The sequence below is a fragment of the Asparagus officinalis genome, chromosome 9 (assembly GCF_001876935.1).
Source record: "Asparagus officinalis chromosome 9, Aspof.V1, whole genome shotgun sequence".
NCBI classification, from domain to species: domain Eukaryota; kingdom Viridiplantae; phylum Streptophyta; class Magnoliopsida; order Asparagales; family Asparagaceae; genus Asparagus; species Asparagus officinalis.
The window spans coordinates 34,610,798-34,682,886 of record NC_033802.1 but is presented as its reverse complement, the minus strand read 5'-3'; the positions used below and the strand labels follow the sequence as shown (position 1 = coordinate 34,682,886).

Genomic DNA, 72,089 nt, shown 5'->3' with positions numbered 1-72,089 from the left:
CCTTTCTTACAAAGAAGATCAACAGAAACTAAGTTCTTTCTAACTTCGGGTACATACAGAACATTTATAAGAGTCAATTTCTTTCCAGAAGTAAAATCTATATCAACAGTCCCTTTTCCAGCAACCTTTGCACAAGCATTATTCCCCATTTGCACTTCTGTAATTTCCGAAATTTCTTCAAATCCTTTGAACAAGGATTTGTCCTTGCAAACGTGGATTGTTGCTCCAGAATCAAGCCACCATCCAGACTTAACTGAAGCCATATTAATTTCAGAAATTATAGCGACCAGATTCTCTTCTATCATATTTGCAGAAGCCTTTGATTTTACATTATTATTTTTTCTGTGACGACATTCTTTAGCAAAATGTCCAGGCTTGCCGCAAATAAAACAGGACCCCTTTTTCTTCTGAAAATTCTTCTTTTTAAAGTGTTGTCCACTTTTCTTTACTTGAAGGTTCACATTTTTTACCGAAGATTCATTCTTTTCCACGGTGTGGACCTTACAATCACTTTGGATAGAATTTTTCGAATCACGTATGTGTGACTCCTCTTCAATTCTAAGATTCTTCTGAAGTTGTTCCAAAGAGATATCCTCAGTTTTATGCATTAGTTTCTTCGAGTAATCTTTCCAAGTTGATGGTAGTTTTGCAATAATTGCAGCAACTTGAAAAGACTCTGGAAGAACTATTTTGAGAACATGAATCTTATTAACCAGAACCTCCAATTCATGAACTTGCTCTAGGACAGACTTGTCATCAACCATTTTATATTCTAGATATTTTGCAATTAAATACTTGTTTGTACCTTCCTCCTCGGCTTTGTATTTAAATTCCAGTGCGTTCCAGATCTCCCTTGCCGACTTTTGTATTTAAATTCCAGTGCGTTCCAGATCTCCCTTGCCGACTTTATCCTCGTGAAAAGATCATATAAGCAGTCCGAAAGTGTGTTCAAAATATGACCGCGACACAACACTTCATCTTCCTCCCGTTTTGCCTTTTGTTTTTTGATTTCTTCTATTTCCTCCTCAGTAGGTTGTTTGCCGTCTGCACTTGGTTTTGGATCTTCTATGGGCTGTAGGTTGGGGTTGAGGATGTAGGAGATCTTCAATGCTGTAAGAAGAAACATCATCTTGTCTTGCCAACGAGAGAAATTGTTCCCGTCGAATCGGTCTAATTTGACCATGTCTTGATTCATCACCTTGATTGATTCCGACTCCATTGTAGCAGAGATATTTCTTTAAGATTGTTAGTTTTAAAATTGAAGGAGACAAAAATTCTGAGGTGTGAAACACTTTCCTTAAAGAAATATTTGCCCTCACTTGATATTCAAAGTTGCTTCGGGTTAATACAAATTTTCTTCCCAGGATACAACAGAAAATGAAAATTCCAGTAAGAAAATCTGGAATTTTCCTTAATTCGTTGTGAAACAAGTTTGTAATATTGCAGAAGTTTTTGATAGAAAAGATTCAGAAAAAAAATTATTATTATTATTTTTTTAGATATCTGAAAACATAAACTATTTATAGTTTTGCAAAGGTGCTTCCAACAGTCACAACTTTTCAAAACACCCCTTGGAACAAACAGCCACTTTTCAACAGTCACTTGTCTTTTCATAAAATTCAAAATAACATTAAAATAAAATATATTCAATATATAATTATATATATAAAAATAGAACTTTTAAGCGGCAGCGATAACATTAAAATAAAATATATTCAATATATAATTATATATATAAAAATAGAACTTTTAAGCGGCAGCGACAAGCGTGCAAAGTGCTAAGTGCGTCTAATAATCGCGTCAAAATCGCGCATTATTCGCGCTACCCGCACGCGGGTTTAGAAGCCTACACTTTGATCCATTATTCAAAGCCCAATAAACATTCAATGCTTTTAAACCTCTAAAAGAATGTTCAAAATTCCAATGTGGGATTATCTTGTTTTTTACAAACAAATACTAACAATCCCCCACTTTGTTTGAAAAAACATTTAATAGTGTTATATTTAAAAATAATCTGCAATATGTACAAAATGAGATAAGTATACATATGTAGAGGTATCTTTCGATTTAAACCTTTACTTAGTACAAATACCTCAAAGTTCTATCAAAGTCGTTAGTTGCCTTAACATTAAACTAATTACTCTTTGTGATAGAACCGGAGAATATTGTACATACACTAATCTCTTGTTTCAATGAGAATTAATATTTTAGCACTGTTATGGCCTTATGCTTATTCCTGGTTCATGAACTCTTTAAAGAACAAACCTTTAGATCTTTTAAGAAGCGGCACCACTTCTAAGTTCATATAGGTGAAACGTGTCACGCCCCGGTTCCAAAACGTGATAATGTGGGACGTGACTCGGCCGGCAATGTAACCATACGGTCACATTCACGCCTCTGGATCATCCTGTATAAAGATATTATACAAAAAAACTACTACATAGAGCATGTAACTAAGATAACAAGGACAATAGATAGATAAAGACATCTCAGAAAATACAAGTTCTCTTACATGTCCACAACCATTCAAGGTAGGAAAGAGGAAAATACATCTTAGTCTGAAGTATCACAAGTGATTACAAGAAAACCTAAATAACTGAAGCTGAGAGACTGAAGAGAGAGAAGGTGTTCACTGCTGCTGGTCTTAATCCTTAAGATACTTTTGGTCCTGCGAAGAAAGAACAGTTCCTGAGTCTGGGGCATGCAAACCCCAGGCGAGTCAGAAAACTCCCAGCAAGCATGTAAAATGAGGAAATTATGCGTGTGTAAGTGTATGTGGCAGGTATAAAGAAAAGATGGAAACTCAATTGAAGATAATAAAGGAAATTTCTAAACATGGATATCAAACAAGGTCTACCACAAAACATATATCTTATACCCTGTACTAAAAAGAGTTAAGATTTAGAAATCTACAACACGAGATGAGTACGTCGAGGGAATAATCCAAACAAGGAAACCCTCGTATATACCATATATCTCAAATTATAAATCTCTAAATATTAACTCCTAAAATCCTATACACAAATAATATAAATATACATCACCCATACTTTATCCAGGTCATACCGTACATGCCAACTATCACAAAGCATATAAACACATTATTCTTATTTTACATGTTATTTGAATTAGAGAAGAATATTTTCATGTATATAAATCGGTTCCCCGTAAACCGTCCCGGGAACACGGCTTCAAGTCAGGACTTGGCTGTTTGGCCCATGTATATATAACTCAGGATATCAGGAATGCGCATATGCCCGTTTATATACATGTTATATTCTCCGTCTAATTCCCCTTTATACACCCCGTATTTATCGATTAAATTTTAAATGACTGTGCATGAAATGTTGTGCACTAACCACAGAGTTACCGTGGAACGACTTCTGTAAAACTATGAAAATAACCATGACCCAGAACATGTCCAATCAAGAGAGGTGCATCGTCTAGTCGATGCTATAATAGTAATACCCAAGGAAATCTCATATCGGGATGTCGATATCGAGAGCATAGCCATGCTATGAAAGCACGCTTATGAATCATATTTGTTAGACCCTAGAGGGGGAGTGATTAGGGTATTATGCTAATCTAATCCGATTATATGCTAATTAAAACTAATTAATAAGTTATCCTAGCAAGTATAAAATACAACAATGTATATGAGCTAGGATAAGTAATATGAACAACAAGATATATCCTAACAAAGAGATATAGACAATGTATGTGCAAGGATATATAAACTCAAGGGTAAACAATCTAAACTAGATAGTGGGCAATATAATCAACAAGCAATATACAAAGGCGATATAAGATATAAACATAAAAGTAAGTGCACCAATGCAATCACAAACAAACAATATGATTACGGAGTTCGGTCCCCACGACCTACGTCTCCGCTCCTCACCTCGAGGAGATCTCCACTATCACAACCGGGTTTTCTACGTTCACCCGAACAACGTTTACACCTCACAATACAATCACTATGCAATCACACCTCACACACTAAGTGTTGGTCCTAGCCCGTGTCCTCCTCCTCAAGTGCTCGGTTACAACCTCTCCCTAGGCACGTCAACCGACGCCACTCCTCTTGGATTCGACCCCGTCTCTCACCACACACTTCTCTCGGTGTACAAGTGTATTACAAGTGAATCCTCACAATTAGGCTCAATACAAAGTATTTGTTCTCTACAATGAATGAGAACAAATTATAAGCTCACTCTCTAAGTTACACAATCCCACAACCCAATTATACTATGAATGTAAATACAATAAGCTCAATAGGTTGTGTGTGAACAGAGAGTATCAATAAAACAATTTAAACTCAATATAGAAATCTAGCTTATGGAAATTAAGATCAAAACAATAAATAGCTAGATAAACCAGCCACAAACCCCCAAAAACCGAAAATATCAAAAACTAGCCATTACTAGCCGTTATAGGCTGAAAAGACCAAAATACCCCAAATTCCAGCATTCTGGAAATTTGTGTATCTAACTTTATAAAATCAATTAAAAATAGTAAAACAGATTCAAAAATTATAAAATTTTGTGAGAAGGTTTTAGACATGTATAATGACATGTTAGAGAAATAATTTCTGAAAAATAATTTCTAAGTTGAGATAAATAAATGTTTGAACACAGATTTACAGTTTCTGAAAAACTGCAGACATACACGATTTTCTAAAATCAATTGGGTACAGTAAATCAACTCCAAAAATAGTAAAATTTTGAGGAAAGTTTGTAAACATGTAGATAAACATGTCAAAGAAAGAATTTCTTGAATATCACTTCCCATTTATAAAAACTCATCTGTTTTGTAAAACATGCACGAACATGTGCACGAACGAAAACGTGAATTTGTAAATTCCTTTAAACATAACAAATCAATTCCAAACCTGATGAAACTTTGAGAAATGTTTGCAAATGATATTTTGAACATGTTACAAAAAGAATTTTCCAATTTGTATTTCCCAATTGTGAAATCTCATTATTTTGCAAAAGTGTTCAAAGCATGAAAAAAGTGATATACATAAAGTTTGATGTTTTGACATAAACAATGTTTTGAAACTTTACACAATGATTATATAGACTTGATAAAATATGTATATGATGATTGTTAAGTCTACGACCGAGAGCCATATGCAAAGCTGAGAAACGTCCAGAGACATGTCCGGTCGACCGGAGTTACTGTAGCAATGCGTAGCTGTTTTGTAAAATCAATTTAAAATAGTAAATGAACTCCAAAAATTATAAAATTTTGTGGGAATGTTCTAGACATGTAGATTAACATGTCGACATTCTGCCAACCTCCTTTGGATATGATCGTTGAAGCTCTATTCCATCCATCCTCCAACAACGTTGTTTGTCTACAATACATAGGAATGCACAAACACTAGACAAACAACATTAGTAGTAAATTGTTTGTAAATCATCATCAAAACAAGAAGGCCAACAATATTTTTAACAAGAGTCGTCTTCATGCACAGTCTCTCCTATTGGATGACAACTAGGTGATCAAGCAACAATTTTCCATAGCACATAAACGTCATTATCAAGTCATGATGGCTTGCCACTTAATCTTGCCTTCTTTAATAGTTAATGAGTATTATCATAGTTGGTTACCCAGAGTGTTCATAAGTGCAAGAACTTCGTATATAGAGCACACAGGAAGGGTTTGCAAAGAAAAGAATGTATCAAAACCATAGCTTTACAAGTACATGTAGGAAAGATAAAGTCACAAATAGAGGCAGTAATGTATTCCATGTTGTATATCAAAAGGGATAAAGTAGTTGTCGTTTGAATTATTATAAAATATCACATAGTGTATTGTTGTGTAATTGGGTATGTGGGTCACATAAAGCCAATGAGTTTCCATAAGGTTTCAGCTAAGCTTATAATCTCTAAGATATAAATGTCGTTGTTACTTGTACTATCTTAGAGAACAGGCTTCACTTTGAAATCAAACTGTAACCTAGCACAGTTGAACTTCTCTCAGCCTGTACGTACGAAAAGATCAAGGGACTGCTAAATTGTTGATGTGCTGGGTTATTCGTTTCAGTCAAGAAATAACATGAGCCATTATATGAAAGGAGAAAGTTTAGCACACATCAAGGGCATATGAGATGGGGTGCATACCATAACCAAAAATATTCTCTTGGTTCATTATCAAATCCTTGGTCCGTCATCAACATGATGGTTTCTTTAGAGTGTGGACATAAATCATAGCAGTCTATTATTATTAAATGTAAATTTAGGTAGGAATCTGTCATGACTAGTTCACCCTCAACCTTCCTCAATAACAACGTTAGCTAATGGGAGCTCATAGGAATTAGAAATCTAATATATCTATGGAATGTCACTTTTTGTCATGAAATACATCTCTAATTTCCCTCAAATGAATTTTAACTCTTGGGTAACATCTTCTAGTAAATAATAGGTCCCATAAAAAAAATCAATATTTATCATCACTTTAAGTTCTCAATCCGATTCCCAAGATATCTTACGGTAAATAATCTAGCTCTAGAAATTTAGATTCCAAACCAAAAGATAGTATAGATCCAACTATTTGCCGCACTAAGGATAATTTAATCAAGGATGAATGCATATACCATACTCATAAATATCCAGAGCAAAGTTCTTGTCATACAAAACATCTTTGAATAATAAAGTTAATTATTACACATTAAGGAACCAACAAGCTAACAACAAGGAGTAGACATGGAAATTGAACTTATTAAGCACTAGACCCCTCATATAAAAGAAAAACACGTGCAGGAAAAGCAAATGGTGTTCTATAGGGTATGCATATAGATTGACTTTCTCCATTAGCCCTTAAGCCATAATTAGACAAATAGTCAACATAAGAGACCCACACAGATACTCAAATAACTTGATAGATGCCTATGAGGGGGTAGAAAAACTTACAGAATAATAATAATAAGGGCGGATTCATAGAGAAACTAGAAAATGATAGAGAACTAGGAAATGAAGGCATAGATGAGGATACACAATAAGATTTCAAGGAATTTTAATCAAGGAAAAAATGAATGTTTGCCAAATCTAATATTGTCAAAAAGTTCAAAGAGGAAAATATGGTTGTCGATCATGAAAAAAACGATCATGAAAAATGAAAGAGTTGAAGGATAAAATGCTTTCCGATTGACTTATCCTTGAGCACGATCCGGTCGAGCTCCGGAACGTACGTCTGATTCGACGCGGACCTCAACGGCACATCGAACGAGAACCTGCGACCGCCCAAGATGGAGTGGGCGATGTCGAGGATGACGTGCTCGATGAAGAGGGAGACGGAGAAGGTGTCAAGATTCGAGACCACGCAGCATTTGGAGGAGGTTGAGGCCGGTCAGGGTTAGGGTTAGGATTTTGGCCTTGGCAAGCTTTTGGTGCTCGGAGTGGAGATTTTTGGGAGGGAGGCGAGGAGGCGTTTGATTGATTTTGGGGGAAAATTGGGTATCTAAGGGGATCTCATAGGTTAAAGAAGAAAGGGGGTTTCTTATAAGTAGGGATTTGAGCAGTGTGCGAGGATAAGCTTTTTGTGGAGGGTTAGATGAGCCTTTAGTGGGGATTTGTTTTGATTTGTTGGGAAATCAAATCACGGAGTTGGTTGGGGAATTTTTCCCAAAAAAAAAAGAATCAAAAAAGAAAATCTCACAATCACAAGAAAAATATCTTGCAACAGAACCTGCAAAAGATGTAGTATATGTTGGGCTTTCTATGATAACAACACTAATGCGCCTTTATTTTTATTTTTATTTCCAATTCCAACATGGGCCTCCTATATGAAACATTGCATAATTAACCACGCCTTTATTTTTATTTTTATTTCCAATTCCAACATGGGCCTCCTATATGAAACATTGCATAATTAACCAACTTAATTAATTTATTTGTTACTAAAAAAAAGATTATTACATGTGTTTTCCATTACTTTAAACACACAACAATAATGTATTAGACTTTCATTAAGAGCATAACTCATCCTCTTATTCCGTAATGGACGATATTGACATTATCTTTTAGGGCTTAATGCGTCAATATCAATCAATCACTTTCAGAAACTTGTTATTACCCATTTAAACCATTTAACCAGTTTAGTTCTAGTAAATGGTTGGGTTACCATTCCTGGTGATTTTAAATATAAGGTTTCAGCCCCATTTCACTTGATGTCATCTTTACTACCTCTCTTGCTAGAGGTTTTGTAAATGGATCAGCCAAATTTTTATTTGTCTTGACATAGACAATAGTTATGACACTATCTTGTATCAAGTGTCTCACATATTCATGTCTTAGACTTATGTGTCTAGACTTACCATTATATGTACAATTATAAGCCCTTGACAAAGTGGCTTGACTATCACAATAGATAGAGATAGGAGGCATTGGACTCGGCCATAACTTAATATCTAGCAATAAGTTCCTAATCCATTCAGCATCTTTACCAGTTGCTGCTAAAGCAATGAATTCAGATTCCATAGTGGAGTGTGAGATACATGTTTGTTTCTTGCTTGCCCAAGAAACCGCTCCTCCACCAAGTGTAAAAACCATTCCAGAAGTGGATTGGTTGTCTCCAACACTAGTCATCCAGCTTGCATCAGTGTATCCCTCTAATACAGCCGGATAATCATTATAGAACAAACACAGATTTTTGGTTTTTTTTAAATATCCAAAAATCCTGTAAATGCTTTTCCAATGTTCTACACTTGGATTACTAGTGTATCTACTTAATTTGCATACAGCAAATGCAATATCAGGTCTAGTACAATGCATGACATACATTAAAGAACCAATTGCACTAGCATACTCAAGCTGTGCTACAGCTCTACCAGAATTGGCAGTCAATTTAACACTAGGATCGAAAGGAGTGTTAACTTCTTTAAATCCAAGATGATTAAATTTATTCACTATTTTTTCAATATAATTAGATTGGCTTAAAGAAAAACTCCCACTATGTTTTCTAACTTTAATCCCTAAAATAGTATCCGCTTCTCCTAAATCTTTCATATTAAACATAGAAGATAGATACTCTTTAGTCTCATTTATACCAATCATATTAGTGCCGAATATTAACATGTCATCCACATACAAGCAGACAAGCACACCATATTTATCAGTGAATTTAGAATAAATACACTTATCAGCACTATTATGTTTAAAACCATAAGACAGAATAACAGAATCAAACTTTTCATGCCATTGTTTTGGTGCTTGTTTAAGACCATAAAGAGATTTAATTAGTTTACATACTTTTCTTTCATTTCCTGGAAGAATGAAACCTTCCGGTTGTTCCATGTAAACCTCCTCATTTAAATCTCCATTTAAAAAAGCAGTCTTGACATCCATTTGATGCACAAATAACTTATGTATAGATGCCAAAGCAAAAAGAATTCTAATAGATGTTATACGTGCGACAGGTGCATATGTATCAAAATAATCTATGCCTTCTTTTTGTCTAAACCCTTTGGCTACTAATCTAGCCTTAAAAGCTTGAACAGAACCATCAGAATGATATTTTCTTCTAAAAACCCATTTACATCCTATTGGCTTTGATCCTTGAGGTAAATCTACTAAAATCCAAGTACTATTTCCCATTATAGAATCCATTTCATCATTGACAGCTTCTTTCCAAAATGAAGCATCTCTAGATGACATTGCTTCTATAAAGGTTTTAGGATCATCATCTGGATTAAAACTTATAGGATGTTTATTTAAAACATTATTATTCCTATCACCTTCAACAAGAAAAATAATTTGTTCAGGAGAAATAAAATCTGAAGGTAAAGATTTCTCTTTTCTTACTCTAGTACTTCTTCTTGGCTCTGATATTTCTTTAGATGTATTCGTTTCCTTAGCATGAAAATCAGAACTAGAAATATTATTAGAGTTAAGCAGAATAGGAAGATTTTCAACATTTTCAGAATCTACAGAAAATTTATTTTCAAAGAATTCAACATCTCTAGATTCAACAATAGTATTAGAAGATAAATCAAGTAGTCTATATGCTTTGCTATTTTCAGCATATCCGACAAAAACACTTTTAAAGGCTCTAGGTCCAAGTTTTGTTCTTTTAGGATCAGGAACTCTATAATAAGCCAAACACCCCCACACTTTAAAATATGACAGATTAGGTTTTCTACCTTTCCATAACTCATAAGGGCTTATATTTGACTTTTTAGAGGGAATCCTATTATGAATATAACATGCTGTGTACAAAGCTTCTCCCCATAAATTTAAAGGTAACTTAGCATTATTAAGCATACAATTTATCATTTATTGTAAAGTTCTATTTTTTCTTTCGGCTAAACCATTCTGTTGGGGAGTATAAGGTACTGTACATTGATGAATAATGCCATGTTCTTCACAAAAAGTATTAAAGTTATCAGAAAAATATTCACCACCTCTATCAGAACGTAATACTTTAATTTTCCTTTCAAGTTGATTTTCAACTTCTGTTTTGTATTTTTTAAACATATCAAAAGCTTCATCTTTTGTTCTTAAAAGATAAACATACATATATCTACTGCAATCATCAACAAAAATGATAAAGTATCTTTTTCCTCCTCTAGTTAACATACCATTCAATTCACATATATCAGAATGTATTAAATCTAAAACTTTAGAATCTTTGCGAGAAACACTTGGAAAAGATTTCTTTGTTAATTTAGACTTAGCATAAATTTCACATTTATCAAATTCACCATTAAAGTTAATGAAGTCTAACTTTCTCATATTTTTCAAATAGCAAAAATTTAAATGTGCTAAGCGATCATGCCATAAATATGAAGACTCAACAATATAAACAGAAGATATAACTTTATTATTAATACTTAGTTGATACATTCCATCATCAAGTAGTCTATATGTTTTCTTGGCATTTAAATACCCTATCGTTTACTTAACTTTGCACTTATCTACCCTATTTTTTTCATTCTTGATTTTTAAATACCTTATTGTTTCCGAAATAACACTTTGCTATTTTCTTTTAGTTAAATGTTGAAACATTCTTCTAAGAATTTCCATGTGTTATGCGCGTGACAAAAATCGGTTAATTATATCCCTAAAGTTGGTATGATTAGGTAAAAAATAATTTTAAGGGGAACTCTAAGTGGGAGAAAATAAGATCGAAAATAGGCTTTTAGTTGAAAATAATAGTGTTTGGGTCATAGTTGATCAATTTTTATCAAATGCAAGTCACACGAGAGTTATTAGGGGAAATTTTCAATATATAATGATAATATTTCAGCATTTAACTAAGGAAAGTACTAAAATGCTAATTTAAGAGACAATAGGGCATTTACATGCCAAGGAAAAGGATAGGATATATAAGTGCAAAGTCACGTAAACTATAGGGTGTTTAAATGTCAAGAAGAGAGATAGGGCATATAAGTGCAGAGTCATGTAAACTGTAAGATGCTTAAATGCTTTAAGCCTTTTTCTAATCCCCTTTCTCGATAGTTTTGAACAACAATTATGTTTCTAGATATTAACATGTTGATAGAGAGTTGGCAGAAGGAATAATAGCTGTCATACTAATAGAAAAGCGGGCAACCTAGACGAAAAAACCAATCTAGGTTCCTTAGATTTCTGTCTATGCTGATTAACCTAGACGAAAATTCATCTAGAAAAGTCCATCTAGGATAATTCCATCTAGCTTGAGGTAAACTAGACGGAAATCCGTCTAAGTTGATCAAACTAGACGGAACTTGTCCTAGACGGATAACTAAAATCCGTCTAGGAAGCAACCTAGACGGAAATTCCGTCTAGGTTGCTTTCTAGACGGAAATTTCATCTAGATTGCAACATAGATGGAATTTCCATCTAGGTTGCAGCCTAGATGGATTTTTCGTCTAGGTCGCTTATATCATAGACGGTTAGAATTTCCATCTAGGTTGATTGAACCTAGACGGAAATTCCGTCTAGGTTGTGTTTTTTCTGCAAAAAAAATCTTTTTAAGATGTTGATTCCCTATACATTACATTCATGATATACACATGAATACATAATTCATGTATATTTAATAAACACATTCAATCAAACATAATCAATATTCATATCCAATACACGCATCCAATAATCCAATATAAAAGAGTAACATCCAACAATCCAGTCCAATATACACATCTAACAATCTAAGCTAATATCCATTTCAGTAAAAACTTATATTATCCGAATATATATACTAGCAATACCAAGTCCATCCATAACACGAGATGAATAACATAGAGTACTATTACAAATAAAAAACTATTCATAAAAATAAAAAAACCTCACATCTCATCGTCGTCGGCAACGTCTCTATCCCTCGTATGATAACCGGTGCTGCTCCCTCCAATGTCTCTAGTCTGAAGGTAAAATTGATTACCTTTTAGAATCATGTAAAGTTTGATAATATACTAAACATAAATGATTTTTTAATATACTAGTTCCTTAAATATTCAATTTAGCATTAGTATTTTAGGATTTTAACTTTTTCAAAATATTTGCTACTATTAATTTTTTGGGACTTCCTTAGTATGTGAGGGAAAATAAGATACCTGTGTGCTGCTCTGCCCAAAGTCGATATTATCGGCGCCCGAGTTTATAAGCGATATGATATCGCCAAACAGATCAGCGAGAATCACACCGACCAAACAATTTATAATATAGGACATGACTTCGTCCATCGTGCGGGCCCTCAATACTACTCATGTCCTTAGTCACCTGAACATGCAGCTTTGATTCAATCTTTCCATGCAAATACGTGGAGACACGTAAAACAAGTGGCATAGCCTGCAAATTTCCTGGTGCTGCTCTCGTTGCTGTAGATGACATGGAGGATGCTGTGAATGATCGTGTGACGCCCCAGGTTTCACGTAAGGTTGTAGTCCAAGGCGAAACCCGGAATGTCAAACCTGCCAAGCACCAAACACCATGCTACTGTTGGCCTTCTTGTTTTGATGATATTTAACAAACAATTTATTTCTAATGTTGTTTGTCTAGTGTTTGTGTTTTCGTATTTTTTCTAGGCAAACAACGAGTTGGAGGATGGATGGAATCGAGCATTCACGATCATATCAAATGGAGGTTGGCGGAATTGTGGAGTGAAGCTTATGAAATTCAAGTTCAAGATCCAAGTTCAGCTTCATCCGCAAAGTGTACCAAATCAAGCTTATTGAAGATCAAGATCGGCTTGGGTAATCTAGTTTAGGTTTTATATTATGTGTGTTAAGTACCTTAAGCTCAATATCATATACACACACGTATTTGGTTTCTATGTATATATATAGTTATATATATACATGCATGGTTTTGGGTTTTCATGTTTTGGACATACTTGCAAAATACATGAGTTTTCACAAATGGAAATTCAAATTGAGAAATTCTTTTTCTAACATGTTTGTTTTCATGTTTATAAACATTTCACAAAGTTTCATCAATTTTGGAATTGATTTGTTATGTTTAATGGAATTTACAAAATCATGTTTTTCGTTCGTGCATGTTCGTGCATGTTTTACAAAATAGATGAATTTTCATAAATGGGAAGTGATATTTAAGAAATTCTTTCTTTGACATGTTTATCTACATGTTTAGAAACTTGTCTAAAAATTTTACTATTTTTGGAATTGATTTACTATGCCCAATTGATTTTACAAAATCGTGTATGTCTGTAGTTTTTTAGAAACTATAAATCTGTGTTCAAACATTTATTTCTCTCAACGGGGAAATGATTTTTCCGAAATTCTTTCTCTAACATGTTATTCTATATGTCTAAAACCTTCCTACAAAATTTTATAATTTTTGGAATTGTTTTACTATTTTTAATTAATTTTACAAAACTAATACACACTGCTACAGTATCAGCGGTCGACCGCCACGGTCGACCGCCAAACTCTCTGTTAGTTACCGTTGCCCAACGGCTCTATTTTTCCTGATTCCGATTTTTTGGGGATTTGCCTTATTTTTTGGGCTTTTCTTTGTCTTTGGGTTGTTGTCTTGAGTTCTTATAAATACCCATCATCCCTCAACACTTAGAACCAATCCAAGAATGTTTTAAACAAGTTTTTAAACAAGGGTTTAAGTGTGGTTTTAGTGTTTATTTGGCTTGAAGATTGTTTTCACAAGTGGAGGAGATCATCTTCTTGTTTGAGCTCCAATCTCTATCTCTCCATCTTGTCTTCTATTAAGAAGTTTTCTAAACTCTACTCTAGCTTTTATTTATTACTTGTTAATTATCATTTCTATTAAAGCTAGTTTTATATTGAGTTTAGATTTGATTTTAATCTCATTGTTACACAACCCACTTGAGCTTATTGTATTTGCATACATAGTATATTAGGGTTGTGAGAGATTATAACATTGAGTTGTGCTTCATTGTGTTCTCATCTATTGTAGAGAACAAATTTATATTTGTTACATTGTGAGTGTTGTAAGGTTTTCGGTGAGCTAGAAAACCCAGAGTGTGTTGTGAAGTTTTCGGTGAACTAGAAAACCGAATGTGAGGAGTGAATGTTGTTCGGTGAGCGTTGAAAATCGACACTGTGAGGTGTAAACGTTATTCGGGTGAGCGTAGAAAACCCGGTTGTGATAGTGGATTTCTCCCCGGGAATGGGGAGCGGAGACGTAGGACGGAAGGTCCGAACTCCGTGATCATATCTTGTGTTTGAGTGTGCTTTGGCGTTTATTTATACTTGTGTTTATATTTCTTGTCGCCATTGTCATTAGCTCATTATTTATATGATCCACTATAATCGGATTAGATTAGCATAAGACCCTAACCCCCCCCCCCCCCTCTAGGGTCTAACAGCTACGACATGTTTCACCATCACAGTCACTATCTTTCTAGTGGAAATAACAAATAGGTGAAAGTACCGACAGTCAAATAATAGAGATAGAACAAACCAGATGTACACAGAAGCAATAAGAGAATAATTATCAGTGAGCCTAACTAAAATAGAAATATCTATGAGTGTGAAATAAACCTCAAGTACAATGAGTCAAATAAAGTATCACTATGGCTCTCAGCCTCTATAAAATAAAATACAAGTCTAGAGTCTAAACATAAACAACTAACTATGGAGTTTTGTAATAACTACTAAAATAATAAATAGCTAGATAGAATCTATGAAGAAATCTCATCAACATGCGATTCTCCGTGCGTCGGACTCGCTACCTGAAAGGGGGAAAACAATGAGCGTCAAAGGGCTATAGCGAGATCATTTCCACCTCTCCCCAGGGGAAGGGGTAGGAGTATATACAAAATACAGACATTATATTATTGGCATTCTTATTTTGATGATGTTTAACAAACAATTTACTTCTAATGTTATTTGTCTAGTATTTGTATACTTCTATTTATTGTAGACAAACAACATGTTGGAGGATGGATGGAATCGAGCATTTACGATCATATCAAATAGAGGTTGGTGGAATTGTGGAGTTAAGCCTATGCAATTCAAATTGATGATCCAAGTTTTAACTTCATCCTCAAGTGTACCAAGTTGAGCTACATCAAAGATCTATCAAGCTTGGGTATATTTAGTTTATGTTTTATATTATGTGTGTTAGTACTTTAAGCTCAATCATATATACACACACATATTTAGTTTTTATATATATAGTTATATATATACACAAGTTTTGGTTTATGGATTTAACAATCATTGTATACATATTTCATTAAGTCTATAAAATTATTTCATAAGGTTTTAAAACATTGTTTATATCAAAACATCAAATTTCATGTATATCACATTTTCATGTTTTGGACACACTTGCAAAATACATGAGTTTTCACAAATTGGAAATTCAATTTGAGAAATTCTTTTTCTAACATGTTCAATTTCATGTTTATAAATGTTTTCCAAAGTTTTATCAATTTTAGAATTAATTTGTTATGATTATTTGAATTTACAAAATTAAGTTTTTAATAAGCTCATGTTAGTGCACATGTTCGTGCACATGTTTTTGTAAAACTGATGCGTTTTCACAATTGGGAAATATGATTTGAAAAATTTATTCGTTTACATGTTTATCATCATATATACAAATATTTTCCCAAGTTTTTCTAATTTTGGAGTTGTTTTGTTATTTTCAATTGAATTTACAAAACCGAGTTTTCTGTAGTTTTTTAGAAATGTTCAAACATTTATTTCTTTCAACTGGGAAGGGATATTTCAGAATTATTTCTCTAACATGTTTATCTACATGTCTAGAACATTCTCTCAAATTTTCATGATTTTTAGAGTTGATTTACTATTTTTAATTGATTTTACAAAGTCAGATACATAAAATTCTAGAATATGTCAAAATCAAAAACTGTCCGTGAACAGTGCGGTCGACCGCTACAGTCGACCGTGCTACAGTATGGTCGACCGCCACGGTCGACCGTCTGCAATCTAGAGAATAGTTTTGTAGTTTTATTTCTCGCGGTCGACCGCCACGGTCGACTGCCGAAGTTACCGTTGCATAGTTACGGTAACTTGCTGTTTTTTGTTTTTTAGTGGGTTTTTGGGGTTTTTTGGGTTGGCCCTTTTCCATAACTATTTTCTACTACCAAGAGATATTTTAAAAGAGTTTAACAAGAGTTTAAGCTTGTTTTGTGTTTGTTTAAAAGAGTGTTTAAGAGTTTGTTTGTGAAGAGAATTTCACAAGAGTTTGAGGAGATCATCAATCTTGTTTGGGCTTCAATCTACATCCCTCCACTCTTGTTTTAGAGAAGGTTTCTTAAACTCTTTATCTAGCTTATTTATGCTTAACTTATCATATTTATCTTGCTAGATTAAATTGAGTTTAGACTTATTTTGATTTATCTCTTTGTTCACACACAACCTATTGAGCTTATTGTATTTACATTCGTAGTATAATTGGGTTGTGGGATTGTGTAACAATTGAGAGTGAACTTACACTGTGTTCTCATCCATATTAGAATAAATTATTTGTTGTATTGTGCTTATTGTGAGATACACTTTGTATTACACTAGTACACCGAGAGGAGTGTGTGGTGAGAGACGAGGTTGCTTCCAAGAGGAGTGGCGTCGGTTATCGAACCTAGGGAGAGGTTGTATTCGAGCACTTGAGGAAGGACACTGAGTGACCAACACTTAGAGGGTGTGTAGTGTAGTTACATTGTGTTATTGTGTGGTGTAAACGTTATTCGGGTGATCGTAGAAAACCCAGTTGTGATAGTGGATTTCTCCCCAGGAGTAGGAAGCGGAGACGTAGGACGGAAGGTCCGAACTACATGATCATATTGTGTGTTTGCATTGTTTATATTGCCCTATCACAATTATATCTTTAGTTTAGATTGTTTATCCTTGTGTTAATTCATATATCCTTGCGTATACTTTATCATATACCTCTTTGCTAGGATATATCTTTTTTTTTGGAATAAAAATATCATAAAATAAACAGAAAAGTTACACTGGTTCGCCTCTCCTCAAGAGAGCGATAATGTCAAAAGTGAGATAACCCTCACTCTTACAAAATGTCTAGTGACTAAACAAATATTATAACTAAAGATTTGTGAGCTATAGAATAGCTCCTGAACAAAAAAAAAAATACAAGTTCCAAGAAATCCTCATCCAGAACCGACACCAGCAGATGAAAAAATGCCGACACTCATGAGTTTGATAAATGCCATATCCAGCCCCAAAAGCATTCTCCCCCCATGCGACCAAAAACGCTACCAACAGAGTGACGACCTGCAGTAGAGAAAACCAGCAGCAAAGAAGCCCCCACACGCCCAAAACAGCAGCAAAAAATCTTATGCTGTTGCAGCAAATAGCCAGCAGTATTCCGACTTCACAAGAGCCTATGTCCCACCTGAAAGGAACTAAATCATTGACCATAACCATGACCAACCCAAAATTATAGATCATCTGTGCATTGAAGGACCTTTTCGGGTCCTAAGTTGGACTCTAAGGGGACCGTCGGGTTGCCTTTTATTCTTTTTTGAAGACATTGCGCCGTTGATAGAAGGCGACATCAGAGATGTGGCCTTGAAATCCGGGGGGTTCCTCATTAAGTTGTTCCCCTTCAGAAGCACATGACTGAAGAGGAAAAGGGCACTGGTTGACATCTTCGTGTGAGCTCTCCAAGAGAGAGTTCTGATGTGAATCAGTCTCGAACGAGCCCTCTGATTCATATTCTTCAGAAGGATGAATCTGGTGGTGGTTGTTTGAAGAATTGGGAGCATTTATGCTTGATGAAAGACAACCTTGATTACCGAGCTGACGATTAACCTTCTCCCATAATGCCTGGTTCGGGTGTGACTCGGGCGGCATCAAGCAGAGAACTTTGGCTTCGTGGAAGTTGGAGCGAGGTCTCAAGGAGGAGATGGGATGTTGGTATATCTCTTTGTTCATATTGCATATTCTTGTTCATATCATATTGTATATCTATATTACAATAATTTATTATTAGTTTTAATTGACATAAAATTGGATTAGATTAGAATAAGACCCTAATCACCCCCTCTAGGGTCTAACATATATAAGTATAAAAAATCATTCATATATATCTAACTGGAGATTAGTATTTAGGAATCCACAATAGGAGAGTTAGTACGTCGAGCGAAATAATACAAACACGGAAACCCTCATGTATATACCATGTCTAAAATTGTGACTCCCTAAATACTAATTCCAAACACTATGAATGAAAAAGAACCATAAACAAAAAGGTAACACTCCAAACCTCAAACCTGTAGAACAAATATCTCACCCCGATCTACACTCGGGTAGACGGATCTAACATAAGAGAAACTCATCCAAAACAAAGATTAATCATAAGCCCTGTCGTGTAAGCCACGGTCTCAGAGAAAACATCCTACTTACGGGTATTCCAAAATGGAAGCAAAACTACAATTTATAATACTTATAAGTGTGTGTCTCATGTGCATTAGTGATCCTCTTGTAATATTCTTACTCAATCGCTCTGCGGCAATATGTTTTATCTCCCTATCTCGAATACACGAAATGACGATACTTTTGTAATGTTTTTACTCAATCGTCCTGCGGAAATGGATTTTATTTTCCCATTCCGGATACATAATATGATGATACTTTTGTAATATTCTCACTCAATCGTCCTGCAGAAATAGGTTTCATCTCCCTATTCTGGAAACATGAAATTTTGCTATACTCTTTCATATTTATTTATCGAATTAAATTATGTCAAAAAAAAAAACATGTTAACACAACATATTCTAAACATACGCACACATATCTCGGTGTGCGTGTCTATATCTGGTATTCACTAACATTCCATGTGTTAAACAACTCATAAACATTGTATCATAACAGTATAAGGTCGAGAGACTCGCTCAAAAACCAAAACAATCGAACAAAACATGCACATGCCGATATACAGTTTGGCGGTCAATCGCAATTATGCGGCGGTCGACCGCGATGGGTTCCAAGGCCTACTCAGGCCTCTGCCCTACACGCGGTCGACCCCCGCCCCCCCGCCACTAAGGCGCGGTCGACCGTGGGCCAATTTTCCAGTTTGTACAGATTCTGCACTACGTTGTGTTCATATCGATTATTCAGTGATTCAAACTTGTTTTAAACATGTGAAACTTGCATGAAAGCATGTCAATGTTTTCGCCGAAAGTCATTTTCATTGTCGATTCCATTAAAACTTAAATCGTTTACAGTGAATTACAATGAAAAATAAACAAATTATAACTTTCTTGGAAAATAACACAAAAATCGTTTATCGACTTTTGCTTTATGGGACTTTGCCTGTACCGGGAGTGCTTTGGCTCATGGACCACCAAATCACAGATTGCGAAGGTTTTAGGGATTCTTTCTTCGTTTATCGAAGTAAGAATTTGAAGCGAATATCTTATCGATGTAAGATGTTCACTCTTCTAAAGATTAAGTCAGAGCTTAGATCTATTTGAAGCGAATATCTTATCGATGTAAGATGTTCACTCTTCTAAAGATTAAGTCAGAGCTTAGATCTTTAGGAATCACTAAAAGATTAAAAAGCGTTTGTGAGGAATGAGGACTCTCTCTCTTGCTCAAATTCACCAAAAGCTTAAGCTTCTTTGCTCCAATCTGCTCCCTGTCTTTACTTCGTGTCTAGGAAAGTATTTATAGGGATAGGGCCTCTAACTGTTGAAACGGGAGTCAAATAACCACCCATCACATGTTCCTTGGGCACGTCAGTCTTCGCTGCCGCGGCTATAAGAGCGTCAGTATGGGCTGGANCGGCTAAAGGGGCAATTCCAGCCATGTTCCATCACGTTATTAACTGTTCTCCCACATCTTTAGGCCCACGAAATACCACTTTTCTCGGTCTATAACCACCCCCACGTTAGCACACGTGAGAGACTTCATCTCATCTTTCATGGCAAGCTCCCACTTGCTCACATCTCCACCCTGACAAGCTTAATCATAGATTTCAGGCTCCCCTTCATTTGTTAATAATAGATAGTTCATATATCTCCTGTTGGGTACAGGAGACCGAGAGGATCTTCTTAATATTGGAGCTGGTGCGTCGGGCTCCTGCGTAGCGTTCTGTCCAACACGCTATTCTGGCTGAGGACCTTATGCATTGGGTTTTTCCGAGAGGTTACTCGGGACATCATTTACATCTACAAATATAGACTCGCTCTCTGGGTCATCTGTCTTATGCATGTCCTTGTACATCACCTTCTCGTTGAATATCACATCTCTACTACAGATCACTTTCTTGTTTTCGCTGTCCCAAATGCGGTAGCCGAACTCATCTTCACCATACTTGATGAAAGTGCATTTCTTTGACTTGGGATCAAGCTCATTCCTATCTTGATCACTAATATACACATAAGCTACACAACCAAAAATTTTGAGATGTGAGAGTTTTACCTCCTTTCCACACCATACCTCTTCTGGTATACTATGCTTTAATAGAACCGATGGACCTCAATTGATCAAATAAGCTGATGTGTTGACTGCTTCTGTCCAGAACTGCTTCGGTAGGCCTGACTGTATCTGAATGCTTCCGGATCTCTCTGTCAATGTTCTATTCATCCGCTTAGGTGGACCATTTTGCTGAGGCGTGTCGGGCACAGTTCTCTCCATTCTGATCCTATACTCATCTCAGAACTTCTTAAATCCGGTATCTTCATACTCATCGCCATTGTCGGTCTTAAGCTTCTTTATTCTCAGACCGGTCTCATTCTCGACCATAGCTTTCCATCTCCTGAAAGCTTCAAACACTTTTGACTTATGCTTCAGAAAGTAGACCCACACTTTCCGAGAGTGATCATCGATAAAAGTCACGAAGTAGTGTTTTCTACCAATGGACGTGGTGGTGGTTGGTCCCCAAACATCTGAGTGAACGAGCTCTAGCTTCTCCTTCCTGGGGGTTCTGACACTTGTCTGAAAGCTAACTTTCTTCAGCTTTCCAAGTATGCATTCTTCGCACATATCTAAATCAACTGATTCTAGACCTGAGAGTTTTCCCTTTGTGTGCATGATCTTCATCCCCTTCTCACTCATATGACCGAGTCTTTGGTGCCATAACTTTGAAGTCTCATTGCCTGCTGTAACTGAGATCAAACAACGTGCACCTGCTGTCATATACATGATACCGGTTTTCTTGCCCCGTGCAATCGTCATTATGCCCTTTGAGATATTATAATCATCTCCATGGAAGGTCATAGTGTATCCTTTGCCAGCCAACTGATCTACGGATATTAAGTTCTTTCTCAGGTCGGGAATATATCTGACATCCTTCAGCTCCCATACTGACCCGCTCAACTTAATTTTTACTACACCTTTGCCCACAATAGCACACAGTTGATCATCACCAAGGTATACATATCCAAGATTTCTGGAAACATACTTCTCGAAGAATTCTTTCTGAGAAGTGGCATGGAATGACGCTACTGAATCTAACACCCAAGATTCCTCCTTGCTCTCCAAAGAGCATATCAATGCATCGTCTCCTCCTGATGTGGAAGTGACATTCACCTCTTCCTTTGCCTCCTTCTCCTTCTATGCATTCTTGCACTGATTTTTGTAATACCCGGTCTTTACATAATTCCAACACTCGATAGCCTTCGAGCTGTTGTTTGGATTCTCTGACTTGGATCTCCTATCCTTTGATCTACCTCTGTAGTTTAATTTGCCTCATCCGTTCCCTCTGGTTGAATTTTTACCTCTTGACTCTATATGCAATACTGAAGAGGTTGTAGATTCACCCGACTCCCTCCGCCGGATCTCCTCACTGAGAACCAGATCACGAACGTCAGCGAACTTTAACTTGTTACTTTCCGATGAGCTACTCACAACCGTGACTGTAGTGTTTCAGCTTTCTGATAGGGAAGACAAAAATATCAACGCTCGAACTTCCTCACCAAACTTAATTTCAACTGAACTCAATTGGGTACCATGTTGAGTTTATTGAGGTGTTGTGCTATTGACGCGCCTTCCGCCATTCTTAGATTGATTAACCGCCGCATCAAATGAACTTTGTTCGTGACTGATGGTTTCTCATATATATTTGAGAGTGCTATCATAAGACTCATCATGGTCTTCTCCTTCGCAATATTGAACGCAACATTACGAGTCAACGTCAATCTGATAACTCCGAGGCTTATCTGTCTAGAAGGACCCACTCATCTTTCTTCATCGACTTCGGCTTCTTCCCCGATAGTGGTTGATACAGATTTTTCTGATACAGATAATCATCTATCTGCATTTTCCAGAATCCAAAATCTGTTCTATCAAACTTCTCAAGTCTCATTTTTTCTTCATCTGCGGCCATGGATTCTACTTGAACCTGACTTCCTCTAGATCGTTTCACGCTCTGATACTAGTTGTTGGGAATTTTACGTCGAATCCCCTAAAACAGTAGAAGCGCAGTATAGAGAAAATATACTAAGATTTAACGAGGTTCAACAACTGTCTATGTCCTTGAGAGCCACACAGTAAATTTTTTATTAACCAACAAGCAATTACAAAGCAAGAGTTGATCTAAAACTTGAGATCTCTCAATAAATACTAATTATTACTGTAGCTACAATATTAATCTCTCTCTCTCAAATAACCCTATTTAATTCTCTCTTAAATAGAGAATATTTCCCCACAATAAATTTCCCCTTTCTTAAATCTCTCTCATAAAATCGCTAGAGGAGATTGGGAGAGAAGAGAGAGAGAGAGAGTCGCCGCTTGAGAGGTTCACGAGAAAAAGGGGGAGCACACCGATCTCGTGCCCTAGGGTTTCCCTTTTATAGGGAAGCCCTAGCTGAGCTGTCGATAGCCTGGGGAGCTTGCCAGCATCACCCCTAACCTCGCCTGCACGAGTCCGCCTGGAGTTCGATCGAAATCCGACCTAACCTGTAGCCCGCTTCAACCTCGCCTGAAGAAGCCCTTGCCTAGAGCTCGCTTGGACCGTGCTCACCTGCAAGGTTTGCTCAAGATTGCCTGAAGGTCGCGAGCTCACCTGCAGCTGCGTCGACCTCGCCTGTAGACCTCCGAGCTCGCCTAGATGTCATCCTCGCCCGCACCATAGACTTTGTCTGCTCGAGTTCGCCTGTGTGTCCACGACCTTGCCTGACAATCAAAAAATTTGATAGTGAAAATTTGGAGGTGAACCAAGCTCATTCTCCCTTCAAACGATAGCCTATCAATCATTTAAGTTGTCTTAAGATAAGTTTCTTTTCGATTACAGCATAGTAAGCATAAGCATTTTATTTGGAGAACATTATATAGTTCAATAGATGCATAAACCCACCAAATTCTCTACCTACTAAGAGGGTTCCTCATTAAACTTTTCTTTTATAGCATCTTTCCACCTTTAAAGAGTAACTAGTATTTAGACCCGTGCAAAGCAAGGGTTCTAGAAGATTTTCTGTAAATATTTAACATGTTACCAAAATAAAGTATTCTACTTTAGATATGAAGTATAGGGGTGGTATTTGCTTTTTAACCAGTTATACTATGAGGGTGCTATTCTGCTTTGTCATAAGTTTAACCAGTTATGCCTTATGATTTAGATAATCAACATGAAAAGAAACTAATACATGGAAAAAAAAAGTATGGATTGAGACACCTCAAGAGTGTAGAGGCAACTGAAAGTGAGATCAAACCTCTCCAAGTTCTGGAAACTTGCCAAACATGATGCTGTAGATTGTCTAAAAATCACTGCAGATAGCTGACCCCCCATCAACACCGATGATGAAAGTTATAATTTGACGACTTCCAGAAGGTTATAATTTAAAGACTTTCACATAGATCGATGAATGTTATAATCTGACGACCTTCACAATAACCGATGAAATCTCTAGTTCAATAGCCTTCACAATCAACATCGTGAGTTACAATCTGATGATTCTCATATTTTTAAGGAGCCAAGATGAAGATTACAAGATGACGGTCTTCGCAACGCTCCAGCAAAAGAGACCACAAATTGATGGTCTCTTCACATCAAAATGCAGAGGTCATCCCTGTGTTACACCATCAAAACATAGAGGTCATCACTGTGTTACAACATCAAAACACAGAGGTCATGCCCACGTTTCAGAGTCAAAATACAGAGGTCATCCCCAACGCTCCAATTAAAAAACGCAGAGTTCGTGGACTCAAAACGTAGAGTTCATCTCTACGTCCCAACTCTGCATTTCAGATTTACAATGCAGTGCGACCTATGTGTTCAGCCACCAAAATAGGCCTAACTCTGCGTTTTCAAGTCTAAAACGCAGAGTTCGGGCCCCGAACGCTATTTTTTAGTGTTTGACTCGTTCAAAGTACGAACTGAACGGTTTCAAAACCGTTTCCCCCCATAATTTAGGGAGCTATTTAAGGGGGCGGTTACACCCTATTCATCCCTACTTAGGAGTGAATTAAGGGGGCGGTTACGCCCCTTAATCCCCTATAAATAGCAGGAAACTCAATTGAGTTCGGGCTCTCTCGGATGGATTCTTCTTTGGTCCTTCGACTTGGCAGCAAAGAAGAGATCTTTGGCTAGGTTTCTGGGGGATCTTGGAGTATCTTGGAGAGCTAGAGATCGGCTTATTCGGATCATCTTCTCGGCAGCAGATCATCTTCGAGCTTCTTGCAGCAACAAAGTTCTTAGAATATTCCCTTAGCTTATTAACTGATTTTTCAGTTCAAATTAACTCTTTTTTAAGAGTTTAAACTCGTTCTGAGTTATCAACTCATTCAGAGTTTCAAACTTGCTTTGCAAGTTCTTCACAACATCAAATCACGAGGAGAAGATATCATTCCGGTGAATCAAGACGTTCGGATCGTCAACGAAGAGTAAACTTGACGCGAGCATTCGAGGGAGGCACTCCATCGCCACCGTGAAAAACCCAGACTTAAACAAAGGGGAGAATTCAGATCAATTCTCTTCTCTTTTGTAATCAGGAAATCCAAATTGTAATTGAGATTGAGAGAGTTGTAAACATTCTTTTTCTAATCAGTCAGAGAGAATAAAATCAAACACAATTCTTTCATTATCCTTCTTATTACAAATTTTCCATCAAACAAAAGATGGCGACTCCACTGGGGAATAGCTTCACTGATAAAGAAGTGGTGGCGTAATCCGACGTCAATCTCGCTGGAACGACCGTTCAAACTCTGATCATCGAGTTCGATCAAGCCAAGTATGAGGAGTTACTCTCCTTCAGATCCCTTAGCCCCAAGGCTATGTGCAAGATCTGCAAAGTCTTTAATGAGACTAAAGCTCCAATTGTTGCTCCTATGTCGAAGGAAGCCCTCTCCTTTAGCCATTTAGGGAGCTATTTAAGGGGGCGGTTACACCCTATTCATCCCTACTTAGGAGTGAATTAAGGGGGCGGTTACGCCCCTTAATCCCCTATAAATAGCAGGAAACTCAATTGAGTTCGGGCTCTCTCGGATGGATTCTTCTTTGGTCCTTCGACTTGGCAGCAAAGAAGAGATCTTTGGCTAGGTTTCTGGGGGATCTTGGAGTATCTTGGAGAGCTAGAGATCGGCTTATTCGGATCATCTTCTCGGCAGCAGATCATCTTCGAGCTTCTTGCAGCAACAAAGTTCTTAGAATATTCCCTTAGCTTATTAACTGATTTTTCAGTTCAAATTAACTCTTTTTTAAGAGTTTAAACTCGTTCTGAGTTATCAACTCATTCAGAGTTTCAAACTTGCTTTGCAAGTTCTTCACAACATCAAATCACGAGGAGAAGATATCATTCCGGTGAATCAAGACGTTCGGATCGTCAACGAAGAGTAAACTTGACGCGAGCATTCGAGGGAGGCACTCCATCGCCACCGTGAAAAACCCAGACTTAAACAAAGGGGAGAATTCAGATCAATTCTCTTCTCTTTTGTAATCAGGAAATCCAAATTGTAATTGAGATTGAGAGAGTTGTAAACATTCTTTTTCTAATCAGTCAGAGAGAATAAAATCAAACACAATTCTTTCATTATCCTTCTTATTACAAATTTTCCATCAAACAAAAGATGGCGACTCCACTGGGGAATAGCTTCACTGATAAAGAAGTGGTGGCGTAATCCGACGTCAATCTCGCTGGAACGACCGTTCAAACTCTGATCATCGAGTTCGATCAAGCCAAGTATGAGGAGTTACTCTCCTTCAGATCCCTTAGCCCCAAGGCTATGTGCAAGATCTGCAAAGTCTTTAATGAGACTAAAGCTCCAATTGTTGCTCCTATGTCGAAGGAAGCCCTCTCCTTTAGCCAAGATTGCTCGAATAGCCCCTCCTCTGAAGGAGTAGGCTCAGCTTATGCTAAACACAACCCTTAGTGGCGCGTTGCACAATCAAAACGCAGCCTTCAGGGACGCGTTCCACAAACTGAACGCAACTCTCAAGAGTGCGTTCTAGAACCTGAACGCAATTCTCAGGAGTGCGTTCTAGAACCAAAACGCAACTCTCAGGACTGTGTTCCAAAATCAAAATGCAGATTTTAAGACTGCATTTCATCAACAAGATGCAGACCTCAGGACTGCGTTTCACCAGCAATACCTGGAGCTCAGGCATGCATTCGGGTAGTGAAATTCAATACAGAACTTGGTGTATACCGTGAAGCTTCAGGGCGCTGCCCCAAACCCCACCGGGGGGTAGTCTACCCCCCTGGATACTCTGCGTAGCATGACTAGATTGAGGGTGGATATAAGAAGTCTATGGATTCAAGGTATTTCAAGAAGATCCATGTTCATTAGGAACAAGTCCAGTCTAATCATAGACTGGGGGTTCTAATTCAAACATCGCGATCAGCGAGTAACTCTTCTCAAGTTTTTGCAATAGATTTGAGAGAGTTCATATTGAGAGAAAGACCGATGCAACAAGTCATTCGTTCATTCCAATGTGAACGACTGATTCCTACGGTCCTCTCGGGATGTCAATGCTGCTCATATGCGGCTAAACCGTTGGTGTTCGACCAATTAACGAACATTGCTTTGCCTAACCAACGATGACGTTCGCACAGGAGGAAGTCTCTAGAGACCGAGTATCCTGGAGTCACTATCAATATGATTAGCAGAGGGAAAGCCTCAGGTCCTAGTCCCGATGACTCTGAGACAAGTCGTTCACCACCCGTCAGAGAAATCGCTAACGAGTTTGAAGGAATCTACGAACATACTCGGACGCGAATAGGAGATATTCCCCCTGTCAACTATCAGAGATTAGCCAGAGGAACCAATTCTGATAATGAACATTCAACCATTGCGGAGTCTCAATCATCAAGTTTTTTCGTTGAACATGAGAGCTTCGCCCACATGGAAAAAAATTCTGAAGATCTTGCAAAGAGGGTTGCTGAGCAGGATGCCATGCTTCGATTACAGCAGGAAACTATTAATCAAATTCGGGATATGATGGCTTAGATCATTGCAGATAGAGCCAATTTTCAGAAGGCTGAGTCACAATCTCGGTCAGAATCCTCTCGGAAAGGTGGATCATCCATATCAAAGGGAAAATAAAGAGTGAATGAGACTGCCGAGCAAGAAACTCATCACATAGAATCATCACCCGAAGAAGAAGCTAAGAATGAGCATAATCCTCAGTCGACTAAAATAAAAGAATTGGAAGCCCGCCTCAATATCATTGCTAACAGAAGCGAGCTCTAAGACAAGGGAGTTGCCAGACCCTATCCTGCCGAATGAGATGCAACCCCTTATCCTGCAAAATTTGAAGTTCCGATGCTACAAACTTTTGACGGCACGGGATCACCGAACCAACATATCTATCATTTCAAGTCACAGACTGGGAATGTGATATCAAACAACGCTATACTGGCTTGATTGTTCATTGGCACCCTCAAGGGAGTTGCCTTTGAATGGTTCAAGAAACTGCCTGCAGGATGTATCCAAGAGTGGACGGATCTAGAGAGACTCTTCCTGTCAAGATTCTTTGAAGAGGATACAGAAGTCTCCATCCATACCCTTCTCGCCACTAAGCAGAAGAAGAAGGAGTCCGTCAAAGCCTTCGTCAAGAGGTTCCGAAGCATGGCTCTTCGATATTCATCAGGTATGACACAGTCTACCTTAGTAGAGACCTATCGTGTGTCTTGCTGACCAACCTTCTAGCACAAATGAGAGTTGCAGAATGCCGTTCCTAGAGACAACTAATCTCTCAAGGTGAACATGCTCAAAAGATTAATGCCAGGATCAAAGTTGAAGAACAAAGTAGGCAGGATCAACCTGAGTAATCGGACCAAGCCCAATCTTCTCAGTCAGAAGGGGAAGATACTACGGCCACTGAAGCTAATCCTCTTCAGTAGGATGGCGGGTTCAACAACTATCACGTTAACAGTTACCTCTGATAGTCAAACTTGTTAGATAGTGGCCCACCAGACAATGTGCCATGTCTACCCTTTTCCCCCCTGCACTTGTTCAAGACTGGGGATTGGTTTATTTGTAGTTCATTCGATTATGAGTAAAAAAATTTCAAAGTTGTCATGTTCAATAGAATACCTCTGTCAACCACAAAATCTACCAAAAACTATCACGTTAATGATCACCTCTGATAGTCTATTTTCTCTAAATTCCCCCACCAATTCTCTTCAAGTAGGATGGCGGGTCCACCAAAACTATCATGTTAATGATCACCTCTGATAGTCCATTTCCCCAAATCCCCCCACCAATCATCTTCAAGTAGGATGGCGGGTCTACTAAAACTATCATGTTAACAGTTATCTTTGATAGTCAAACTCGTTAGATAGTGTCTCACAAGGCAATATGCCATGTCTAACCCTCTTTTTCTTCCCCTGTTAAGTCTTAATCAAGACCGGGGGTTGGTTACCTAGAATCCACTGGATTAAGAGTAACGAATCTTTCACATCGTTGAGTTAACATTATACTTTTGACGATCATCACCCCCATGAAGTATGAATTCAGTTTGCATCACTCCTAATTTATCACGTTAACAATATACCTCTGACAATCAACTTATCAATCTTCTTCAATAGGATGATAGGTCCTCAAAATTGCTCAAATCATAATCTTCCCCAGCAAGATGCTAAGTCTTCAAAATCTTGTTCGAATCATAAGTACAAATTCCTGTTACGTTAATATCACGTGACAAATTCACTTATCAATCCTCTTCAATAGGATGATAAGTCCACAAAGTTACTCCGATCGTAATAAATTCATGTCATGTTAATATCACACCTATAACAAATTCATTTATCAATCATCTTCAATAGGATGATAAGTCCACAAAGTTGCTCCAATCGTAATAAATTCCTGTCATGTTAATATCACACCTCTGACAAATTCACTTATCAATCCTCTTCAATAGGATGATAAGTCCATAAAGTTACTCCAATCGTAATAAATTCCTGTCATGTTAATATCACACCTCTGACAAATCAACTTATCAATCCTCTTTAATAGGATGATAAGTCCACAAAGTTACCCCAATCGCAACAAATTCTCGTCATGTTAACACCAAACCTATGACAATTAACTTATCGACTCTCATCAATAGAGCGATATGTCCACAAGGTTGTTCCGATCGTAACAAATTTTTATCACGTTAATCCCACACCTCTGATAAAATCCACTTATCGACTCTCCCTAATAGAGCGATAGGTCCTCAATTACCCCGATCATAATATTCTTCTTGTCACATTAATATCACACCTCTAACAAAATCAACTTATCGACTCTCTTCAATAAAGCGATAAGTCCACAAACCCATTAAGTTAACATCACACCTCTAACGACCAATCAACTTATCAGTCCTCTTCAATAGGATGATAAGTCCTCAAAGTTGCTCCGATCACTATATTTTTCCTGTCACGTTAACATCACACCTATGACGACCAAATCAACTTATCGACTCTTTTTAATAGAGCGATAGACTCATAAAATACTATTAGGTTAACATCACACCTCTAACAGTCAAACCCCCAATGAACTTGTTAATCCTTTATTTCGACAAGAATAACAAGTTTTTATTATAAAATCCCCAGTGGATTAAAGATTTTCTGAAATTATCCTAGTGATAATGAAGAAAAATTTTGAAATTTACTTTAAGTGAAAATTCATTCCAAGTTAATACTACACCTCTGACACTTCCAACTTTCTTTCAGTATTTCAAGTGAAAATATAACATAGGAAGAAACAATAACAAAGTCTACGTATTCAATATCGTAACCAGTGATTATCATTAAATTAATAATCTCTGAATCCACACCTCACATGTATGGGGAATTTTATCCCGAATCCTAAGTAGGGATAAGTCTACGCCTAACACGCGTTGCCGGTTAGTCATTAATCATAAAAAGGACGAAAGCCCACGTAAATCAACATCGTGGTAGGTCGTTATTAATAACGCTAAAATCCATGCCTTATATGCATGAGAGACTTTATCTTGATCCCTAAATAGAGATAAGCCTGCATCTAAAACATGTTGCCGGGTGGTCCATTTCTACAATAATGGCAAAGTCTACATATTCAACATCGTAGCATCAAAAATCCATACCTTACACGCATGGGGGACTTTATCTCAATCCCTAAATAGAGATAGTTTACATCTAACACATGCTGTCGGGTAGCCTATTCCCACAATAATAGTGAAGTATACGTATTCAACATCGTAGCATCAAAAGTCCATGCCTTTCACGCATGTGGGACTTTATCTCGATCACTAATTAGAGATAAGTCTGCATCTAACACATGCTGTCAGGTAGCCTATTCCCGCAATAATGAGAAAGCCTACATATTCAATATCGTAGCAGGTTGTTATTAATAACACCAAAATTCATGCCTTACACGCATGTGAGACTTTATCTTGATCCCTAATTAGAGATAAATCTACGCCTAACACGCGTTGCCAGTTAGTCTTTTTTCGTAAAAATGACAGTTTATGTATTTAAAATCATAGCATCAAATCTAAGAGGGTTCATTCTCTTAGCACAATGTTATATGTGGAACGGACTTAAACAATCCACATGCTAGCCCGACTCAAACAGTAGTCGGTAAAGGCTTATCAAATCCGTTAATGGCTGAGAGTTTGTCAAAAATCCTATGCATGTTTGCAGATCCATTAGCTTAATGGATGTGAGCTGAGACATGAAACAGATAAGCTAAAGACAAGTCTCAAAGACATAGTCAAAAATGCATGAAAGCCACCTCCGCATCTCAAGTCAAATTGCCGAGGTCAGACCCGTGTCGCAAAAACCACAACGCCAAGGTCACACCCGGGTTACAAATTTAAAACGCGAGGGTGAGACCCGCGTCTCAAGTTCAAAACACAAGGGTCCACCCCCGCATTCCAGAAGCAAGATTATAACGCATACCTTCATACGAGTCTTGCGTGGCAAATCCCTTCAAACAAGATGCCTTCGAAGTGAGCGCAAAGAACGACTCCTTTATAACAAGCAATCAACAGCTCCAACATTAGAGTTGAGATCCAAAGTATTCCGAAAATTAGTCCCAGCCAACCACGAACTTTTGAAAACTTTGGAGGGGGTTATGTAGGTTGTCTAAAAATCACTGTAGATAGCTGATCCCCCATCAAACACCGATGATAAAAGTTACAATCTGACAACTTCCAGAAGGCTATAATTTGGAGGCTTTCACGTAGATCGATGAAGGTTACAATCTGATGACTCTTATTTTTCAAGGAGCCAAGATGAAGATTACAAGATGCCGGTCTTTGCAACGCTCTAGCAAAAGAGACTACAAATTGATGGTCTCTTCACATCAAAACACAGAGGTCATCCCTGCGTTACACCATCAAAATGCAGAGGTCATCTCTGTGTTACAACATCAAAACGCAGAGGTCATGCCCACGTTTCAGAGTCAAAACGCAGAGGTCATCCCCAGTGCTCCAATTAAAAAACGCAGAGTTCGTGGACTCAAAACGTAGAGTTCATCTCTGCGTCCCAACTCTGTGTTTCAAATTTATAATGCAGCGCGACCTGTGCGTTCAGCCACCAAAATAGGCCCAACTCTGCGTTTTCAAGTCTAAAACGCAGAGTTCGGGCCCTAAACGCTATTTTTTAGCGTTTGTCTCGTTCAAAGCACGAACTGAACGGTTTCAAAACCGTTTTTTCCCACAATTTAGGGAGAGCTGTTTAAGAGGGCGGTTACACCCCATTCAGCCCCACTTAAGAGCGAATTAAGGGGCCGGTTACACCCTTAATCCCCTATAAATAACGAAAAACTCAATTGAGTTCGGGCTCTCTCGGATGTATCCTTCTTTGGTCCTTCGACTTGGTAGCAAAGAAGAGATCTTTGGCTAGGTTTCTGGGGGATCTTGGAGTATCTTGGAGAGCTAGAGATCGGCTTCTTCGGATCATCTTCTCGGCATCATATCATCTTCGAGCTTCTTGCAGCAACAAAGTTCTTGGAATATTCCCTTGGCTTATTAACCGATTTTTCAGTTCAAATTAACTCGTTCAGACTGGGTTATCAACTCGTTCTGAGTTATCAACTCGTTCAGAGTTTCAAACTTGCTTTGCAAGTTCTCCACAGCATCAAATCACGAGGAGAAGATATCATTCCGGTGAATCAAGATGTTCGGATCGTCAATGGAGAGCAAACTCGACGTGAGCATTCGAGGGAGGCACTCCATCGCCACCGTGAAAAACCCAGACTTAAACAAAGGGGAGAATTCAGATCAATTCTCTTCTCTTTTGTAATCAGGAAATCCAAATTGTAATTGAGATTGAGAGAGTTGTAAACATTCTTTTTCTAATCAGTCAGAGAGAATAAAATCAAACACAATTTTTTCATTGTCCTTCTTATTACAAAATTTTCACCAAACAGATGCCTTGATAGCAGCATGCAAAAGTTTGTCAAAAGTTAGGAAGCATAACGATAAAGGGGAACCAAAAATCATTGACCAACATTAATTTCTTTGTCATATTACCATCAAACTTAGAAAAGTAATCAAATCAAAATTAGTCAGAATCCAACATCTTAAATTATTCAATATATATTACCTGACAAAGAAAAATCCTATATCATGCAAATCCCATTAACCAATACTAACAAAAAATCTAACTTCACATTTAGTGAAATAATCAAATTAGACTCATACATGTGCGAGATGATCGTCGTACATGTTAATAAGATGTTGAGCAAAAGAATCCATATAAGTTTTGGATGATGCAAGTTAGAAGTTATACCTTTGCATCAAATAAGTACCAAGTCAGCAAAAAATATTTTATTATATTTAATTAATTGTAGGAAATTGCAATTAGGTTTCTAAACATTCTTTGCCCCAAAAAGTTGGATCATAATTTCGAATTTTGTTAAGAAATTACTCATTCTAAAAAGAGAAGTTAACTTTGTATGTGCGTTAGAGTTCAATCTACCTGATAAAAGAAGAAAAAAATCATGAAAACTAAATAATGAAATTAAGAATCTAGAAGATAACTATGTGTGTGTTTGTGAGAAGTCAATCTAACTAATAAAAGAATTACTCATTCTAAATATGTGTGTGTGTGTTAGAATTCAATCTACCTGATAAAGAAAGAAAAAAATCATGAAAACAAAATAATTTGAAATTAAGAATCTAGATGATACAAATAAAAAAATAAAAATACAACTCTTGCATGCAAAATCCTTCAATCGGAGAAAGGATAGAAAGGAAGAGAGATTACATGTCTGTATACTTACCTTTATAAGTAACTGAGAATTAAACTTCTCATCATCTTTGTGGCATATTTCATCTTTCCCTTGAAGAGCATGAATATTTTATTTATGTGCCTAAAGCAAGTTCAAAAGATCAGTGCTAGACATGTTCTAGGAATCTATTCACAACTATTGACAATACATTTTCTCTATCCCTCTCACTTTTTAGTAAAGTAGTTTGTTCAATTTTTCAATTTTTTTTTAAGATTTTTTTCAGAGAGTAGAAGATGAGAGACTACAAAAGAATTGAATTTTTTAGTTAACTTTCATATTTACATCTTTCTCCTTCTCCTTCTAAACAAAGTTTAGTTATTTAACAAAGAACACCATACATCTTTATATGGTATTTGATACTTTTAGCTATAAAAAATGATTCATTGGCTAAAACAAAAACAATTATTTTGTTGCCTCTGAATTCTTCTTGCATATAAAAATGATGATGCTATCAATGAATGGATGGTGCAAAATCCAAATTAGGATCGAAAGATTACAATAAATCCCTAAAAATGTGTCAAAATTAAGAAAGAAAAAGAGATGTCAGGATTACAGAGGAGGACCTTAAGGCCATCGATAGAGAGAAGGTTGCTGCGAATGAAGTTTATCATTTTGATTCTTCCATGGCAATCAGATTCCATCAATGGCGCCTCCAAATAGCAAGAGGTCAGTAAATTCTTTAGGCGTTTAGATTGGAGGCGTTTAGATTGGAGTCGCTGTTGGTTTTATTTTCTCGTTTGGTTACAAAGTGGGCCAATAACTTCCCATCATCAAGAGAGTTGGTTATAACTTAACCAACCACTTTGCTCACTAATTCGGTTATTCACTACCACAAAATAGATATACGGGGACGGTTCTTTGGGGACGGTTTAAAACTGTCCCCTTTGCCTCCTAAGGGAACGGTTGTGTGACGGTTCCAACCGTCACAAAAGAATCTAAGATAACGCTTCAAAATAAAGCGTTGGGCTTGAATTAGGCCGGCAAAAAAAACCTACAGTGAGCTAAGGGAACGGTTTTATTCCCAAACTTTTTTAACAAAATAGGATTTATTTTATTTCTCTCAATAGCACATAGAACCGCTCTAAGCCCGCGATAATGTACAACTACTCTTTCACCTTCTTCTTCATCGCTGAGTTCTAGGGTTTTTCTCAGCTCCGCGCGTCTGCCGTCCGCATCGCACCTCATCCTCTCGTGCGAAACTCGCCTCCGTCGCACGCCGCGCCTGTCCTCTCGTCGACTCCTCCCTCCGCCGTCCAACATCCATTCCCTTTGAGAGAGAGAGAGAGAGAGAGAGAGAGAGAGAGAGAGAGAGAGAGAGAGAGAGAGGACATGAGGATCTTCCTTTCTTTTTCTCCCCCCCTCATTCGTCGCCTCTTTTTTTATCTCAAATTTCTAGGGTTTCGATCTTATTCGATTCGTGTTTTAATGGCGAAGAAGAGGAAATCCGACGCGAATCGCCTCGACGAGGTCAAGCGAGGGATGTACTTGACCTTCTGTAGCGCCGCGAACTCGCTTTCGCAGATCTACACGCAGGCGATGAATCAGCAGAAGGTCTCGTTTCAAGCCGGAGAACGACACGCGTTGGTTCGTCGATCGATCTCTTCTCTCTTTTTTCTCTTTTGACCGTATGACGGTAAAATTGACTGAGGTTTTGTGGTCTGGATGGGTTTCTTGATTGTGGATTGGTTTTGTGCGTTTGCTGTGTTCTTTTATGTTCGCATTTTGTCTCTTTGATCGTGGTTGTGTTTGCTTGTAGCTGAGAAAGATTAGGTATTGTGAAAGTATCGGTGAAGATGCACTCTTTGATGAAGCAAAATGGGGCTGTTTTGAAGTCTGGTTTAATTTGGGGAAGGGAGAAATGGAACGGAAATATAATGTTTAATAGGAGAAAGTTAAGTTCATACCAATAGTTCAGGAGTAACAACTTTAGTTTCATTGTACAGGAGGAATGACGAGACTGGAAGATGCATTGGGTGGATCTCAAATTTAGTTCTTTGTTAAAGAATAAGTAGTTATTTTGTTGGGGTATCTGATATGAGCTGAAGAACGAGTCCTATTTTATTATGACATGGTTTCGGCCAAATTATCTCACATGGGTTTTGCTTCTACCAAAATTATCAAGGTTATTAACTGTTGGTGCTTTATATTGTTGATTAGTCATTGACGGGGGACTCAGTTTTTGAGTTATTTCAAGTTACGCTTTCATTGAGCGCATAACCTGTTAATGAAATCACTTGAAATGCATATAGATATATCTCACTCAACCATCACGGCCACCACATTACCTTTGGCAGGATGTTATGCAGAGGTAGGTGAGTTATGAATATTTTAATGTCATCATCTGGCAACCTGATTGCTCTTCCTTTAGAGATGACCAAAATCACCAAAAATACTGATAAGCTCATGTTCTTATGTCTTTACCAAAAGGAGTAAATACTATAAAACATTGCAATAAAATATGCGAGTATTTAAATTTTGGCATAAGGGGTATCGGGGGAGTCGGAAGTCATACGTTTAGACACAGTACGTGATTTGAAATATGCGTTAGTTACATCACTTAAGTTTCTTGTTCTTCTATGTTAATTACATGTACATAATTATTCTAAGCTTTTCAGCAGGTTATATAGGACAGCAAAGGATCCAGTATCAATGCAGTAGATCTTTGTATCCATTCTTTCTTTTATGATTTGTGTCAAGCATCGTATGCATCGCTTTCATTCTTTCTTTTATGATTTGTGTCAAGCATCGTATGCATCGCTTTTTGAATGAATCTATTTGCAATTTAAGGGAATTGTGGGCTAGCCAACTTCTAAGGGGAATTATTAAAGTTGTGAAGTTTGATTTTAAAACTGTAACGGGATTTAAGGACATGTCAACATTAATTCGATTTCATATGAGAGGAACATATGGACTTTGAATATCAAAGAAACATATGGACTTTGAATATCAGTGCACTGTTAGCAAAGAAGTGAATTGGTCGGTTCATTGGTTATCTATAATTTGGAAAATCATGTATATTTCTTACCTGATTGCACTTTGTATACAATATCATCTGCGAAGTTTGCTACTCAAGTTTTCCCTCGTTGTTCTTTTTGTTCTTCTATTTCTCATTCTATCCATGATTCTATTTATCATTCGGATGAGAGAAGAATGCTGCTAAGTGAAAGGATTCTAAACTACAGCTTGTTCTTCTCTTTATACTTTATGCAGGAGAAACTGTATCAGTGGATATTGAGACAACACGAAGAAACATCAAGAGTGACAGCAGCTGATATAGTTGCCTACTTACAGGTTCTATCTCTACTTGTCCTTTTATTTCTGTAACATTTTGTGGTACATTATTTTCTTACTTTGTTGTTGTAGTATGTTCTATAATACCTGAACTGTTCAATAACATTTTGCTATTAAATATATTAAGTCATATATTTATCATCAATATGATTGTTTTCTTGCTTATGTTCATATTTATTTGGTTTTCATATGCATGCTAACTACTGTAACGACATTGCTTGATGATTTTCTCTATGGAGTGCAGGTGACTTTATAAGTTGAACACGATTCACCAAGATGCCTATTGCTAAATATACAATGATTGTGGGCCATTGACAATGATTCAATATGCCCAAATGGTTATTTGATTGGTAAGGCACAATAAAGTTGTTGGTTTAGCTTCTTGAAGAATTTTGTGCATTATGCATCTTGTATTGACATAATCGCTATGTATTGTTCTGTTGCCTGACTATTTTTTTCTGGTTGCAGGCTCGTGAATAAGATAAATAATTCAATAGGGCAAGATCCTGATTCAAAGGTTTTGATTGGGGTGTTGGATATTTATGGTTTTGAAAGTTTCAAGATGAACATGTGCTTTACCAGTATGCTTTTGGGTTTGTCACTAAGGTTGTCAAAATTTTGGGTGAGATTTGGACAATGCAAGCTTAACCATTACATGATAAGTTAGTTTTTAAAAGTGATTTCTTAGTAGAAGTTTTAATTTATCTTAGACTTGGCCTCTGTGCCATTCCCGTTTAGAAATTTGTTCTCTCCTAAGTCAACCCGTTCTTTTCTTAAACTTATACTTTAGAGTTGTTATGAATTGATGTGATAGTTATTGCTCTTGCTGACCACTATGATGATATTGTCTGACTAGCTACTAGTTGAACCTATTTTTGTAATTTTTCACAGTCGATTTTTATTACTGTAAGTTTTTCTTCCAGCTTTGAACAATTCTGCATCAATTTGACACATGAAAAGCTACAGCAACATTTTAATCAGGTCTGAAAGATTCTCCACAAAAGCTACAGCAACAATTAGGAATTATAACGGACCTTTATCCTTCTACCATTCGTGTCTCTTCTATTCTACTTGTGCTTACTCTTAATTTCATTATATACCTAAATATGATCGTCATGCAATTAGTTATGACTCTAAAGAGACACATACAATCCATTTCATTCTACTTGTGCTTACTCATCTTTTTATCTTGATGTATGCAGGAAAACATCTGAAGATCCATGCTTGTCGCTCTTTGGGGATTTATTTGTTGTGAAGATTTAGAGAAGATTTAGAACATAATCGTCTCAATAGAGACATTTTGACCTTTTGATTAAGTAGTAGCTCTTTGTTTTAATCATGGAGGATTTGATTAAGTAGTAGCTCTTTGTTTTAATCATGGAGGATTTGTGATATGTGCTTAATTTGGTAAGTTTGTGTGTAAAACTTGTGAAGAATTATCTCAATCCTATTGCTATAATATTGTTCTTCGTTGTAATGAATTATTCATTATATTAAGGATAAAGTTTGGTTAGTTTGTGTGTAAAACTTGGACTATTGTTTCTTTGTATGTGATTGACTGATGTGTGATATCTGGGTGATTTGTTTTGATCAGTAAAAAATGAAAACTGTCCCCTTTGGTATAAAAATCATCCTCATAGATCACAAATAAAATTGTTCCCATAGACAATATAACTGTCCTCTTAGGTCAAGCTCGAAACCGTCCCCCTTGGTATAAAAATCGTCCCCATATAAACCGTTCCCCTTGCTATCAAATTGTTCCCATTGCTTAGAACCTAAAAACCGTTCCCCTTGCTATCAAACCGTTCCCGTTGCTTAGAACCTAAAAACCGTTCCCCTTGATATACAACCGTTCCACTTGCTCTAAACTAAGAACCGACCCCTTAGCACAACCGTTCCCTTATGGTACTATTGGGGACGGTTTACAAATCGTTGCACTAGGAGCATAAACCGTCCCATTAGACCTACGGGCACGGCTGCAAACGAGACGGATGTAGAACCGTCCCCATAGGCCTAGTGTGACGGTTTCCATGCCTAGGGTGACGGTTCACAACCGTCCCCATAGGCCTCAAATGTGGTAGTGATTGCTCTTTGATGGAGAGAGAGTGGAAAAAAGAGTATATATCTCGGTTGGTCCCTAATACCTGCTCTTAAATTTTCGAAAGAGAAAATACACAATCTATTAGTGAAGAGATAAGGTTTAGAAGATCTTCTCGAAATCAACATCCATTATCCATTGTGTGAGACAACAATGGCTGGAGGCTAGTTTAATTAATTCTTGCTTCCGTTTGATATAGATTATATTTTTCAGTTTCTAAACATGTTTGGATCAAGTATTTGAATTTCTATCATGTTTAGATAACTTTTAGTAATTTAAATTTATTATCATTTGGTATCAGAGCATTGATTGTAGAACTTATGATTTTCCATCATGATATTTATTTTTCATTTTTTCTTAATTAATAGTTCATTGTGAAAATCATTTGTTCTAAGATCTTGGTATAATGATAATCAAATCAATAATGAAGTTTAGTTTGATTTGCTTAAGAATTAGGAGTTAACATGTTCAAAATTGTAAAATTCGGATCTAACTGCTTATTCAATATGTATACATATTTTGATTGTACTAAATACTTTAGGGGCAATAGCCTAGTGGTAAGGCTTGAGGATTTGGCCTAGAGGTTTGGTGTTCAAACCCCTAGGGCTACACTATATATTATAAGTCTTTGATGGGCCTTGGGTCTCTTGGGATCTCTTTGAATTCTAATAATGTTTTTGTTTGCTTTCATTTTTTTATGTTGCATACATTACATATTTGATAATTTCTGCTTGATGTTTATATTTGTGCATGTTAGATCTATTGTGTTTTATCAAGTGATGTTTATAATTAACCCATATAGTTTAATTAATTTGGGAGTAGCCACAGCATCCTTAATTAATTAAAACTGTATAATAAGGTTGTTATATCACTTGTTAAGGATCTTATTTAGAAAGTAAACATTAATTATGATTAATCGGATGTGATATAATAAATTTTATCCCATAGGAATTTTTATTGTATCTGTATGATTAATTAGGATAAAATGTCAAATTATATTTTCTAATTTACCCACAGGGATTAGGAAATGAAGCATAATTTGATAGTTTTATCATGAAGTTAAGATAAATCTAATTAAATTGTAACTTTAGCCCACAAGCAAGTTTTATGTCACTAGATTTATATATTTGCATGATTTTACATTGGTAGAATATGTCATATTTTGTTAGCTTCAAATTTAGTAACATGAGCATGATTATTTAATTTACTGCAACAATTCCATCTGCTAATTACTCTGATATGAAATGTGATGTTCCCGAGCTCAAAAGGGACAACTACAAAGTGTGGAAGGAGAGAGTTCTCCTTCATTTGGGATGGATGGACATAGACTATGCCATAAGGAAGATTGAACCCCCTACAGTTACTGAAATCAGCACTTCAGATGAAATTCAGCTTTATGAAAAATGGGAACGATCCAATCGTCTCTGTGTGATGTTCATAAAGACTAAAATTTCTGCTGGTATAAGGGGTTCAGTCGAGCAGGTCGACAATGTGCAAGATTTACTAAAGGCTATCGATGAGCAGTTCGCCACTTCAGACAAGGCAATGGCGAGCACCCTAATCGTACAGTTTTCATCCTTGAGGCTCACCAGCGTAAGGAGTGTGCGTGATCATATCATGCGCATGAGGGATATTGTGGCTCAGTTGAAAGTATTGGAGGTTGAGATGTCTGAAGCCTTCCTCGTTCACTACATCCTTTGCATCTTACCTCAGCAATATGGCCCATTTAAGATATCCTACAACACACATAAGGACAAATGGTTGATCAATGAATTGTTGACCATGTGTGTTCAGGAAGAGGGCAGGCTGCTTGTGGAGGAAAAGGAAAAGAAAATTGTGAACTTTACTACCCCAGGGAAGTACAAGAAGAAGGATCAAGCCAAGGACAAGGGAAAGGGAAAATACCTCCTCAAAAGGACATTAAGAAAGAGATTGTGTGCTTCTTTTGCAAAAAGAAGGGGCACGTTAAGAAACAATGCTCCAAGTTCATGAAGTGGCTTGATAAGAAAGGTACTCAACTTTCTTTTGTTTGTTATGATTGATGTTAATCATAACACATAGTGGATTGATTCTGGTTCTACAATCCATGTCACCAATTCATTACAGGATTTACGAGATCTGCGGAAGCCGATGGGAAGTGAGCACAGCGTCTATTCAGGAAATAAGATGCCCTCACATGTGGAGACCATTGGCACGTGCAGACTGGTTTTAAGTAGTGGTTTTATTTTAAGTTTAGAAAAGACGTTTTATATTCCTAGTTTTTCTAGGAATTTAATTTCAGTTTCCAGACTTGTATCAGATGGTTATTCCTTTAACTTTTCAGATTTCGGATTTAATTTGTCTTATAAATCTGATGTTATTGGATGTGGTACTTTGTCTGATGGTCTTTTTCTCCTTAATTTGCAAAATGATAAAAACCATACTTCTATGCACGTTCATAAAATTATTGGTACTAAACGATGTGTTGTGAATGAAGAGTCTTCTATACTGTCGCATCGGAGATTGGGACATATCTCCATTGATAGAATTAAAAGGTTAGTGAATGATGGGGTACTTGGTACTTTGTATTTTACTGACTTTGAGACTTGTATAAGCTGCATTAAGGGTAAGCAGACTAACAAGTCCAAGAAAGGTGCCAAAAGAAGTTCTGAATTATTGGAAATCATACACACTGACATTTGTTGTCCAGACATGGATGCATACCATGATAAGTACTTCATCTCTTTCATAGATGATTACTCGCGATACATGTATCTCTACTTGCTTAACAGTAAGAATAAAGCACTAGATGCTTTTAAGGTGTTTAAAGTAGAAGTAGAGAAACAATGTGGCAAACAAATTAAGATCGTGAGATCCGATAGAGGTGGAGAATACTATGGTAGATACACTGAGAGTGGCCATGCAAATGGTCCATTTGCGAGGTTTCTTCGTGAAAATGGGATTGTTGCCCAATATACTTTTCCTGGCTCTCCGGACCAAAATAGAGTAGCTGAAAGAAGAAACCGAACATTATTGGACATGGTGCGTAGCATGCTTGCTAGCTCCAAACTTCCTAAATCCTTGTGGACTGAAGCTCTCAAGACGGCTGTGTACATATTAAACCAAGTTCCGACCAAGGCTGTCCCAAAGACTCCTTTTGAGTTATTCAAAGGTTGGAAACCAAGTTTGCGACATGTACGTGTTTGGGGATGTCCGTCCGAAGTAAGAGTCTACAATCCACAAGAAAAGAAGTTAGACCCAAGGACCATAAGTGGGTATTTCGTTGGATATGCTGAAAGGTCTAAGGGATACAGATTTTATTGTCCATCTTATAGTACTAGGTTTGTGGAATCAAGAAATGCTAAATTTCTTGAGAATTACTTGATTAGTGGGAGCGATCAATCTCAGGGCGTTGGTCTTGAGAAAAATCATTTAGATGCTCATTGTGCCACTTCAAGCAACAGACTAATCGTTGTTGTTAACAACGCGCCTATAGTACAAACGCGTGTTGAAGAACCAGTTCACGAAATACCACAAGCTGTTGATCCTGATTTAGTAGATGTTGAAGTTCAACAAATACCTGAAGCTGTTGAACAACTAGCTGAACAACATGATCCTGATCCTCAGGAAAATGTTGATGCAGCATTAAGAAGATCTCCTAGTGTAAGGAAATCGGCGATTCCTAGTGATTATGTCATGTATCTACAAGAGTCTAACTATATTATTGGAGCCGAAAATGATCCTGAGACGTTTTCACAAGCCATGAGTTCTGAGATTTCAAACTTATGGTACAATGCCATGAAAGATGAGATGGATTCTATAGCGTTAAACCGAGTATGGGATCTCGTCAAGTTGCCTGATGGTATAAAAACCATTGGATGTAAGTGGGTTTTCAAAACAAAGAAAGACTCACAAGGCAACATTGAGAGATATAAGGCCAGACTCGTTGCCAAAGGATTCACTCAAAGAGAGGGAATCGACTACACGGAGACATTTTCTCCTGTAACTAAGAAAGATTCTCTTCGGGTCATTATGGCATTGGTTGCCCATTTTGATTTGGATTTGTATCAAATGGATGTGAAAACGGCCTTTCTTAATGGTGACCTAGAGGAATAAGTTTATATGAAGCAACCTGAAGGTTTCTCCTCTAGTAATGGTGAGCACTTGGTCTGTAAGCTTAATAAGTCCATATATGGATTAAAACAAGCTTCACGCCAATGGTATTTGAAATTCCATGACGTTATCACTTCATTTTGTTTTGAAGAGAACGTCATGGATCAATGTATATACCAGAAGGTCAGTGGGAGCAAGTTTTGCTTTCTTGTGCTATATGTGGATGATATTTTGCTTGCGGCAAATGATAAAAGTTTGCTATATGAGGTGAAACGGTTCCTCTCGAAGAACTTTGATATGAAAGATATGGGTGAGGCATCTTACGTCATTGGCATTAAGATCCATAGGGAAAGGTCTCGAGGGATTTTGGGTTTGTCTCAAGAGACCTATATCGGTCTCGAGGGATTTTGGGTTTGTCTCAAGAGACCTATATCAAAAAGGTTTTAGAGAGATTTCGGATGAAGGATTGTTCACCGAGTGTAGCACTTAGAGAGATTTCGGATGAAGGATTGTTCACCGAGTGTAGCACCTATTGTGAAGGGTGACAGATTCAGCCAAAATCAATGCCCTAAAAATGAGCTCAAGCAGTAACAGATGAAAAACATTCCATATGCTTCAGCCGTTGGAAGCCTAATATATGCTCAGGTCTGTACCAGACCTGATATAGCATTTTCTATTGGAATGCTAGGAAGATATCAGAGTAACCCAGGTATTGACCACTGGAGAGCTGCAAAGAAGGTGATGAGATACCTTCAAGGGACAAAGGATTACATGCTCATGTATAGACGGACCGACGATTTGGAAGTGGTTGGTTACTCTGATACGGATTTTGCTGGCTGTGTTGATTCACGCAAATCAACATCAGCATACTTTTCATGTTTGCCGGTGGAGCCGTGTCTTGGAGGAGTGCAAAGCAGACTTTGACTGCTACTTCCACTATGGAGGCCGAGTTCGTATCATGTTTTGAGGCTACGTCACATGGTGTATGGTTGAAGAGTTTCGTGTCGGGGCTTAGAATTGTGGATTCAATTTCTAGGCCAATAAGACTGTATTGTGAGAACTCAACTGCTGTTTTTATGGCTAAGAATAACAAGAGTGGTAGTCGTAGTAAGCATATCGACATCAAATACTTAGCCATTAGAGAACGTGTTAAGGAAAAGAAAGTGGTCATTGAGCACCTTAGCATTGAGCTGATGATTGCTGATCCTTTGACTAAAGTCATGCCACCAAAGAATTTCAAGGATCATGTAGTAAGAATGGGACTTGGTTCCATGATGTAAATATTCATTATACGTACATTTGATATTTTATTGAAACTCTTATTCAGTTGATATTTCTCATTTGTTTTGTGCACATACATATTTGCTTATTTTATTGAGAAATATCATTAAAGTTTGGACCTCGAATAAACATAAGGCTTATTCATTAAGTCGTTCGGGATTGAGAGACACGATACATTGTGATACATGGAAGATACTACTCAACATTAGAGAACCTATCGCCATGATTCATGTATTTTGTTTTTCATTAAGGTGGATGATGGAATGTTTGGACCAAGTGGGAGAATGTTGGTTTTATTTTCTCGTTTGGTTACAAAGTGGGACAATAACTTCCCATCATCAAGAGAGTTGGTTATAACTTAACCAACCACTTTGCTCACTAATTCGGTTATTGCTCTTTGATGGAGAGAGAGTGGAAAAAAGAGTATATATCTCGGTTGGTCCCTAATACCTGCTCTTAAATTTTCGAAAGAGAAAATACACCATCTATTAGTGAAGAGATAAGGTTTAGAAGATCTTCTCGAAATCAACATCCATTATCCATTGTGTGAGACAACAATGGCTGGAGGTTAGTTTAATTAAATCTTGCTTCCGTTTGATATCGATTATATTTTTCAGTTTCTAAACATGTTTAGATCAAGTATTTGAATTTCTATCATGTTTAGATAACTTTTAGTAATTTAAATTTATTATCAGTCGCAATCTGATCATAGTTAGAATCAGAGGTTAGGATTAGGAATTTGAAAGAGATAGAAAGTTGTTGAGCGATAAAAGAGAAATGTAGAGGGAGAGAAAGTGTCATTTGCGCTCTTTCTTGGTAATGGAGGGGCAACTATTATTTTGTAAATTAATTTTATTTTTATTTTATTTTTTTGAATTTGAATTTGAAATTCAAAGATGGCAGGCTTGCTTTTGACGTGGGTGAAAATGTTAGCAAGATGTGGTTGGGCCCAAAAAATTTTGCGTAAGTGCTACAGTATTATTGGTGGTTTTACTATTGGTGATGACATGGCTCCTTTTGATTGGGCCACTTAGGATTTACCGTTCATCAAAGTTTTTTCATTGTTCTACTTCAGTTAAAAAAAGTAGTTGATATAGGAAATTCTGAAGCCACAGGGTGTTCACATGAGAATAAATATAAAATATGTCTGTATCCTCCGCTTATTACATTAGCTGCGTTATTTTTCTCATGATAGCAGGAGCTCAGATGCAATATCAAACCATCGCTCGATACTTGACTTATTGAGAGTTGCTGCTCTATACAGGATGAATTTCCTAAAACATTCTACTCAGAATGTTCGTGAATCCTTATATTTGCAATATTAAATTTACAGATGATACAACAATCATTTCAAACTTTTGAAACTATAAAGCATGAATTAAAGATACCGTGCTTATTAGGCACTCAAATACTTGCTATCAGCAGCAGCTTTCTTTGAGGTGATATAAGCCGCAGCAATTAAACACCAAAAAGGCTTCACTTTATTGCTTCAAGTGTGTAACACAAACCTGTAAGAATCACCCATCATATCTAGGATGTGATGCCCCTTAAATCACCCCACAAAAAAAAAAGTATTTCACAATTGGGCAGTATATTCTCTTTCTCCTGAAAACAAATATGATCTTTCTGGTTGAAGAGAGTTGCGATCATTAAACCAACATGATTTTCTCTGCAGATGATAAGGGATGAGAATTTAGATGCATATTGCACTTTATGGGCGACGAGAGGAAGGAACCAACCAGCATTTAGTAACAGGGTTAACTGCGGATAAACCTCTCCCTACTTTCACCCCCAATTGTGGATAGATCCCCTGAAGTTCTATTGTTGCTGATAGATCCTGAGCAAAATTTTCACTCTTTTATTCAGATCTATTTGTCAAAAGACAAATTTCTCTTTCTCAAAGTGGGGAAAGTCCAAGAACTTCACTCAAGGGGCCTATTTGTAACAACAGAACTACAGGGGGTTGATGTCCAATTGGGCGACAGTATAGGGGTCCTATCCACAACTAAGAACTAACTGTTAGTAATATTCCAGCTGAATTCAGGAAAATAAAGTCACATCAACAGTTAAATGATAAAAGCTTTACCTGTACACTGGTTTGCTTTAAAAACTCAAGCGACTCCGCTAATTCCTCTTGCCTCAAAGAGGAGGCACTCAATGCCTAAAAAATCATTCACAAAACTGTAAGCACATAATCTACAATTTAATCAAGATTGAACTGTTTGGTACAAGGAAAATGCAGAGCACTCACATTCTTTGTCTTCTGTAGATCATATTCTATTGACTTGATTCGAGTAAGCGACTCAGTAATCATGTTGTCTTTCTCCTGAGGAATTTTTGTAGGTTTCTTGGTTATCTCATGTACCATTTCTTCAAGCCTCTGCAACCGTTCCAAGCATGGAGTAACAGAATCTTCTCTGATATCAAGTTGAGGAGTGTTGACACTCAAAGAGTACGATTCTGCATTAGGAGCACTGAAATTGCCCAGACCACGGAATAGATGAAAAACTGCAAGTAATTTAACAAGGAAACTGGCTACAGCTCTCGCCAACTGAATGAAGATAGACCCAGAACTAGGAGAGATAAAGTGATCACTTGAAGAACCTGCAAAAAAGTCCAATATCCTCTAGTAAATCTTTACTACTGTAACCGCATTCGTATGGTTATGCATTTGGATCAACTGCATAGGTCCCGAAATTACAAAAAGTAGAGTCAGACAGGGAGAGGCTGAAGTCAAAGTCCTCGGACATTGTAATCAATGGCATCACATTTAATTAAAGGAAATTAATTTACTAGGTTTTCAATCTTAATTAGAATGGAACTAATAAACGATATACTGTCATGAACTGAAATATGGAGATTCTTTCTCTTGCCGGATGTTTGGTTAATGAGTAAAAGTAACTTATGACTCTTTCGTCATTTCTGTCATCATAGGTTAAAATCAATGGATTCAATCACGTGTGTTCTAAAACTTACCTGCAGGGGCATGGCATCTGCAAAAAATTTAGGCAATGGGTTTATACTCACAAGCAATTTACAGCCCACTTGATTATTTGCTTTCAATTACTTAGGCTGCCCTTTCAATATTCTTTTATGGTTCCATATAAGCAGGGCTTGAAACTTTTCTCGATAACTATTGCCTAGCAGTTTAGACTTCACATGAGTGTGAAGAGGTGTCTCTGTTGCTAACATGCACGCTCCAAGGTTAAGTATCAGAGACTTCTAAAATTCTGCTCAATATAGTATATTTCAGATTCCAAACACTGAAAGAACAAAAATTTCTGCTCTTGTCATGCAAAGTTTAATTCATCAGATGTTAATTATATGTTTAGTTTTCGTTAAGAGAGGGCTTCCTGGAATCCACCAATCAAACAAGCCGAGAGAATAATCTTCACCGAGTCAATATCCAAAACAAACCAGCAGAACAATCTTTGTCAAACCAATCTCTTAAAACTGACAGTTTCATTAATGATAAGTTAGTGGGGGCAGTGGGGCATCAACATAATGAGTTGTATACAACTATACTGTTAATGTTTCAATATAAGAACCTGAAGAGTGCCTATTCCTTAGTAAAGAGTAAAAATATGTGATTTGATTAAGTTTTAACATTATCAGTAAACATCATATATTGTATTCTTAGAATGTGTGCATTTTAATTACGCAGGATCTATCTACATATGAATATTGGTGTGCTCTTTTACTATAATCCTATGATCTATCACTATATTGTTGTTAGTAGGATTATTATATTTACTAGCAGTATTCTTAGCACTTGTGTTGCAGTGTCCATTTGCATTGTTCTGAATCTAGGATTCAGTGACTAACAATTCATCACCTTCCTGGATCATGTAGAGAAAAACATGTTCAAGTAAGGCAACAGGAAATGGATTATTTATAACGAAAGTGAAAATTAAAATACTCAGAAACTGCAATATAAACAATCCATATGATTTTGACTGTGAGGACATGTAGTTCTATATTAGCCTTTTGCAGTCAATCAGGACTACCAATTTTTCATTTTAACATCCATTGTAAGATAGCAAACTCTTTATCTCTCTTAGTTAATCATTGAATAACACATACTTACTATTGAATAACACGAACTTGCTATTGATCAAAGACATCTAACACCTTCTGGTGCATGCCTTGTCTCTCAGTACAATACATAACTAAGTTTGTTGCCTAATTTGTTTCTTTGTACTCCAAAAACAAAGTTAAGATCTAGCTTGCTTATCAAGAAATTGAGTACTAAAAAGCAATCAATAAACTTATTTAGACTATTATTCTACTGAGGAGAATATGCTTATCCACCACTAGTTCCAGTTAATCTCAGCTGAGGAATAGCAATTAAAGCTGAAGAATTTGAAAGGATGTCATGGGGCATGGTAACACTGAGGACAATGTGGAAGAATGTGCGTGGTGCTTCCATTAAATCAAGCTGAAGAATTGAAAAGATAACACGGGTCATGATAAACTAAGTACTAGTGTCATTTGGAGAATTTTACTGCATCTTTCTATATGTATAATTGAAGTATCAGATTTCCATGTCTCTGCTCAAGAATGTGTTAAGGGGCTGTTTGGTTCGCTATTATAAAGGGTGGAAAACTTAGAAAACCCCTCCACGTCAGATTTTTAGCCCTCCACGTCAGTTTTTTTGTTTCCGTCCATTTCTTTGTGCCGCTTTGGTTCGCTCGGATGGAAGAGGGAAAACTCTGCTGAAATTGTCGCCAACTAAGATTTTTTTTCCTCTCCGATTTCCTTCCCCAACCAAGTGAAATTGATGAAAACTCTGCCACGTCAGATTTTTTCCTTCTCTGCTTTGTTTACAAAAGTTTTTCTTTTTTTTCTATGCGAACCAAAGACAAGAAAAATAAATACATTGGTTTCCCACCATTTTTTATGTGCGAACCAAAGCAAAACAATCTATTTCTTGAAAAAATTTGGAAAACTCAAAACTTGTGTTTCTTTACATGGAATTGCATTTCTCTATATCAAAGAAACGAACCAAACAACCCCTAAGTTTCAAATTCAAGCTTTAGCATTTAGGAAGAGATTGTGGAAAAAAAACACTGCATATTTAATATTAACAAAATGGTCCATATAGTGGATACTCTTGAGGTTTACAAATTGCGTCCACCTTCCTGCAGAATAGCTTTGTTATAACTAAAACCAGGACACGAAAATAGCCTGACACATAAGAGGAATTCCTAAGATTTATAAATATTAAACTTTAAGGTCATCTAGGCCTCAGATAATGGTAACCCCATCTTTTTGTAGAAAAAGAGTCTAATGAATAGTGCATCTATCATTTTGTTTGAAATTTACAAGAAAAGGTCCCACTTTTTGTGTGTAGTAGTGCAGGAACAGTATAACTCTTGTGTACAGTTATTACTACAACATACAAAAACAATTGTAACTGGTTGCATCAATATGACACATGATAGCTAGTTATTGATGTAACTTTTCATCTTCCCTGTTATTATATATTATTTTTTCCCCTTCCTATGCCTTCTCCATTCTCTATGCTTTCCCCATAGGAAATAAATCTAAAACTTTCCAACTTCCTTGATATCCACCATAGCAACTTTACATCTTTTATCTTCTCTATGCATTCTCTCTAATCCCTTGTAAAGGGCCTACTCTTTTCATGCTAAGACCATCTCCAATAGGGGACAATTCAAATTCACATTATCCCCTTCCACATAACCTGTCACATCATCAAATGTCTCCACTATCACATACACTCCACAATAGAGGATAATTTAGAAAATAATTTACTTTTCTATCTCTCCTCATCACTCCCCATCATATATTTTATTATATTATATTTTTTTCATATGTGATATATGTATTATAATTAATATTATTATAATAATAATAATAATATAATTTTTTTATTTATAATTATTTAATTTTGATATTTATCAAATATTATTACAATATTAAAAACAAGACAAGATTTTATTGATGTAGATAAATCAACAGTACAATTTATTAAAAACACACAAAACAAACTAAAATTTGACAAAATTAAAATCGAAAGTTGAAAATTAAATTGCGGTTGCTCCAAACTTTTGCCAAATGTGCTCGACAAGATCCTCCTTCAATTGAAGATGTTTGGCCCTATCTCGAAGTTCAGATCTAGTATGAATATCTGATTCGGACCTACCTTGAACATCCACTTTAAACTGAGGTAACGTTTGTGTTTGGTAATCAAATGATGAGCTCGAGCTAGCAATGTTTGATGGTTCAAAGTCAACGTTCTCCCAGTTTCGACTATAAGTATCTCGTTCATCCTCCACTATCATATTGTGTAAAATAATACACGCTCTCATAATTTTTGATAAGACATTCAAATCCCACATTCTAGCTGGTTGACGAATTATAGCAAAACGTGCTTGGAGAACCCCAAATGCACGTTCCACATCCTTCCTACAAGATTCTTGTTGTTTTACAAACAATTTCGCTTTTTCGCCTTGGGGATATTGAAGTGATTGGACAAAGACAGGCCATTTGGGATAGATTCCGTTAGCAAGATAGTATGCCAAATTGTATTGATGATCATTCACAGTGAAGTTCACATGCGGAGCTTCACCTGCCTCAATGTCATCAAAGACAGGTGACTTTTCAAGCACATTTATATCATTCAATGTACCTGGCAATCCAAAAAAGGCATGCCATATCCACAAGTCATAAGAAGCAACCGCTTCGAGTATTACTGTTGTTGTGCCTATACGTCCACTGGTAAATTGACCTTGCCAAGCCTTAGAATAATTTTTTCATTGCCAATGCATGCAATCAATACTTCCAATCATTTCCGGAAAACAGCGTTCTTCGCCTACTTTTAGTAGTCGTTGGAGGTCTTCCTCATTCGGCCTTATCAAATAGTCATTCTCAAATATGGCCACAATACCTTCACAAAACTTGCTGACACACTCTACTGCAGTGGTTTCTCCAATCTTTACGTATTCGTCACAAGCATCAGCTGCAACACCATATGCTAACATGCGTATAGCAATAGTACACTTTTGAATTGGCGATAAACCACGCTTTCCAGCACTATTTCTCCTCTGAGTGAAATACGTGTCATAATTTGCGAGAGAATCTACAATTCGTAGAAATAGTGATCGTTGCATTCGGTATCTCCGACGAAATTGGTGGTCGGTGTATGTGGGAGATTCGACAAAGTAGTCTTTCATCAGCCTTTAATGGGCAGCTTCATGGTTTCTCTCTATGTATGTCCTCTTATGGGATCGATTACTTGCAGCTTGTAACTCTTCAAGTAATTGTTGTTGGCGTTTGAGTAAAGATTCCTCCAAATCCCATTGTTTTTGGAGTTCCTCTAAGTTAAACTCATATGGGGGTGGATTCATCTAAGTAATAATTGTGTAGATAAAATTGGTAATGAAGTGATGTGTAATAAGTTCAATATCCAAGTGGTATTTATATTACCCAATCTTAGATTTTTAGATATCACATGTGAAGAGAGAAGGTTTGTTTGTAGTGTGCAAAGATCACATGTGAAGCAACATTGATTTTGAGATGTTCAAGAGATAAAGGTTTGGACTGTAGTGTGCAGAGATCACATGTGAAGTAACATTGCTTTTGATATGTTCAAGAGATAAGGTTTGGACTGTAGTGTGCAGAGATCACATGTGAAGCAACATTTATTTTGAGATGTTCAAGAGATAAGGTTTGGATTGTAGTGTGCAGAGATCACATGTGAAGCAACATTGATTTTGAGATGTTCAAGAGATAAGGTTTGGACTGTAGTGTGCAGAGATCACATGTGAAGCAACATTGCTTTTGATATGTTCAAGAGATAAGGTTTGGACTGTAGTGTGCAGAGATCACATGTGAAGCAACATTTATTTTGAGATGTTCAAGAGATAAGGTTTGGATTGTAGTGTGCAGAGATCACATGTGAAGCAACATTTATTTTGAGATGTTCAAGAGATAAGGTTTGGATTGTAGTGTGCAGAGATCACATGTGAAGCAACATTGCTTTTGATATGTTCAAGAGATAAGGTTTGTTTGTAGTGTGCAGAGATCATATGTTTGGACTTTTACGTATGTAGGCTGTCTAAAAATCACAATAGATAGTTGATCCCATAACAAGTTTCGATCTTCTAGAGGAGCCCTTAGCTTTTTTCTTTGTCGTGTCTCTACCTTCTGGGCGTACAAAAGAAGGAACTGATGAGCATGAGATATCACCTTCCCCGCTACTCTTCCTTTTACTTCCACTACTTTGAGATGCACTAGATCCAACCATATATTTTGGTTCATTACGAACCAACTTCCATTCTTCAAGCAAAGCAAAGTTTTTTTAGTTTCTTCAACAAACAAATCTTGAGCTCTTGCTATGTAGTTGTCGTCTGTCCAACCGCTACGCCTCTCTGCTAATGCTTTTCTGTATACACCAACCCACTTACCAATTTTTTTGTTGAGATCACTGTAATGACTTTTACATTGTTGTTGACTCCTATGAGGGTCAGTTGTTGAATGCTCATTCAAGTAAGCAGCAATTTTACCCTAAAAAGTATCACCCTTTTGGCCACTACCCAATTCACTATCATTACTGAAGTGAAAATAACTAGTTAAAAGTTCACTATCATTACTGAAGTGAAAATAACTAGTTAAAAGTAGTTTGTTTTGCTCGACACTCCAAACCGAATAACTAGATTTAGAAGTATTTTTCTTAAAAGTAGTTTGTTTTGCTCGACACTCCAAACCGAATAACTAGATTTAGAAGTATTTTTTTGTGTTTCGGGCAAAAAACTATATGGTGTGTCATCACCAGCACTTCCAAGAGATATTTGAGTGGAAAACTCGGGTACATCTGTTGATCCACTGCTAAAATGAGGAGTAACTTGCTCGGTGTTTTGATTATTGATATTGGAGAAACCACCATAATTACTTCCACCAAACTCAGTTTGTTGCCCATATTCCATATAAGGGAAATTATAAGGATATTGCATACCAAAATTAGATGGCATCATATACGGCATCTAAAAATTGGATGACATGTTTTAAAGATTTTCAGGACGTTGATTATTGGAATTTTGAGGTTGGTTAGGAAACATATAAGTTGGGGGACGATTAAAATTTTGATTAGGGTCCATTTTGAAAGAGAGCAAAGAAGTTGGAGGAAGAAAGAAATTTTGGAGAAAATACTCAAAAAATTTTGGTGTCCAAATGAAGCAAAGTTGGTCTCTATTTATAGATCTCGAAAAAAGAAAATTAATGGTGAATTTTTTTTTTAATTTGATCAATTTATTGGTAAAAAATACCATTTAAAAAGAGGGTGGAAAAGAAAAATGCATCAACCAACACGAAGCTACCACATGTCACGATTGCACCTCACCTCCTTTGTGTTTTCTCCCGCGGATAAATGAGCACTCCAGCAGCAAACAATTGCTTTTACAATGACACATGGCGCGATTTGATTGCTTTTCACTACAATAATTCTAGATTTATTGAATAATTCCCTCCAAAAGCCACATCACTTCACCTTTACAATTATTCTTTGCTGGAGCAAATAATTCACCCAATTATACACTATTGGAGATGGTCTAATCAAGAACATTCCCTCTTATGCGGAAACATAAAATCATCTCCTATCTACAGGAAGTGATGTTATATATCTGCTCTTGTCTAATAATCTTGGTTCTGAAAAGTGCAACCATGTTATCTTGTCGGTTCTGAAATAATCTTGTTAATAGCATATATTTTCAAGTGAAAAAGTTGTTAAAATAAAAATATTACAATACGATGGGAGCAACAGCACCGTAATACTCTTGTGCATTATGGGGTAAAAGCGAGTAACGTACAACATATGAAACCATTCTCCTATTAGGGGAAAAAGCCTCAACTTCATGCCCTGTGATTTATGCTACCAATGATAATGTGAGTATAATCAAGTTTGCCAGGTTTGTCTTAAATCTGGGGATTGTTATTATGTTGAAAACCTGTTACTCTTTACTAGATGCAAGAGCAAACTTCAGGATATTCACATCATCCATACGACTCTATTAAAATGTCAGTAAGGGTAGATAAAAATGAAGGAATGGAGGAAAATTCCTCAATTCATAGTTGAGTTCTTAGGAAAATTTGTGATTTGTATAGGGCAAAGTAGTGATTTTGAAAAAAATTGAATGGATGACATTTATCCATATCCTCCATGTCGCCCCCCTCCCTCTCTCCCCCCTCCCTCTCGACCCTTCTATAAGAAACCCATAAACAATCAAAATTTTCAACCACACCTACAAATAAAAATTTGAACACTAGAGGATTTAAAATAAAAAATGGCATATTAAAATATTAAATACTTATATTAGGATAAAAACCTTAAATTATAGTTGCAATGACCAAGAGATTTGTTAAAGAGGTATAGGATATTGACATGAGAAAGTCCTTTGATATTCAGAATAATGATTAACCGTGTATACAAAGGTATAGAAAAGAGAAAATAAAGATACAAAGTCCAAGTAGCAAACAATTCTGCTCACCACATAAATAAGTAAAACCATACATGTTAATCTTTAAATATATTAATAATATACAATAAATTATGGAAATAATATTTATATATCATGTAATATAAACTATTTTTTATAAAAATATTTTGCATTAATTTCTTAGAAACTACACAATTTATTTCTTATATCACGTGCATTACACATGTGCATTATGTATGTGCAAATTAACTAGTATTTGATAAATGTACATCGTAGGGTATGAAGCTCGTAGGTTGGAGCTGACGGAAGAAAATAGGTGGTATGGGTGAGTTTTTGCCACCATAGGAGTAATTTTCCTCTTCTAGCGGCTGGTGGCCATAAATCTCATGTACAAAATTAGAAAATTTTTGGGGAAAAAACTTTTCTTTATGTGATCACATATTAGGATAATAGGAGAGTTTACCTTCATAACCATTGTTGACATCAGACTGAGTGGTCAAACTGCCCTGGGAAACACTTTCATCCATCCTCGCCTGAGAAGATTTTATTATACAAGAGAAAGAAAATAAGAAAATGCAAACAAAAATAAACTTGAAAATTTCTCATGTTCTGAATATTCATGTAACTTTGCAAACGTTAGATAAATGCTCTTTTATAAGGGATCTAAATTTAAATAATGCATTGCTTTTTGAATCTTTTACTGGATTTCATGTTCACGCAGATGAGAACTCATCCATAAGGCAAAACCTAGGTTAAAGCCCTTGTAGTATTTAAAAAAACAAAAAAAGGCAATTTCGACCAACTGGACCATGCTATTTAAGCCACTGTAGTTGAACTGGGGACAGGTCCCACCTAGGTCGATTATAATTATGACAATTCATAATTACAAAACTAAGGTCCCAGATAATATTGGATTCAAGACTAGGACCAGAAAACAGAACCAATGTCAGTAAGCTGCAGAAAGATTAAGTTATGGCAATAAACAACTAAACATGCACAAATGAAAGCTGAAATTTAGACATCAATCAAAAATAAGGGGAAGAAACACAAGTATTAAAGAACTAAATGCAAATACGTGGGCAAAGGACTTACTTCATAAAATGAGTCCACATTTTTAACATTTGATTCTTGCTGTGTACACAACTCATTATACTTCAGCTCCTGCAACATGGCATATAATTTTAAAACCAAATATGCAGCTGGATAACTATTTAACTTTTTTAACACATCTACAACCTGTGATATGGGAGGCACAAGGTGCAAATTGAGTTCCTCTTGATCAGATCTATTAGTTATCTTCGTCGAGCTTGTCATTTTCTCACCGTTGACCAACTAGAGAAGAAGAAAGGGACAATCATGTAAGTTCAACTGCGAAAAGTAGTTCCTAAACTTCATGATGTTATCCACTAACAGGTTTTCTCTAATAAGGAAAAGTTCCAGTCCACTAATTTGATGTGAAAATGTGAAGGAAAAGGTGGAATTGGTCTGACAACGGCACTCAGGGAGGCTCCATCATCAGGGTTACATGTGCAGTGTTCGGTTTGCATGGAAGCGAACAAAAACATGTAACCGGAATGTAAAGTGGTATAAGGGAAAAAGATAGAATATACTGTTATTTTACAGAAAATACAAGACAAGGAAAACAAATAAAAATTCAATGATTACTGGGGAGTGATGGAATGAGAGCGTGATATATGTCCTAATTTTCCCTTTACATTTTCTGAAAAAGAAAAGTGAATAGATTGAAAACAATTACAACATCTAACTCAAACAATCAACAGAAATGCAAAGCAAAGATGCTGATAAGAGACATTATCTGGGGAAACATTCAAGGATTAAAAAGACTTGTCAGATGTAGAAAAACCTTCCAGGAGATGCAAACAGCACCTAACTGGATCGCACCTTAATTATTTCTGGATCCCTCCATGGTCCTTTATTGGATCTCAGGCAGCCACCTTCATTTTGACAAGTGCAAGAACCACCAAGAAAATCAGGCAGTTGACTGTCAATAGGAAAAAATGGAAAGGTAAATTGCATTTAGGATCAGAAGATCACATAAAACGACTAATAAATATGGAAAACTTGAACATACAAGAATGGACCTTATATCTATGATCTCTAGCAGCGTACTTTTATACCTATCTCCTAGAACCTGCTCAATTCATCAAAAAGGTGGAAAAAAACAAGTTATTCATAAACTCGTAGATGTTTAAGAATATGAATGTATGTTCACCTGTATCTTAGCAGATGTCCTAGGATCAATGAAATTTTTTAGGGCACTCCACAATAATCTGAAACCATTGCCAGCATTAACAATATACATCTGATTTAATATCTGCATGAATAAGCTAGCATCAAAATAGAAGTAGAAAACTAGCTTATGGGAAGTTGCTACATTTAGATTAAAAAAAAGGAAAATTTAACAATACTTTGTTGTTTACATAATAAATAATCACCTCCGGATAGTTATTGCTATCAATTTTACTGATGTGGATGACAACATCATGAGCTAATTTGCCAACGTTCATCCAGTTCTGCATAGCCAATTAAGTGAAAATGTAAAATTACTGATAAAAAACTGTTGGTACAAGAGCTTGTTGAGTATCATACCACTCCCTGCACATCTAATATTGTTGTCATAGTATCAATGTGCCTTTTAGCTGCAATTGAGCATGCTGGATATTTCTCAAGAAATACCTTTTCTAATGCCTGCACATGGTACTTCAAAAATCTCTCAACTGTGGTAACATTCATAAGCTTGTTTGGGTCAACTTTTCCTAGTCTTTCAATATACACTGGTCTTCCCTCCTTGTCCACTCCGTGATAACCATGAGGATAGTAATTAACCACCTCTTGCAGTTCGTCAAACATGAAATCCTACATGGAAACAAGTTCTTAGACCATTACAGCAAAAAATGAATAAACTTCAGACAAGTCAATTCAACCATCATTTTTTATGTTTACTTTGCTAGACAATAGAAGTAATAACAATTGCATTCTACTTCACATGGTATGCTTTTGAGTTATATTTGATGTAGAGTGACACATCCACTGTTCATGTTTGTCAATGTGCAGAAATATGCCATCTTATGTATGAAAAGGATTCTCAAGCTATAAGAGTCCACCTCGCAACCCTCTCAGGATGTGGAAGAGTTCTGAGCTTCTTCTTGCTACTTTTGGAAAGTGTTGTGTGTGAGGAACCTCGGCGCCAAGTAAACCCGAGGGACTGGGGCCACCATTTCACAGTCTAGGTCTAGGTGAATAGCACACGGTTGCAATGCCCATTAATTAGAAATTGACAATAGACATGCCACGGACATGGATCGACCCTTGGCCTTTTGAGCCAAGGCCCCAAGCCCAACCGCTATGCCACTTGCAAGGGGTAACTGTTGTAAGCTTTGCTCATTTAGAAATTGTGTTATTCGTGAGCTCAACGTGAACATTGATTTATTTTAAATATGATCATTGTTGTGATATCATCTCACCTTGGCATAGCGCATTTATCATATGCATGGTGTACTTTCAGAACTTATTTGCTATCAGTGTAGAACTCTTTTGTCCAATGCACTTTCTTAGTTTGGTAGTTCCTGCAGTTCATTGAATTTTGCAAACTCTTGAAGTAACTCACCTGAAGCTTGTCAGATGTTATAGGTATGGGTACTTGTGATGTCAGGTTGATAATATACTTACTGTACTGATGGTAATAGATATATTGATGGGCCTTGTCACTTATGCTGTGTGTGACTGTGTGCTTATGTGTGTATACATACCTGTATATAATACGTACATACATATACCTATATATATGTACAGATACAAGCAAACACGCATCATCATGTACATGTGCACATGCATTAGTTGGAGTCACTTGGAGGGCAGGCAGGCATGTGCATGAGTGAGTATGATGCTCTAATGAAATTTGGAATGGTTTTACTAACTTAGTTCTCTCCAACAAAACTTACATTCTTTACTATAATATTTCAAATTCCTTTTATGAGGACAAAGCTACTAACTAAACAACTTTTATAGAGGTCAAGTGACCAATGATATATATTAAGCCTGATTGCTGATCTTTCCACTAAACCACTGAATTTTGGGCATTTTACCACTCTGTGTAACAAGATGAACATGATTGATATTTATGCCTCAGCTTTGAGGAGGGATGTTAGAATAAGTATTAGACTAATCTAGGTTATTTTGTTCCAATGCAGCAACTTATGTGTTTCTTCTCTTCCTCTCAACTTATCATCTATAAATAGATTGGTATGGCTCATTAAAAAAAATATCTCCCTCAGTTTTCTCTCAACAGATAGAAATTACACCTGTAAAGATGATAGTAGCAAACTATAAGACATTGAAAAAACATATATATATAGTTGGGGCATTGGGCCTGTAAGAAAGTTAGTCATGCATTACATTCACGTCTTGTTAAGTACTATCGAATATAAAGCAACTAAATAAAGCTGAAAGAGTGAGATGTAGTGTAGCAACTAGCATGGAATGGAGACTACATTGGCACGTAAATATACCAAACCAAATATAGAAAAGTTATCATAAAGAAATAAGATTTTCAACGACTTACTTAGCATTCTTGAACTGATAGTAATACGATAAAAAACAGATAATGAAAATATGATATATTTACTAACCTGCACAATAGAATCTGTACCAAAGTCACTTCTCCACTGGAGCATGTCTGACCACATATGAGTTGCTTTATCAACATTATACCCTCTTGCCTTCAAAAATCTTAAAAAAAAGCCAATTAAAACGTCTAAATTGTGTCAAAAAAAATCCTAAATTGTGAGATAGTTAACAAATAAAAAATAATAGTTGAACGGAAGAATCTCTCAGCCTCCACTACAACCGCATGAGCGCACATGCACATCAGCATGTGATCAAGCAGGATATTCCCATTGAGACACATATGATCCTTCCATAAGTTTCTTTATGGTGCATACCAACGAGTAATAGTCTAATAGATGCAAAATGATTATCTTTAAGTGCGCACTATTTCACGTGTTACCTTTATAAGACAACGGTTATATTGTGACTCAAATATTGATCTCAAATCCAGTTCTTTGATTGGCTTGGTTCATATGGCCGAGACTTAGTGCAACTAATGTCTTGAAAAGGATTAGTTAACATTAAGTTGGTGATTAGAATTCTAAAATAATTGGTCTGTCCTAAAGCATCTTGGCACCCACATCAAGAGTAGCAATCCATGCACATGGATTGTTATTACTTGTATTCTCATTGGATGAGAACTAACAGAGATAAGGTCAAGCTTGTTAAGGACTCTAGAGTAAGTATTTGACTGTAATTCTAGAAGTTGTGATCCAAGAGATATTGAGGTGGCAGCAGCATCATATATAATATGCAGAAAGCATGTCTCGGAGATCATCAACTGCAGTTAAAATTCACTACAGCACAGAGAACAAGAGGTTCTCTTCGTTAAACCTATTAGTTATAAATTAGCTCTCTTTTGTCCCTATTGTTTAAGAGAGTTTGTGTTAGGCTTCCGGGGTGCAATTTTGGATTGAGTGATCTCCACTTTGTATTCCTCACTATTGGTAAAGCTATTCCCTTCCTTCGCCTGTGGACGTAGGCTACAAGCCGAACCACGTATATCTTTGTGTTCGTGTGTTCTTGATATTTTCCGTACTCTCGTGTGATTGATTTTAGTTTATCTTGGGGTTTTGTCATAACAAATTGGCACCAGAGCCCTCAGTTATCGATTGGACGAGAACATGGCAACAACCATTACGAAGTGGGATATGAATAAGGTTGTTGATAGCGGATCGCGGCGCGTCGCGGCGAAGTACCGCTAAGGCTATATCGGGCTATTGCGGTGAAATCGCAGCAAATAGCGCACAGTCAAATAGCGGTTAAATTTAAATATATTTAAATATCCTAAATAATAAGAAAATTCATAAAAAATCTAAAAATTCAATTAGTTGTAAATTTCTTGTATTATCAGTAAATAACAATTAGTAGGCTTGTTGTATGAATGAAACAATGAAGAAATTCAAGAAATATAGCATCATAATATGTGTGATAACGGGTTTAGCCGTTTTTAACCGCGAAAATCCGCTTTAAACCGCGAAAATCCGCTTTTAACTGTGAAAACCCGCTTTTAACCCGCAAAAATCCGCTTTTACGCGCTATTCGAATGAATAGCGGATTTTTCCGCTTAAGCCAGCCGCGAAACTCCTACGCGTAGCGCTGAAGGGCCGCGACCGCTATTCGCGCTGCTATAGCCCCGCTATTGGCCGCTATTTACAACACTGGATATGAACAAAATTGATGGAAACATTAGTTTTAGCCTTTGACAAGTTAGGATGATCGTCGTGTTAACACAAAGCGGATTGAAGAAGGCTTTGCTTAGGAAGTTGAAGAAACCGACTATTATGGCAGAGAAAGATAGGAACGAGTTGGATGATAGAGAGCTTTCACAGCGATCTAGTTATGTTTGACAAATAAAGTTTTGCAAGAAGTTCTCACAAAGAAGACAGCTGCTAATTTGTGGTCCAAATTGGAGGGTTTGTATTTGATGAAGTCGCTCACTAATCGCCTCCTCTTGAAGTAGCATTTATACACACTTCGCATGTCAGAAGGTACACTCATCAAATCTCATATTGGTGAATATAATTCTGTGATTACAGATTTGAGTAAGATTGAGTTAAGATCAATGATGAAATCAAACCCTATTATTATTGTATTCTTTGTCGTCATCCTACAAGCACTTCAGGGATACTATGGTCTATGGTCGAGATTTATTGGCATCAAGAATCTCAAAGAGAACTTGTTGAATAAAGAGAAGATCGACAAAGAGTTGACCACAAGTGAAAGTAGTGATAAGGCTGATGGTTTGTTTCTTCGAGGAAAATTGAAAGAAAGGGGCTTTGGGGTAACAGGTATAAGTCGAGGTATAGAAATTTAGCCTGCAGATATTGCAAGAAGAAAAGACACATCAAGACAGATTGTAATAGATTAAACAACAAAAATAAACAAAAAAAAATATAAAAAAAAATCAAAAGAGGACTCCGCTGAAGTTGGTATTGCTGAAGATGTGATTTTATTGATTACAGATCATAAAAATAGGAGCATGAATGATTTGATTTTGGATTCAGATTGTTCCTATCATATGTGTCCTAATCAGGATTGGTTCACCACATATGAAGCTATTGATGGTGGAGTTGTTCTTATAAGGAACAATGCCTCATGTAGGACTGTTAGGATAGGCACAAAGGCTTCTCGGGCTTGGTTTGAGCATTTTCGACAATCTTTTTTTCCCATTGGATTTATTGAGAGCCTAGCCGAGTACGCTCTGTTTTATCGGTCATCAGTCAACAGCCTCCGGCACGGCCATTCTCTTATTTTATGGTAATGATATGATAATTACTGGAAGTGATTCTTCTGCCATTTCTTCCTTGAAGTAACACTTTCAGAGTCAGTTTTTGAGATAAAGGATCTTAGATATCTTTGTTACTTTTTAGGTATTGAGGTCATTGCATCCTCTCATGATTATCTCCTTTCTTAGCAGAAGTACATTGCATACATTCTTGAGCGTTCTCAATGATCCTTACATTTCCACCACCCCTCTCTATTCCAATGGAGATGAACTTGAAGCTTCGACATAATGATGATGATCCTTTATCATAGCCCACTCAATATCAGGAACTTATAGGAGCATTGGTTTATCTTGTTGCGACATTAGGAACTTATAGGAGCATTGGTTTATCTTTCTGCGACATCAGGAACTTATATGAGCATTGATTTATCTTTCTGTGACACGTCTAGATATTGTTTATGCAATGCACACCTTAAGCAGTTTGTCAGTGCTCCTACTTTTGCTCACTATGTAGCTCTTCTTCTGGTTCTCTGTTATCTTCGTGGCACTATATCTCAGTTATTATTTTTTCCTATCAGACTCTTCTTTGTCTCTTTGTCTATACTCTGATATTGGAAGAGCCTATGATTTAGCCAATCGATGCTCCACCACTAGATTTTGTATTTTTCTAGGATCATCTTTTATTTCCTAGCGTAGTAAGCATCAAGTTGTTGTCTCTCATTCTAGTATAGAGTCTGAGTATCAGGCAATGGAAGATACTACAGTTTAGCCAAAATGACTTCGGACTCTTTTGCGAGATATTCATGTCTAAGTTCCTTCTCCAATCACTCTATACTGCATTAATCAATCAGAGTGTCATCTCCATTTCCACAAATCCCATATTCTATGAACGCACCAAACATATTGAGGTGGATTGTCATGTGGTTCGCCAAGAGCATGTTGCTAGTAACATTATTCTTTCATATGTTGCTTCCAAGGATCAAGTCACAGATTTGTTTAACAAGGCTCAAACTATTTCTAAATTTTGCTACTTCTTCTCCAAACTTTCGTTTTTTGATCCACCGTGAGTTTGGGCGTGGGGGTTGTTATCTATGACTATAGTTCAGCCACCTACCTACAATTACAGCTTAGCCAACCTAGAGCTACAGTTCTACCATCTATATCTAGCGCCAGTAGCATCATTAATATAGCTCATATTCTACTGTACAATTTATATATAAATACTGGGTTTCATACCCAATCCAATCAATGAGAAGCTCTCCTTCATTTCTAAGAATAACACTAATAAAGATGGAGGTTGCAATCGGTGTCTTTGTAGTTCTGTAAGGGTTCAGAGGACAATGATCACAATACTCAAACTGTCTACCAAGGAGTTGGTTCTAACCCAATACTTTAAAAGACTCTAACACACGAACACTATGTGGCAAGTTCACCTTCCTGCCTCTACCAATTGGAAAATAATAATATTAATAATAATTTGCATAGATACACTAACCTTATTTATCTGCACAGATTATGTGATTCTATAACTTCTTTCAACTCACAACTTGCGACATCCAACCTTTACAATCAACATTGCATAAATTTATATATCGTTTATCACAGTGGAACGTTAAATTGGGTCTGTACAAAATCGGTACCAAATTCTTCATGGCCTGGCAATGTCATAGTACCCATTAGAAATCCCTCTTTCATGATTATACACTCTCCTAAAAACAACCGTTTATCTCAACTGGATATCACTTGACTACCGTACAACAGTTCAGTTCTATTTGGTACCATTGAAAGACAAGTTAAATTGCTATTTTTGAATTAATACGTTAAACTTTTTCGCAAACGAATCCAGGTGCATCCACAGATTACTTCTTAGCAAACACCCAGATCATAAAAACTCAATTACAGCCAATTTAGAAAACTAAAGCCTCCAACTTGCCAAATCATAACTAGTACCAATTACCAATTATCATCAACTTCACGAATTCAAACAAGTCAATCTCCAGAAAAATAAAAATAAGACCAAATACCTCCTCATAGTAAAGTAATCATCGTGCCTCGCCGGCAACAAGTTTCTCTCGATCAGAATCTCCCTGAACTCCTTCACAGCCCGCTCCTCCTCCCCTTGCTTCTCCTTCTCCTCCTCCTTTCTCCCTCTCCTCGACGATGATTTAGAATTCATCACAGCCCAGGTTCCCAAATCGACCCGATTGAACAAATAGTCAGAGAATGATTCCAAAAATTGACCCAGGTATGCTTCTCCTCAAGCTGCCCCCGTTGGTTAAAAGGGCAGAATGAGGAGGAGCGATCAGCAGGAGGGCTGCAAAAGGGATCAGATTCTTTAAGCTGATGAAAGCAATAACAAGGGCTTTCCTTTCAAAACCAAGACTGGGGATAAAAATGAGGAGAACCCAGCCAAATCTTTGGAGTCCAAGGTCTGGAGGCCGGGGGTTGGGGGGAGCTCGCGGGTCAACGCGGATACTAGAAATGTACAAAACAATGCGGTTGTGTCCCGCTTTTGGGTTTTGACGATGTTGGCCTTTCATATTTTAAATGAGCTTCTCAAATCATTCAAATTGCTATCAGGTCCCTCAAATCTTACACTACTTTAACTTAGTCCCTCAAATTATTCAAATTGCTATCAGGTTCCTCCAATCTTTGGCTTTTTTTTTTGAAATTATTCCCTCACATAAAGTAAGGAAGTAGCAAATAAGAGGAAAATTAGTTCTCCAAATCATTGAAATCACTATTAGGTTCTAAAATTCTCATAAGATGTTCCAAATTTGTCTCTTCGTTGCTATTTCTACACTTGACTGGAGGAACTACTTTTAAAATTACCAAGAATCTAGGGACCTAATAGTAACTTGACTGTTTTGGGGGACTAATTCATAATAGCTTGACATTTGAGGGATAACAGTAATTTACAAGATCTGAAAGGGGCTAATTTCATCATATAGAAGATATAAGGGACTATTACTTGGAAACCCCTTTTGCTTTTCCCATAAAAAGCGGAAATCTAGGAGACAATGGTGAGGGGTAGATATAGTTATGTGCTAATCACATCTTAGATTTCTTTATTGGGGCCCTTTTAATGGGCCTTTCGGTTCTTTACACGTCGATGCTAAACTAGGTACCTACATCATTTATTCTTTGTTATGCTTTTTAGTTTATGCGATTTATTCGTAGTGATTATTTGGTTGATATTGTTTGGGTAGAAAATTGGTTTCTTCATTGAGGTACTCATTACAACTTCAGTCGTTATAATAAAAATACAAAAAGATAGTCTTTTTATAAGACTTTTACACGATAAATATACAATTCTCGTCAAACAGCGCAGAGATCGTTTATCGGTCTTCTGCTTGTGTAGGATCTTGGCCTGTGACGGGGACGTTGATATCCTGGACCACCAAACGATCAGATCAGATTCGGAGCTTCGTCGATTCGCGAAGGAATCAAGAAGCCAAAGCGCTTATCTCGGCAACAGCGAGATAATTGCTCTTCTTAAGATCACTGCAACAGGGTAATCTTAAGGGACGAACTGGGCTGCAGATATGATGAACTCCTCTTCTTTATGCCGAAGAATCCGATGAAGTCTCATCCTCCTCTCTGAAATTCGTGGCTCTTCAGTCCTCAATTCGGCAGGGCTTCTCCGACGCTCGAGAATTCCAGATCTGAAAAAATAAAGGCCCTAGGGCTGTATTTATATGCTTCAGGAGCCCTGTGTTCGGATAAGAACGGCCGATTCCCTCTTATCTTTAGTTGAAAACCACTTAACCACATTATCAGATCAGTTGGAGCAAATCCAGGCGGTTAACCATCAAAAAACCGTCGAAAATAATTAAAATTAGCGTTTTTTGTATTGCAGATACTTCTGAGTGTCTTGGCCAAGCCGAGACACTTTGAAGTGTCTCGGCTTGCGCGTCAAAACCAGAAAAAGCCAAACCGAGACACCCCGTGGTGTCTTGGCTTAGCCAAGACACTTATAAGTGTCTTGGCCAAGCCAAGACACCACGGGGTATCTCAGTTTGGCTTTTTCCGATTTTGGTTCGTCGAGTTTGTTTCCACCGTAAATTCGTCATCCGGACTCGGAATTACGTGGTTAAATATGCGTTGGAAAGCCGACGAGGAGATCTACAAGATCCCATGATTTAATTACATGTGAAGTAAATGGGACACAAGGGGTACTCCGCCTTTCATAAATGACGCGGGGCTCCCGATCAGCTCTTATTCCTGTTATTCCGAAGTTTCGTTGCTTCGTATGGTCCGCCGACTCACTTCATGTGTTTGTCGTCATCAAATGAGCTCCTGTGACTCGGATAGCGACGTTCATCGTCTTCTCTCTGTCTCGAGCCGTGTGCGGGTGTTGGACCCTAGAGGAGGGGTGATTAGGGTCACGAGGCTATAATTATGCAATAAAATTAAGACAAGCAAAATACAATATCTAAATGCAATCAAAATAGAGGAGATAGGGTTAGGAATCGTTATCCTATAACGCATGATGTGTTAACGAGGTTCGGTTCGCTGACCTACGTCCCCGCTCCCCACTCTCGAGGAGAAATCCACTACACAACCCGGTTTGGAAGCCGGAACTTCGTCTACACAGCGATCCCCTCACGATCTCACACTACACAATTGATCTCACTAGATCACACTCCCACACAATTGATCTACACAAGATCAAGCTCTCAAAATAGTAGAAATGGATAAGAACCCTCTCTTTACAATGTCCCTATGGCAAAGAGAAGATAACACTGAAGCTGGGATGTGAAACACAAAAACTCAGAAGGAAACAGGTTTGAAAATTTTGCTTTATAAAAAACGTTCTCTAAAAATATCTGAAAGAGCTGGGACTAAGAGGAAGAAGAAGAAGATAGGTTTTTATAGAAAATCACAACTGTTGAAACCCATAACCAATCCCCCAAAATCTGGAAACAGAATAGCGCTGAGATCGTGTGAAATCGGTACTGAGATCTGTACCATATGACTGTTTAAGATATACGACGGTCGACCGTGACTTTTTCACGGTCGACCGCGAGGTGGCCTTCTTGTTTTGATGATGTGTAACAAACAATTTACTTCTAATGTTGTTTGTCTAGTATTTGTGTTTTCTTATTTATTGTAGACAAACAACGTAGTTGGAGGATGGATGGAATAGAGCTTCAACGATCATATCCAAAGGAGGTTGGCGGAATGTCGGTGAAGCCTTGCTATTCAAAGTTCAAGATCCAAGTTCAAGCATCATCCGCGAGATTACCAAGTCAAGCTTGTTGAAGATCAAGATCATTGCTTGGGTAATTTAGTTTAGGAATTTATATTATGTGTGTTAGTACTTTAAGCTCAATCATATACACACATACACGTTTTGGTTTTTGTATATATATAGTTATATATATACATATATATTTTGGTTTGATAGTTTTCAAGCTTTACTATGAAACAGTTGAATATAATTAGAAAACATATTTTTGTTTCATACTCATATGCATATATATGATTTCATCAATATCAATTTTAGTTAGTTAAATGAAATCATGTTTTAGTGCATTATATGTGTATTTTGATAAAATACTATATTTATTGTTTATAGACTTCATAACAATAGTTTACATCTTTCTTCAAGTCTATAAAATCATTTTGTAAAGTTTTAAAAGTTGGTTTAGCCAAAATGTTAAAATTCACATGTTATAAAATCATTTTGTAAAGTTTTAAAAGTTGGTTTAGCCAAAATGTTAAAATTCACATGTTTACATTTTGGTGTTTTGGACTATCTTGCAAAATGATGATATTTTTTATTTAGGAAGTCCTTTTTCAAAACCAATCGTTGTAGCATGATTATTATCATGTCTACAATCATTCCCCAAAGTTTTATATTTTTTGGAATTTATTTGATATTTTTAAACAGCGTTTTAAAATCAGATAAACAGTTTTCAGAACCTGGAATATCAGTTTCCGGTCGACCGTACCGGTCGACCGATCATTGGTTCATTTCTCACCATGCGACAGAGAGTCTGTCGGTCGACCGGACCCAGTTTCCGGTCGACCGATGAATTTTCCGGTCGACCGACGATGTTGTTTTCAGCTTCCAACGGCTAGTTTTTTGACCGTTGCCTTGAGGTTGTTTTGTCTTTTGTTTTGGGAGTTTTGGCTGAGTTTTGAGAGGGTATAAATACCCTATTGCCTTCAGCTCTCCAACCAAGAAAAGAGAGTTTTAAAACAAGTTTAAGAGAGTTTTGTTTAAGGGTTTAGTGTTTCTTTAAAAAGCTTTTAAGCATTTACAAGAGTTTGATTTGTGGAGCAAATTTTACAAGAGCAAGTGGAGATCATCCTTGGTGCTTGAGCATTCATTCTTCTCCCTCTCTCTTGTCATCTATAGAGAAGTTTTCTTAAACTCAATTCTAGCATTTTATAAGTTTGTTCATAATTTCATAAGCTAGATTTCATATTGAGTTTATATTGTTTTATCTCTTTGTTCACACACAACCTATTGAGCTTATTGTATTTACATTCATAGTATAATTTAGGGTTGTGGGTTTGTGACATTGACAGTGAGCTTAATTGAGTTCTCACCTTGTTTAGAGAACAATCAAATTGATCTATATTGTGCTTAATTATGAGGATTCACTTGTAATACACTTATACACCGAGAGAAGTGTGTGGTGAGAGACGGGGTCGAATCCAAGAGGAGTGGCGTCGGTTGACGTGCCTAGGGAGATGTTGTAACCGAGCACTTGAGGAGGAGGACACGGGCTAGGACCAACACTTAGTGTGTGAGGTGTGATTGCATAGTGATTGTATTGTGAGGTGTAAACGTTGTTCGGGTGAACGTAGAAAACCCGGTTGTGATAGTGGAGATCTCCTCGAGGTGAGGAGCGGAGACGTAGGTCGTGGGGACCGAACTCCGTAATCATATTGTTTGTTTGTGATTGCATTGGCGCACTTACTTTTATGTTCATATCTTATATCGCCTTTGTATATTGCTTGTTGATTATATTGCCCACTATCTTGTTTATGTTTATATCACCCTTAGTTTCATATCCTATCCTTGCTCATACATTGTCTATATCTCTTTGTTAGGATATATCTTATTGTTTAAATATCCTTGCATATATTTCTATCATATAGGATATATCTCTTTGTTGTTCATTTTGCTTATCCTAGCTTATATATAGTTGTTATATTTCATACTTGCTAGGATAACTTGTTAATATATTTTAATTGGCATTTAAATCGGATTAGATTATCATAAGACCCTAATCACCCCCCCCTCTAGGGTCTATCACAGAGACTTTCGCGGTTGACCATGGCAGTCGGCCGTGAAATTTTTTTGCTCACGGTCGACCACAACGGTCGACCATGAAAGTTTCTGCTGCCCACTGACGAGTGAGCTCAGGCACGGTCGACCGTGGCAGTCGACCGCAATCTGATACACTCAAAAACTGATATTTTGACTCACTTAAAATATTTGTAAAATATTCATTTGACTTCTGAAAATTGTGAGACTTTGTAAAATATTTTTAATACCAAAAACAAATTGTTTGGAAAAGAAATTTTGCAAATAGGTCCTCATACTTGTGAAAAATAGTATTTTGTGAAATACGTTCAAAACTATAAGTATGAAAATGTGTGTGTTGATATCCCAATAGCTTCAGATGAAATATAAACTATTTGCCTACATTCTAGCACTAGAGAGAAAATAAAACCTAGCTAATATCCTCACGTGAATATAATTCTTGAGTCTTGATATAGCTTGAGTTTGGATGAAGCTTCTAATTGAATTTGGTGTTCTTGAAATAACGTTGCTTCATCACTATGCCTCCTCCTCTTTTGGATATCATCGTTGTAGTGCATATTCCATCCAATCCTCCATTTGTGGCACTAACATGCTTGATATATGTATTCACTATATTTTCACTCAATAAGCAATTAGTACCGATAATGGTGGTTGTAAAACATCATCAAAACATAAGGGCTAACAATCTCCCCCTTTTTGATGATGATAACCAACCATTATATAAGAGCAAATAAATATAGCTTATAGATAGGTGCTCCCCCTATCTATGAGCTCTCCCCCTTTGTCACCATAAAAAATGGGGTAAAGAGAAATGCATGCAAAAATACAACTAAACAAGCAAGCAAATTGAACTTTCACATATTGCATAAGCCCAAACCATTTCTTATGCGACAAAAATCATCCTCACTAAGAGGCTTAGTAAATATATCCGCTAATTGAGATTTTGTGTCAACAAACACTAGGGATACATCTTGTCTCTCTACATGATCGCGTAAGAAATGATGGCGCACATCAATATGCTTGGTTCTAGAATGCAAAACCGAATTTTTGGAAATATTTATAACACTAGTATTATCTCAAAAGATTTTTATATTTTGAAAATTCAAATCATAGTCAACCAAGCTTTGTTTCATCCACAAAACTTGAGCACAACATAAGCTGGCGGCAATGTATTCCGCTTTCGTAGTGGACAATGCAACGCAATTTTGTTTCTTGGAAGCCCAAGAAACAAGTGAATTTCCTAAGAATTGGCATGTTCCACTCGTACTCTTGCGATCTACCTTACATCCGGCAAAGTCGGCATCACAAAAGCCATATAAATCAAAAGAGGTGCTCTTTGGATAAAATAAACCAAGATTAAAAGTTTCATTAACATACTTAATGATCCTTTTAACCGCAATTAAATGAGATGCTTTAGGAGAAGCTTGAAAATGTGCACATGCACATACACTAAACATGATATTGGGTCTACTAGCAGTGAGATAAAAAAGACTACCTATCATACCTCGGTATAGTTTTTGGTCCACGTCCTCACCATTTTCATCCGCATCAAGCTTTACACTTGTACTCATGGGAGTAGGCGTATGCTTAGAATTCTCCAAATTGAATTTCTTCACAAATTCCTTAGCATACTTGCTTTGAGAAATGAATATCCCATCCTTAGTTTGCTTGACTTGGAGCCCGAGAAAGAATGTAAGCTCTCCCATCATACTTATCTTAAAATGATCTTGCATAACTTTAGAAAATTCCTTGCACAAAGATTCATTAGTAGCACCGAAAATGATATCATCAACATATATTTGAACTAAAATAAAATCATTTTTCATTTTTCTCACAAAAAGAGTGTTATGAACTAAAATAAAATCATTTTTCATTTTTCTCACAAAAAGAGTGTTATCAATTGTTCCTTTTGAAAAATCATTTTTAACGAGAAAACTAGAGAGGCGAGCATACCAAGCTCTAGGAGCTTGTTTTAACCCATATAAAGCTTTTTGAACCCGATAAACATGATTAGGAAAAGCATGATTTATGAAACTGGGGGGTTGCTCAACATATACTTCCTCTTCTATAAAACCATTTAAAAAGGCACTTTTAACATCCATTTGAAATAATTTAAAATTTTTAAAGCTAGCAAATGCCAAAAACATCCTAATAGATTTTAACCTTGC

General features: G+C 36.8%; 2 protein-coding genes and 1 long non-coding RNA gene across 4 annotated transcripts; 2 read left to right on the top strand and 1 right to left on the bottom strand.

Moving 5' to 3' along the window:
• LOC109823704 lies at positions 37,692-38,313 on the top strand. Its single transcript, XR_002242448.1, has 3 exons — positions 37,692-37,704; positions 37,823-37,924; positions 38,278-38,313. It is a non-coding gene; the product is annotated as an uncharacterized LOC109823704 (long non-coding RNA).
• LOC109823358 lies at positions 40,692-41,444 on the top strand. The gene has a single exon (XM_020389634.1). It carries the CDS (start codon positions 40,692-40,694, stop codon positions 41,442-41,444), a length of 753 nt encoding a protein of 250 aa, XP_020245223.1.
• Positions 45,943-65,131, bottom strand: LOC109823833 (phosphatidylinositol/phosphatidylcholine transfer protein SFH9-like). 2 transcript variants are annotated; one of them, XM_020390230.1, is made up of 13 exons: positions 64,661-65,131; positions 59,932-60,031; positions 57,893-58,159; positions 57,739-57,816; positions 57,516-57,617; positions 57,385-57,434; positions 57,185-57,284; positions 56,519-56,614; positions 56,375-56,443; positions 55,746-55,815; positions 47,077-47,429; positions 46,912-46,986; positions 45,943-46,494 (listed from the first exon to the last, which is right to left on the bottom strand). In XM_020390230.1, exons 1-13 carry the CDS (start codon positions 64,810-64,812, stop codon positions 46,402-46,404), a joined length of 1,605 nt encoding a protein of 534 aa, XP_020245819.1. In that variant the 5' UTR covers positions 64,813-65,131; the 3' UTR covers positions 45,943-46,401. The 2 variants fall into 2 exon arrangements, with proteins under 2 accessions (XP_020245819.1, XP_020245820.1); XM_020390231.1 differs by having other exon boundaries at positions 59,932-60,021; positions 64,661-64,799.

What these genes read in the sequence shown, in the direction of transcription:
- LOC109823358 (XM_020389634.1), top strand. Translation starts at nt 40,692, where the DNA reads ATGAAATGTGATGTTCCCGAGCTCAAAAGGGACAACTACAAAGTGTGG.
- LOC109823833 (XM_020390230.1), bottom strand. Translation starts at nt 64,812, where the DNA reads ATGAATTCTAAATCATCGTCGAGGAGAGGGAGAAAGGAGGAGGAGAAG. An exon ending in GATTACTTTACTATGAGGAG is followed by an intron (nt 60,032 to 64,660) that starts GTATTTGGTCTT and finishes CTTTTTTTTAAG; the next exon opens with ATTTTTGAAGGCAAGAGGGT. An exon ending in TTGTGCCTCCCATATCACAG is followed by an intron (nt 56,444 to 56,518) that starts GTTGTAGATGTG and finishes GCCATGTTGCAG; the next exon opens with GAGCTGAAGTATAATGAGTT.